This window comes from Notamacropus eugenii, chromosome 3 (genome assembly GCF_028372415.1).
Source record: "Notamacropus eugenii isolate mMacEug1 chromosome 3, mMacEug1.pri_v2, whole genome shotgun sequence".
Lineage (NCBI taxonomy): Eukaryota > Metazoa > Chordata > Mammalia > Diprotodontia > Macropodidae > Notamacropus > Notamacropus eugenii.
Genome location: NC_092874.1, coordinates 207,616,464 through 207,679,666, shown reverse-complemented (window position 1 = coordinate 207,679,666; position 63,203 = coordinate 207,616,464). Strand labels below are relative to the sequence as shown.

The window sequence follows — 63,203 nt, the reverse complement described above, 5'->3', positions numbered from 1 at the left end:
GCAGTCCTGTTGCCAGCGTCTCCCATGTGGCACAGTCCAATCCAAAGTTCTTGACAGGGACCTTGAGAGTGTCCTTGTACTGCTTCTTCTGACCACCATGTGATCGGCTGCCCCATGTGAGTTCTCCATAAAATAGTCTTTTTGGCAAGTGTACATTTTGCACTTGAACAATGTGGCCAGCTCATTGGAGTCGCACTCTCTGAAGCATAGTTTGAATGCTTGGCAGTTAAGCTCGAGTAAGGACTTCAGTGTCTGGTACCTTATCCTTCAGGTGATCCTCAGAATCTTCCTAAGACAATTCAAATGGAAGCGATTCAGTTTCCTGGCTCTGGTAGACTGTCCATATTTCACAGGCATACAACAATGACTGTCAGCACATGACCAGTGGAGGTCAGCACAATGGCTCTGTAAACCTTCAATTTAGTAGTAAGTCTAATACCTCTTCTCATCCCAAACACAGTAGTGCTTAGCACTTAGTAGGCACTTTATTAATGTTTATCAAATGAATGAATGAATTTGGAAAAATCAGCAGATTAGGGGTAACTAGGTAGCAAAATGGATGAGTGTCAGGTCTAAAGTCAGGAAGTCACCAAGAAAACCTCCAAATGGTGTCATGAAGAATCAGACATCACTGAACAGTTACATTTTACCCACTGTGAAATAATATTTACCCTTAGGAAATAATATTTTTCAGTTCAACAAGCAAGTCTCCCAATGCTTCTCTTTATGGATTCCAGTGAAGGCCTGATGTCAGGAAAAAACTTTTTAATTAGAGCTATCTGAAAAATGAACTGGGAAGCATGACAGGTCTTCAAGCAGAGACAGGACAATGCCCTGGTTTTGTTATAGTGGAGATTAACTTTCTATACAGGTTAAGTCAAACCATTAAGGTATGTTCTAATTCTCAAATTCTATGATGACCTGATTTTCTAATAGGAATCAGAAACATCCCTACGTTCATCATGCAACCTGACCATCATTCATCCAAAAAGCATGTATTGAATACCTACTATATGGAAGGCATTGCCTCAACACTGAATCTTGGATTATTCTAGGCAGATTTTATTCTATTTCACCAGTGAATAGCATGTGCAATTCTTCTGACTAATGACAGCTGTTTATCTAGAGTCTCTCTAGTAAAAAATATTCCTTTCACAGTAGTGTGTAACACAGGATGAGTTAAAACAACAACAGATATTAGAAAATGTGCTCTTTGTCATAGTCTTTGAATGTGCTCCTCTCACACCTCATGTCCTTCAGTTGGATGGCATTAATATGCCAAGGGAAAATACCTCTTTTAAAGGAACTAGACCAAGAATTTAGAGTAGAAATCATTCCTTATTCCTAGACCCTTACTACAAAACAAGGCAGAAATCTTACTTTGTTTTTATGGCAAGTAAAAATTTAACACAGGAGTTCATCTTCAAAGTGGCCAACAGAAGGTCATGGCAAGAATTTTTTCAATGCTTCTTCTTCATGAATCTCATAGGGTGATTACCGTGAGACCACATTGCTGTCACCTTTCTCTCATCCACCAAAAGAACCCTCACCAGGACCAAACAGCTCTCTCAAAGCAGGCTGAGCAAATTCTCTGATGCCAGGCCAATAGAAGGCCTCTCTAGGGAAAACTTAATACAGGTTGACTTACATTGTTCCCATGCCCTCTAAGGATAGTTAAACCACATTTGGGCTCTCAAATAAGCTAAGAAAAGTGAAGATCTTTCTCTTTTTTGTCTTTGCTGAATTAGGTTTGATTTCAGCAAAGATTTCTCTGGAAGGAAACTTTCCCAATGCAAATTGGTAACTGTTTTAACACTTTATAGAAATGGGCATGCAACTAAAAAGCTAGAAAGAGAACAAATTAAAAATTCCCAATTAAATATCAAATTAAAAATTCTGAAAATCAAAAGAGAGATTAGTAAAATTGAAATAAAGAAAACTATTGAACTAATAAATAAAATTAATTTCTGGTTTTATGAAAAAAATAATAAAACAGATAAGCCTTTGGTTAATTTGATTTAAAAAAAAAAAAGAAGAAAACCAAATTACCAGTATCAAAAACTGTCATCAATCAAGAAGAAATTAAAACAATAATTATAAGCTATTTTGCCCAACTGTATGACAATAAATCTGACAATCTGAGTGAAATGAATGAATATTAGACTTAGTGAGCTGCTTGGGTCCCTGGGAGGTTATGTATCTTACTCATGGTCACACAGTCAGTGTATATCAGAGGCAGAATTTAAAACAAGGTCTTACTGATTCTGCAGCCAGCTCTTTATCCCCTCTGTCCCTTTCCTTGACTCTTTTCTTGGAAGTATATATGCAAACTAAAGTAAAAAAAAAAAAACAATCTTAAGAATTGAGAAGATATAAGTCTCAGTCCTTAAAAGAGAGGTACTTAAAGGTGTTCCCCTTCCACTGATTCCCCCAATCTCCTCTTCATGTACTGTTTAGAAAGGATATGATCATTCTGAACACTTATGATGAAAAATACTATCCATCTCCAGAGAAAGAACCGATGGAGGCTGAATGCAAATCAAGGCATACTTTTTCTTTATTTTTCTTGTGGGTTTTTTTGTCTGTGTTTTCTTTTACAACATGAGTAACATAGAAATATGTTTTGCATGACTGCATATGTATAACATATCAAATTGCTTGCCTTCTCAATTGGGGGAAGAAGAGGAGGAAGAAGGGAGAAAATTGGAAACAAAAAATTTTTAAAACACATGTTAAAAATTATTTTTACACATAATTAGGGGAAAATAAAATATAAATGTTTTTTAAAAAGAAAAGAATTAGATCAAGTCATTCACACACAAATATAGGATATATGTGTGAATGAGGTTATTTAAAAATATAAATATATAGATATAATTCACAGGTAGCATGATCTGAGATCTGATCTAGTCTACCCAATCTCTAAGAGGGGCTGCCTTTCCTCCTTTGTGGGGGAGTAGCAGAAGGACCATGCCAACAACACAAACAGCCTAGTTGGAGGAAGGGGCTGGCAGAATCCAGATCTATCAAAGTTGGGTGATCTCTTCTCTAGTCTTTAAGAGGAGTATAAGACTGAAATTATATGTGTGTTACTTTTCAAAGAAACTATCTAGAGGTATGAATCTTCTCTGATCACTCATAAGGGGGAAGCTTACACTTTCCAGCTTAGTCTATTCACACCAAACACTAGTGTGAAAACCACTGTAAATAAAGAACAATGAATAAATTAAAGAGGAAGAAACAGCAAGTAGAAATTGAAGCTCTAAGAGTATACTATACCAAAAAAATAGAGAGTAAATGATCTATTTATCTGGACTGAGATAAGATCTCAATTCATAACAGGAAAGAGAATGATCTCACCCTGTTGAGGTCTATTCTTAGTTTCTAGAATTTCAAGCTCTGAAAGTCAAGGGACCTAATAGGGCTGGTTTCTCATAGCTGTCTATAGCTCAAAGTGTTCTGTTCCTCCAATTAAAAGATTTTTGCCTTCTTTAACTCTGTATCTCTGTCTCTGGTTTCCTCCTTTTCCCCGCTTCCAACCAGATCTTCTTTAGAAGTTTCTCTGTTACTACGTGAAATAAGTCCTTTATAACATGTATGAAATAATTATGTTCAGCATTCTGTCAGCCAATCAGGAGTCATATCTTCATTCTCATAATCCGCATAGGCGGCACACAGCACAGTGCTATCCCTCCTCCATCTCTCCTAGGGATATTTAACAGAGTATAAATACTTAAACCAAAAAAGTGTAATGGTGGAATTCAAAATGTCAACAAATTCAAACAGGGTTTGGGGTTGGGGAAGTTCAGAGATTGGAATTAGTTTCTGGTGATTTTTTAAAAAACCCATTCAAATCAATTTAGTCAATTCATTTCAGTTCAATTACTTTCAACTGTACAATATTTATTTAAGACCTAGTCTGTGATGAGCAGCCAGATTCAGAGTGTTTTAGAGACATTTTTCCTTCATGAGACTGGGAAAAAATTACCATTAAGTTTGGGAATGCTTCCATTTTTATTCTTAGTTCTATATTAAAATGGTATTGTTGTTGCTGGAAGTTTGAGGACATCTAGTTCCTTCTGAGGGTAAATTTATGAGTTTAAGGGTTCAGGCAGGAGTCTTCCCCAGACATATTCATCTCATCCAGTTAGATGTCCAATGCCTAGCCTGTCTCCTAGTACTGAGAACACTGGCTTCTCTGGAGAAAAGATCATTTATGAAAAGACATGCTGTCACCATCCCTTTTGCTTTGTCTGGGTTTGCTTGGGAGGGCTGTTGCCTGGTATTCATTTTTTTTTCTTTTTTTAATGTGTCTAGTTCTGAAATACAGTTGGCATTATAGAGGCAGATTACAGGTAGGATTACCACACCCCTTCACTAATCCCCACCAACAAAAGGTGAATGACTATTGAGGCTGGTTGATTGAAGGGGTGAAAGCAAAATCAGAGTTTAAGGGACCAGAAAGAAGAGGTGAAGAAATAGAAATTACATGTTAACAGTTAATAAGGCAATTCATGTGTGCACAGGGTTCATTAGAACTGCTGTATTATTATTGTTGTTTTCACAGCCTATGTAAGTAAACAGATAAAAACAAGTCTTCCATTCATCCTTTTTTATGTATCTATCAGTCCTTCACTTGAGGGACCTTGTATGCCCCCTTTCTTTCTCTCTTTTTAAAATGTACCAGTTCTTGTGTTTACATCATCTTCATTTCAAAATATATCTTTCCCCCTCCCCACTCCATGAGCCATTCCTTACATCCAAGGACAAAAGCATCGAAAGTGAAGAAAAAAAGAACATTTCAGGAAAACAAACCGATCCATCAATCTGACAGTAATCCAGAGGCTCCTCTCTTTGAAAAAAAGGATAAAGATGGAAGAGATTTTATCCTTTCTTCTTGTAGGCCAAATTTGATCATTATACTGTATTACTCATCATTCAGCTTTATTTTTGTTAGTTTCCATTTATACCGTTTTAGTCACTGGGAATAATGTTTTATTGGTTCTACTTACTTCAAATTGCATAAATTCTCTCATGCTTCTCTGCATTACTTATATTCATCATTTCTTACAGTGTAGTGATATTCCATTACAATTTATGTGCCACAACTTGTTTAGCCAACCTAACAATAGATTTTGTGTCAATGGAAACTTTGTTTCCAGTTCTCGTGATTAAAAAAAAAAGCGGTGCTATCAACGTTTTGATATGTATAGGACCTTTTTCTGGGATACAGTCCAAGCAATGGAATCTCTGGGTCAAAGGGTCATATTTTAGTCACTCTCTTAGCGTAATTCCAAATTGCTTCTTCAGAATGGTTGGACCAATTTATAGCTCCACCAACAGTATGTTAGTGTTTCTAGCTTTCCGCAACCTCTCCAACATTGACTATCTTTAGTCATCTTTGAAAATTTGCCAGATATGGACTGAAATATCCGAATTTTACATCTGTTCTTTATGATTATGTTGAGGAAATATGGCTAAAATGTTTGTTTCCTGACCAATTCTACAGTTTTAATACAACACTGATCAATAGACCAAAAGGTTATTTCTCATAAGATAAAATTAATACACAATTAATCTGAACAGATGAATAGATAGGCAAGAACATCAAGAAGAAATGTGAAAAAGATAACAGTGGTATAGTGCAACAGAAGGTAGTATGGTAGAAAGCATAGTGATCTGAAATCAGAGGATTTTTTCTGGTTTTACAACTTACAGTTGTGTGACCTTAAGTAAATTATTTAGCCTCTCTGGGCTTCAATTTTCATATATATATATGATATATATTATATATATACTAAGAAAATTGGACCAGATGATCTGTAAGATCTCATAATAATAAATCTATGCCCCTAGCTCTATAAGATTTCAAAATGTTGCATAAAACAATAAACTTTAAAATTTCTGGTATGGGAGGGAGGGAGAAGGATAGGGAATAAAATCAAAGGAATAAAATAGAAAGCCAAAAAATGGAATACAACATATATAAGAAGTTGGTGTTTGATAAACTATCTGAAAAAATGCTCTAGAGAAGAACAAATATTCAATTAAAAGCTACTGGGAAAACTGAGTAACTGTATGGTAAAACAAAATAGATATGGATCCTTACCTCACCCCATATGTACATGTAATGGGGGTAAGCAAATGAATTTTCCTGAGTTTCTCAACTGGGGCATTTCAGCTGAGAAAGCCCTGAGACCCCTTTCTGGGTAAAACATGTGCTCCGGGTTCTTGCTAAAGGATAAACATAAGCAACAGTTCATAATTGGTCCAAAGATCGCTGTGATGGTAGGGCTCTAATCTGTGATTGTCCAGTTAGCCAGAAAGAGTCATCCTTTCTGAGGGCTAGAAGGAGAAAGTTTTGGTGGTTCTGGAGCTCTTTTGAGGTAGTCTTACATAATCAAAAAAAATTGAGAATTGGAAGAGACCTCAGTGGTCCAACTAGGTAACCAATGCCAACTTTCCCTTAGAATACCCCTACAAGGGGAAGTTAGAAGCAAGAAAAGAACTCCAACTTTCCTGACTCCAATGTCCAGAGCCTGATCCACTACACTGGAGATTCTATAATGGCAAATTCTTCTCCCAGTGTTTCACCATCTTCAAGACCAGGAAGTTAAAAGGGCTCTTCTATAAAGCACGGAGTTGGACTAAATAATCTCTAAGCTCCCTTTTAACTACATTATTCTCTTCTTTCTTCTGCCTGTGAATTCTGGTCCCTTTTACAATGAGGATGGATACTGGCCTCATCAGGATCCACCATGCAGAAAAGAAAAAAAAAAAGACCCTCCTATAGCATCCACACAAAAGCTGAGCGAAGTAAGAAGTAAGGCTGATGATACACATCAGGTCCATTTTCACAGCTTCCTTTAGAGGGGGGCAATAGGAAGAGTTTGAATGGAGGGTCAAAGTTGATCCTTTTCTTTCAGAGACAGGGAACTGATCCTGTTATTGGACTTGATGGAAAATTAGAGGCTAGAGATGATAAAAAAAAAATGAAATGTAATACAGAAAAAGAAAAAAACAACCTTAAAAATGATAAGGGTAGACAGAATAAAATAAATAATAGAGAGACAGTGTGGTAAAGTGGACAGGACTCTGACCTTCAAGTTGGGAAGACCTAGGTCCTAATCCTATTTCAAATATTCACTAGCGGCTGGACCTTAATCAAATCACTTAATCCATTTGAGCTTCAATTTGTAAAATGAGGTTACTAATAATACCTACCAGAAAGGACTGTTGGGAGGATGAAATGAGATAATGTATCTAAGGCACTTTTGCAAACTATCGTAATGTTAGCTATTATTATTTATGAAGTGTTGCAGTGTTAGCTTGGAGGACACAATTAAGCAATCACAATAAATATTTTTCTCTTTAATGACAACTTTTATTTATAGAATGTATCTTCCTGGAGAGAGTTCAAAGCACTTTAAAACTATTAACTATGTGATTCTACAATCTTTTTGATTAGATGAGAGAAGCATAATTGGCCCCATTTTGCAGATGGGGAAACATAACCTCAGCAGAGCAGTGCTTTGCTCAGAATTGCATGGAGAAAGTTGGAAACAGAACCAAAGGCTGTGAATGATTTCCACACATACAACTTTCATCCTGCATTCTTTCCACCCAGCACCTTGTGAAAAAAAAAAAAAGTCCTACGGTCCTATTAAGCAGAATAAAAGTGTTTACTAGCCAGGAACTACAACTCCCAGCAGACACCAAGAAGAGTGAGGGCTGTAACCTTCCTGCCCAATCCAGATTTCTAAATATGGAGAAGGACTGGATTTTGGAAGAGGAGCAGAATGAGGTAAGTTTAGAATATTTAACTCTATCACTTAAGCATGTACAAAATCTTATCAGTGCTGCAAAGCTAATCAGTCAGTTGTTAGAAGGTCGGAATATGTGAAACTTGTTTCTTTCATATCAAAATTCATTCCCTCAGAACTTATTTATTGTCCAGGACTTGGAGCTTTAGGGAAGGGATAAGGCATGATCAAATGGAGATACCCAGGGAACTAGAAATACTTTCTCTGGTCCCCCTACCCACAGGAAGGAGAAAGAGAAGTAAGGAGTTGAGGGAATTTAAGGAAGGGGAACTGAGGCCAGAGGATGGAAGAAATCCATCTAAGGAATAGCAGGGCTGGCATAAGGACAAGGAGACATGAGACACCAGCCCCAGCATTGCTGGGTAAGATGGGAAGAGAGGGGCTGTTGAGAGTGAAAGTTACTCATTTTTATTTATTTGTTTAGGATGTCTTTTGAAGACTTACTGGGGAAAAATGTGAAGAACTTCAAAATTTCTATGTTGAGGGGTAGAATCAATCAATTAACAAATCAGTCAACTATGGGATAATACAAGCACACAAAGGAAACAGTGCTTGTCCTCAAGGAACTTACAATCTGTCAAGGGAGACAATACACACAAATATGTTACAAGTATCCACAAGACACATAACAAAAGCAGGTACAAGGCAGTCCTGGGTAGAGAGGCACTAGCATATGAGGGGACCAGATAGTGGCATTTCAACTAAGTTTTGAAGGGAGACAGGGACTCCAAAAGGTAGAAATGAGAGAGAGCATTCCAGACATGGGGGACAGTCAATGCAAATTTCTCTGATGTTCAAAACACTGTACTAGACACTACAGATGATACCACAGTGAATAAGGTGTATTCATTTAGCCCTCAAAAAACTTGCTATCAATGTTGCTTTAAGGTACTGCCCTTTCCATAAGAAGTCGATTAATACTGAAAGGAATGGAAAAGGATTCCTTACAAAAAGGAAAAGTTTTCAATGAACTGGTAAAGGATGTAAGGTATTGCCTCTGTCATAGATAAACATTTTGCTACCTTAACTTTCAATTTACTAAAAAATGCTAAAAACATATGTCTGAAGAAACACAATTGTTAAATGGGTTTTAAGCAACTTGGGACAGAAAATGAACTGTGCCATAAACATGAAGAGAAATTATTTTCTGAAAGTGGTTGTATGATATTTTGCTGGAAAAAGGACAGTTTTATAGTTTAAAAGGGAAGACAAACTTGTATTTATTAAAAATTGAAAAATGGGAGTATGAAAAAAGTTTCACAGACACTATGAGATGGAGAGCTGGTAGACTGTTGAAAGGCAGGACACTATGGCCTCTCAGCTCATTTGCATGTAACTGTTTTAAGACGGTAAAATAAGAGAGAGACAGACAGACAGACAGACAGACAGGCAGACAGGCAGGCAGACAGACAGACAGGCAGACAGAGACAGAGACAGAGAATCAGAGACAGAGAGAGACAGAGACAGAGAGTCTGACAGACAGACAGAGACAGAGAGACACAGAGAGAAAGAGACAGAGAGAGAAAAAGAGATATACTGAGATTTAATTGGACAATGAGGAATCCTTGTAAATGAAGAACTGTTTAATTTAAACAAAACTGGTCTTGTTTGCTTTGCCCAGATCTTTGTCTGCTATAGTTCAATTGAGCAACCATGCTACCTGGATGTACTACAGTTTTATGTAATATAATCTCAACTGGGTCCTCACTGCAGCAAGGGAATCCCTTTACCACTATTCCACTCACCACAGTAAGTGCAAGCCTTTTCATCCTTCCTCAAACATCCCATGGTCCCCTCTTCTCCTCCCCTTTCATCTGAGACTTTACCTCATATTTCATTGAAAATTTTGAGGCCATCTACTGAGAGCACCTTCTTCTCTCCTACTCCTGAGCTCACATCACTCAAATGCCTCTTAACATTTCCCTCTTAACCCCTGGCAAGGGGCATTCTGCTAAATATTTATCAACCAGCTCTTTGGGGAAGAAAATGTATACATGATACACATTTAAGTTTAATCTGTATTGTTAACACTTTCTCCATCCCATTCTTAAGTCTAGACAATCAACAACAAAATAATGAATTGAGCTCTGATTTGTAGTGTTTGCTGATTTCTAAGGTGTAAATTTAACAATCATAAGGTCAGTTCTAGCTGACTCCAACACACCCCTACCCCTGTCTCACATGAAGAAGTGGCCCTTCTCCTTGCTAAAGTAATCCCCTTTACATGCACAAGGGATTCCATTCCATCCCATCTTTTTCAGCAGATTTCCCCCTCTTCATCTGGTCTCTCCTTAATCTTCAATCTTTCCCTTTTTACTGACTACTTTCCTTATTTTCTGCAAACATACTTATGCCTTTCCCATCCCCAAAACACTCTCACTTGATTCATCCATCCCTGACAACCTACATTTCTCCTTTCTTTTGGTTTAACTCTTTGAAAAGACCATCTACAATAGGTGCCTCCACTTCCTTTCCTCCTACTCTCTTCTTAACTCTTTGCATTCTGGCTTTTAACCTCATCATTCATTTGAAACTGCTCTCTCCAGGGTTATCAATGTTCTCTTAACTGCCAAATCAATGGCCTTTTTTCAGTCTTTACCCTGTCTTCAGCCCTTGACACTGTCAACCACCCTCTTCTCCTGAATATTCTCTTCTCTCCAGGCTTTGGAGATCGTACTCACTCTTTGTTCTCCCCTTCTTGACTGAATGCACCTTCTCAGTCTCTTTTGCTGGATCTTCATCCAAGTCATGCAGATAATCATGACTATTCCCAAGGTTCTGTCCCCACCCCTCTTCTCTTCTCCCACTACACTATTCATGCCTGCTCCTATAGATTCAACTATCATCTCTGTACAGATAATTTCCTCATCTGTAAAATGAGCTGGAGAAGGAAATGGCAAATCATTCCAGTATCTTTACCAAGAAAACTTCAAATAGAGCCACAAAGAGTCAGCCACAAGTGAAAAATAACTGAACAGCAAAAGTATTTAGGACAGACAGAAGACAAGCTTCTTCAGTTTATTCCTCAGTATCATCTTAAATAATTAGAAAATTACAAAAGTTTGGGTAACTGAAAGGTTAAGTAAGAGGGTACAATGGAGAAGTCAACCTGTATTTGCTGTGCTACATACTCTGCTGACTCAACCTCTGTTTCCCAACTGCTTCGTTACTCCTAGATCTGCTGGTTCCAGCCATTCACTCTTAACCAGGTGGAAGATCCAGATAGCTCTAACTCTCAGTCTCACAGTATTTTAATACTTCTCTCCCTCTGCTCCAGATATCTCCCTTCACTTCTACTGACTGACATGCGATCTTATCATTTTTCTTAATTAGTTCATCCACAGAAAGGTTAGCCTCTGTCTTTTCCCAAGTTTGTTTTGCTGACTCAAACTCACACACTGGGGCTTGTCCCAATGAACCTTTCCTGGTGAAAAGTGCTGATCTTCCTCATCCTCTCTATTTATCTGAATCCTACCCATCCTTAACTTGGTTATTCCAGTAAACTCTTTTAGAAACTCTAATCCTGAACTGGAGGTAATCCTTTCTTTGGTAATTACTGCAACACAGTATCTTTTCCCACTTATATGGAAAACATTCTGACAGTTTCAACCTCAGGAATGGGAAATAGGAGGGGAAAAGAAGTTCTTAATTTGCCCTGTTTTGAAAGAACCCTAGGGCACAAAGGAAATTCTGGAGGTTATCAAGTCCATCACCCTGATGTTTAGTAAAATTGCACCTTAATTGACTTATCTAGGGGAGTGTATTTTGCCCTCAAACCCACAGTGTGTAGCCAGTATGTATCTAGGAAAGAAGAGCAGAGAGATAGTTACACAGACCCCAGCCACCCCTTACTCCAGTAACTAAAGGTTTGTAAAGAGTCATAGCCAATGCAATTGTCTGCCTGCCTCTCCTCTTCCTCATCTTACCCCTTTGATGAACCATTTCTTTTCTAAATTATTTTCTTCTTTCCAGTCCTCTGCTGCCTTCCCCTACCACCAATCTTGCCCTGCCAAGCTCTAGGCTTGGATTACTCCCACCACCTCAATCTGACCTAGGACTGAGTCCCTGTTTCTCATCTGTAACAAGAAGATAATAACTGCAACACCTGGTACACCACTACAATGGGCCATTTTGGAAACGGTCTCAATGGCAGCAGCCTGTTGATCTCAAATTAGCAGCATTAGGGAAACTTGGAGGAACAGGAAGAAAGGGACTCAAAGAAGCGGGTAGAAAATATCTCACTCAAAGACTGAATGACCCCTGCTTCGTAAATACCATCCCAACACCTAATGAAATGTCTGAGGAAATTATACTAGAAAATATTCATTCCTCGGGATGCAGTAGGGAGCAGAAAGAGTCCTGAATGATTGGTTTAAAATTTCAATCCAGCTTCTGATTCTTAGTAGCTGTATGATCATAATCATATAACTTAGCTTTTCAATGTATCTGGCCCTTCATCTATAACATAAGGATAATATCTGCAGCACCGATTCTACTGGGCTTTTGGGGGAATCAAAAAAAATGAGGAATAAATTTAGGATATGCAAACTTTCAAACTGTTATATAAATGCATACCTATTATTATAGAAGGTTTTTAAACTGTGGCAAATAATCCTGGAAGAGAGATAGCTTTAGATGTCATCAATAACACAGAAGTAGTAATTAGGTATTAACTGAGTTGAGGCATTTGTCCAGAGCTTTGGGGAAAAAAGTAAGGGCAACAGAAAGGGCCTGTGGACAAAGTGTGACTGCAAAGAGGCAAGAGGAGAAAACTGGCAACTTCCCAATTTTGCCTCTGGAAGGGAAGAAAGCAGGGGCTGGGGGAGAAAGGAGTGAAAGAGATCTTTCTAGTATTGAAGTGGGAACCACAGTATAGTTTCTTATCTGTAAACGGAGGAAATTGGACAAGATGATTTGTTAAGTCTCTTTGCAGCTCAAACATTCTAAAATTGTAGACTATAAGACTGCTCTGTAACTGAGACCATCTATGCAGTACTGTGTAGGCTGCTTTGCTTCCATGGAAATCAGGGGGGATCTGGAAGGCAGCCAAGGTTTCCTTCTTCTGGTCAAATCAAGGCCCTGCTGCTCATGAGACAGTCAATGTGAGACCAGTTACCAATAGCTACAAATTGAGAGAGTTAAAGTCGAATTCACCATATCCCTGTCCTAAGAAAGCTAATTCTAGCTCCATGCCTTTGACTTGAAAGTCAAATAGCGGTGGTACCTTTTATCTTAGACAAAAATGTAATGCAACCAAATTAATTGCAAAAAGACATTTGCTTGTGTGGTAAACGTGTGCATTGATAGGAAGGGAAAAGGACGGGCAATTGCTGGACCAAGCCTAATCTCTTTGAGGGACTCAATGAAGAGAAGCTGCCATTAGCAGCATTCTGTGGGAGGGTATATTGAGAAAAACGCGAAATGGTCTCCTACTAAATACCAAATGTTAGCTGAGGCCCATGCGGCTCCTGTCCATAAAACAGCTCCTATTTTGGCCTTAAGCAGACCAAATTCAGTTCTGGTAGAAAGCTAATCCTCAAAAGAGCGGGAATCATGCTTTTATAATACTTTCAGGCTCATTATGCCCCAACCCCAGAATTCAGAGGAAAATTAACATCTATTTAATATTTAATAATTTAAATGTAGGGTCCCCCCAAAGGACCAGAACAGAGTCTTTTCTAGAAAGGTTCCTTCACATAAAAAGTAATAGTATCCAAGTATACAAGATCCATTTATTTCCTCCAACATAGACACAGAAATGCTTTAAACACCAAAAATTCCTGAAAGCACATTAACAGGTACAGCTATTAAGCCATGAAATAGTAACCCATCACAAGAGCCCATAAACAGATGCAGAAATAGGCAACTTATTACGCCACTACACTCTTCCAGGAGACAAAGACTCTCTAGAGACTTGTGGGACTTCCAAACAGATTGCACTTTCACCTCAGTCCACACTGGCTAAGCAGCAACTCAAGGTCTTTTGACCAGCAAGTCAAGGCTTGGGCCTTCAGGTTCCAGGATGATCTTGTCAGTGGTCATCTGCTCCTCAAAGAAACAATGCAATTTTGAGATAGATTTCCCCTTGCCAGGCATCATTATACTCCAGAATGCCCAGTCTGTGCTCAGTCATCTCTCCTCAAGGAAAGAAGCATAAAGTTAGCTGGAGCCTGAAGGGTTAGCTAGAGCCTGAAGGGTTAGCTAGAGCCTGAAGAAGTTTAGTACCTGAATCTCTATTTTCTTCAACTCCTGCCCTTCTACTGGGAAACTTTAATATTCATATAATCATTTCCTCAAGGTTCCTAACCTATGATTTCCTCAACCTTCTTAAGTCCTGTGACCTACTCCTTCAATTGACCTCAACTGTACTCAGGGATGGTTTTGGTTGTTGTGTCTTGAGTCTTTATTTGGGGTTTTCTTGGTAAAGATGCTGAAGCGATTTGCCATTTCCTTCTCCTGCTCATTTTATAGATAAAGAAACTGAGGCAAACAGGGTTAAGTGACTTGCCCAGGGTCACACAGCTAGTAAGTATCTGAGGCTAGATTTGAACTCAGGAAGAAGAGTCATCCTGACTTTGAGCCCTTCACTCTATCCACTTTGCTACCTAGCTGCCCCTTATAGATAGTTACTCTAGATCTAATCCTTAAAGAGTTCCACTTCCTTAATTAGAAACTGACATTCTCTCATCTGACCATAACTTCGTATTATTCTACATCTCCCTATGCTTTCTTTCTCCTACAACTGTTCTTCTGCCTCACTAAGATCTCCTTTCCCTCCACTCTCAGTACTTTCTGAGACCATTACCATTGTTTCAATTTCTCTTCTTCCTCTCTCCAACCTCATCCCAATAGTTAGCCATTTGTATTTTTAATTTATTTTTTATGAACTACAAAACATTTATTTCTTTCCTTTCACCATACCACCCCCCCACATACACCACTGAACAAGAAAAAGAAAAAGAAAACGAAAACTCATAATGAATATACATAGCCAAGTGAAGTAAATTCACGCATTGGCCAAGTTTAAAAATGTATGTCTCCTTTGCAGTTTTAGTCCATCACCTCTCTGTCATAGCATTCTTCATCTTTGTTCTTCTAGAATCATAGGATCATCCCTCTGTTCCTGAACATCTTATCCACCTGCTCTATTGCCCATCTTCCCTTGCCAAACCTCAGAACCTGATTACTCCCACCATCTGTTTCTTCTGCCCCTCCTCACAAGTTGCTGAATGAAGCTGGAGGAAATCTCACAACTGTGCTAATGGGTACTTTACAAATTCATTTATCCAGACTTCACTAGCTACATGAGTTGCAGCAAGGCAGATCTTTTTTTCCTCCCTAACTGATTCCCTATGTCATTCCCCACAAAAACTATTCCAAACCTTCCCTTTTCTTATGAAGTATCCCCAATTTCACTCCCTTACCTCAGCTGAGGATCTTGCCTCTTATTTTAATGAGAAAAAAAATGAGGCCATTTGACTGAGTTCCTTCTTTTCCTATTCTCTTCATCTCAAAGCCTCTTGGCATCATCTCCCATTCTCTTCTCTTCCCCTCAGTCTCTGTCAAAAAAGGTGATCTCTTTGCCAAGGCTAAGACATACACTTCATTCCATCCCCTCCTGTTTTTTCCAGCAGACTGAATTTTCAATCATACCTTTTCTATCTCAAATCTTTAACCTCTTCCTATCAATTTGTCCTTCCCTTCTGCCTTCAAACATGCCCACGTCTCCCCTCTCCTTTAAAAACCATTTCTAGGATGGAGGGAAGGGGAGCAATTGACATGGAACTTTATTATATATTTAAAAGGAGTAGCAAGTTGCGCATAGTAGATTTATAGTGCCACATGCAATTATCTTTTTTATTGTACTATGTTATGAAAAATTATTGTTTTATGTTATGTTTTATTCCATAAATTAGAAATAAAATAAATTTTTAAAACCTTCAGGGCTAGACCTTATTATTTCCTCAAGCTACCATCCTATATCTCTCCTCCCTTTGTCAATCAAAATCCTTTAAAAAGTTGTCTGAACTCAGTGTCTCCATTTTCTTTCTTCTAACTCAATCCTCAACCCTTTCCAGTTTAGCTTTTGACATAATCACTGAACTGAAACTACTTTCTCCAACATTACCAATGATATCTTAATTGCCAAGTAAGATGGTCTTTCAGTCCTCAGCTTTCTCAACCTATTAGCTACATTTGACACTGATGACCACCCTCTTACTGGAATCTATCTCCTCTGGGTTTTTTCTTTCTCCTGGTTCATCTTCTACCTGACTGACTACTCCTCAGTCTCCGTTGCTGCCTCATCATCTGCATCATGCCCCAAACTGTGGGTCTTCTCCAAAGCTCAATCCTAGACTCTCTTCTCCTTCTGTATTCTCCCTCTTGGTAATCTCATTAGTTCCCATGGGTTTAACGATCCTCTCTATGTAGATGATGCTAGATCTATATATCCAACCAAAACCTTCAGTCCCACATCACCAAATACCAACTGGACATTTCAGAGTGGATGCCCTGGAAAAAGCTCAAACTCAACTTGTCTAAAACCAAGCTCATTATCTTTTCCAGAAAACTATCTTCTCTTATAAATTTCCCTATTTCTATCAAAGGCACCATCATCCTTCCAGTTCACAACCTAAGCATTACCCTCTACTTCTCACACTTGCTCACCCCCACATATCCAATTAGTTGCTAAATCATGTTATTTCTACCTCCACAACATCTCTTATAGCCAAACCCTTCTTCCTACCCACACAGGTACCACTTGAGTTCAGGCCCTTTTCAGGTCTCACCTAATTTATTGCAATATCTTCCTAATTGGTCTCCTCTCTCATCACTGTAATCCATTGTCAAGATAATTGTCAAGATAATTTTCCTTAAGCAAAGATCTAACAATGTCAATATGCTTCTCGATCAGCAGGTTCCTATTGCCTTTAGAATAACATATAAAATATGTTATTTATCTTTTCAAACCTGATACAAACTGTCCCCGACCTACTTTTCCAACATCATTGGATATTACTCCCTCTCCCTCACTCTGCAGTCTAGTCAAGCTGGCCTTCTCTTTGTTTCTCACTCGTGACATTTCATCTCCAATTACTGTGTCTTTGTACCAGCAATCCTCCATGTCTGAAATGTATTCCTTTCTTACTTCCACTTCATATGGCCTTTCTTCCTTTCAGATGCGGCTCAGACACCATCTTCTCTATGAAGCCTTTTCTTGAGCCCCTCAACCATCCTTTTTTCCAAAATAACTGATAATTAACTATGAGATCTACACATATACATACTAGGTTTACATACATATCATATATGTGTATATGTACTTAAGTTTTCATTTATGCTCTTTATATTTATATGTACCTGTTCCCCTCATTAGAATATTAGCTCACTGTGAGCAGGGATTGTTTAACATTTTATACTTTTATCTCCTAAAGATTTTGGCTACATAATAAAAAGTAGGACTCATTGGAAAAGTCCTTGATGGTGGAAAAGACTGAAAGCAAAAGGAAAAGGAGATAGCAGAGGATGAGATGGATAGATAATGTCATGGAAGCAATAGACATGAACTTGGATAGACTTTAGGAGACAGAGGAGTGTCTGGTGTGTTATTGTCCATATCACCATAAAGAATCAGACATGACTGAGTGACTGAACAACAAAAACTTGTATCTCTAGTATCTAGTACATGATAGGCATTTGATAATACTTACAAGTTGATTGACTGAAATCAGGAGCTGCTAAGTGTCCTTGAGTGACAAGGTTAGACTTGAGCTATAGGAAGTTCATTTTGGCATCTATATTGAGGATCGATTAGAGAGGGGGAGACTCTCAAAGCTAAGAGTTCAATTAAAAGGCTATTGCAACAGTACCAGTGAGACGTGATTAAGGCCTAATCTAGGGTGGTGGCTATATGACTAGAAAGAAGGCAGCGGATCCAAGAGATGGAGAGAGAGAATTAATAAGACAAAAAAGGAACTGAGGGGGAGGGGAGAATAGAGACTGCAGATCTAGATGATTTGAAGAATATTACTATCTTCAATAGACATGGGGATGTTTGGAGGAAAAGCAAATTTAGGAAATTGTTGTGGAAATGTCCAGCAGAAAGTTGGTGTTTGCATGCAAATTCTGCCCAGTCTGTTTTTATATAGCCAGCAGCTGAGAATGGTTTTACACTTTTAAATGTAATAAAACTTTATTTAAAGGTGTAAAAACTTTTTGAAGCTCCCTGCTGTATATAAAACAGAGCCCATTTTTTTGGATGACCAACAGCCACAGTTTGCTGACCCTTAGTGCAGAAAATGGATAGAAGAGGAACCAAGAAAAAAAAATCATGGAGGGAGATCTCTGCATAGTATATGGGACAAGGATGTTGATTCAGCAAAACTGAGAAGAAATGGTCAGACAAATAGAAGGAAAGCCAGGAGAACAATGCACCATGTAATCTGGGGAAAGAGAGAGTATAGAGAAGAGAAAAGGCATCGATACCAAAAGCTCTTGATGGGTCAAAAAGGATGAGGACCAAGAGAAAGCCATTAGAGTTTTGTTGAAGAAGCCTTTGGTTCTTCATCACAGGGATTAAGAGAGAAGGAGGGAGGTTGCTAGGCACAGGACAGAAAGTACCATTTGGACAAAGTCAGAGTCAGAAGATTGTTTAGAAATCATCTAGCTCAAGCCCAACATTTTATAGGGGAGAAAACTGAAACCCAGAGAGGTGAATCTGCCTAAGGCCACCTTGGATCGATTCCTCATGATAGATAGCTGGATCACTTACATTAGTTTACACTGTACAGTAGGAGACTTTACCCTATGCAGTTTAGGCTAGCTTTTCCTTAAAAGGTATTGAAACTGTCTTTAAGATTTTATTGACTCAAGAGATTAAGGCATGAGTTGTTGACATAGTTTCCTGATCACTTGAGTACAGAAATAGCAGGATACAAAAATAATAGCTAGCATTTGTATAGTGCTTTGAGGTTTACAAAACACTCTATATATTTTAGTTCTTTTAATTGGCTTAATAACCCTGTGAGGTAGGTGCTATTATTATCCTTGTTTTATGGATGAGGAAACCGAGGCTGAGAGAAAAGTGTCTTGCTTAGGGTCATACAATGGTAAGTATCTGAGGTCAGATTTGAACTTGGGTCTGCCTGGGTGCAAGAATAAATCTACTACACCACTTTAGGTTTCTGAATACAGACCAGCGTCATAAACAACATCAGGAGCCTATGTTCATTTGAATCAATTCTTTATCCTTAATGAATGTTCTTCATCTGCTCTGACTGCCCTTTGTCAGTCTGCTATGCTAAGTAAGTCTTTTGTTAAATCTTATATGTACCACCAATGTTTTATTTCATTCTAATCTTAAATCTGAAGTACCAGCCTGAACAGACAAGGGGTTGACCAGAGCTTGGAACACAGTGACTCAAAAGAAGGGGATGTTCATGAGAGATGTTGTGAAGGTCGAAATGATAAGATTTCGCCACAGATTGGATATATGGGGTGAAGAATCAAAAATGACTCTATGGTTGTGAACCTGGGGAACTGGGAGGATGGTGATACCCTTTGAAAAGAGGTAAGACTTTGGGGAAAAGGATAATGAATTCTATTTTAAACATATTGAGTTTGGGATGCCTACAGAAGACATCCAATTAGAAATGTCTAAGAGGCAGTTGACAATGTGTGACTGTAGCTCAGAAGAAAAGTTAGTTCTGGATATACATAGATATAGGAATCATCTGCGTAGTGAGGATTCTATGAAGACAGAAGAGCTTTGGCTATACATTCTCAAAATATGTGCCTTACTACCATTGTGCTCTAAGTTTATGCCCATTCTTCTCACAATTGCTGTGTATATTTGTGGGAAAGAGATTGCCACAGATTTGGCGGGGAGATTGTTTTATAGCTACTATTCTTACTATATCATCTTGGTAATTTCTTTGCTTTAAACTAATTGTATCTAATGGCTGACTATTAAAGGTAAGCTCACTGACAGGGGCTCATGAGTTAAAATTTTAGGTCATAAATTCATAAGGTTTCCTAGAACCTATAAAAGTAGTAGCCATTTTCCAGTGAGGTATTAATTCCTTTGCATTAAACTAATTGTATCTAATGGCTGACTAATAAAGGTAAGCTCACTGACAGGAGGTTTATGAGTTATAATTTTAAGTTATAAATTCATAGGGTTTCCTAGAACCTCTGAAAGTAGTAGCCACCTTTCAGAGAGGTACCCTGAAGGGGATGCTACATATTATTAATCTTATTTTACAAATGAGAAAAGTGAGCTCAGTGACTTGCCCAGGATCACACAATAAATCATGTGTCAGAGCTAGAAGCTAAATCCAAGTATCCCTGACTCCAAGACCTTCCTCTATGCCATGCTGCTTTTACCTGCTTTAACTCAATTTCTGCTTGGGAGCAGACCTCTAGAGGACTACTGCCCAAAACAGGATTATAGCAATCTATCAAGGCTACCTCTGAACTCAGGTCACTCAACTAGTTAGAAAAGGAATGAAAAACATTGCTTCTTGAGGAGCCCAGTTCACAAAGTCAGCATGCTGTGGCACAAAACCATAAGGTATTGTCAGGATCCAAGGACAAAGGTTAAGTGAGTTAATTGAGGAATCTCCAGAGTTAAACTACTAGCAGATTGGGAGCAAAAGGGGATGTCACTGAGGAATAATCCTCAGAGAATTTCTGTATTTAATTCCAAGGTTCAGGCCTGCATTACTTTTCCACTGGAGATGGACTATGTGTTAAGTTTTACCCATCTAATAAGCAATAGCTCCCTCCTCTCATTTTCCCTCTGATATAGAAACAGGTTCTGAGCTCTGAGCTTCAATTTTCTCAGCCATACCTTTATAGGACTGTTCATTTGTTTTTCCACCCCAGCCAAAGTTATTGCCAAAGGCTGCCCAGACGGATGTCAGGAAAAATAATCCCCAGATAATTTGAATAGCCTCACTTAGTTTGACCTAGAGGGACTCATAGGGAACCAACCAGAGGGAAACAGGGGTACTTTGTCAAGCTTTTAGGCTTGTGGGAAATGGTGCAATGAATATGAAGACATGAGCAAAGGAGACTTCAGACTGCAGATTCTCCTTCATCCATTACAGTGCCAATGACAAAGATCTATTCAAAGATAAGAGGAGCTAATTTCTATTTCTGATTCCTGTGCAAACTTTTGAGAGATCAAATGTTGGCAGTGTATGGAGAGGCTTCAAAAAGAAGGAACTCTACTTCGAGCCCAATGTTTAAGTTTTAATATTGCCACCATGGGGAAGCTTTGAAATACCCCCATTCTACTGTACTCTAAGACTCTGTCCAGGTAGTGTGGGCTTTCCTCTAGAAAAAAAGGAGCTGGCAATGGTATGTGCTGGTAGGGGCCAAGAAGGGCATGCAGAGTGTTGAGGGAAAGCTATGTACCTAAAGAACACAAGAAGGATGATGAAATCACTCTCTAGGAGGTACAGAAAGCTATTGTTAGAATTGCAGATGCCACTTTCCACAATCTAAGGAGACAATTAGCCCTACTTAGTGCATGACTGTTGCTCCTTGTAAGGTGTCAAATTTTTTTCTGAATTCCATTTGTTTTCTTTGACCTGTAATCTTTTTTCTTGAGTTTTGTGAATGTGGGCTTATATGGGGGGCAACGTAACAATCCATGGCATAATAAATATACTGAAGTGTGTAAGCCCACTATGGCTTAGAGTCCTGAACTTGAGAGCCAAGGAACCTTGCTTCCAACACTTATTAGCTGGGTAATCATGAGCAAGTAATTAAATTTCTTTGAGCCATAGTTCCCTCATCTGTAAGATGGGGGGAGGGGTATAGCAAGAATTATCTATTGTATTTACCCTACAGGGTTGTTCTAAGACTCAAACGAAATAATGAATATAAAGTACCTTTACAAACTTTAAAACTGTTCGTCAATCAATAGATATTTATTAAACAGCCATGTGCTAGGCATTGCGCTAAGTGCTAGGATACTCACAATCTCAGGAGACACTATGAAAAGCAAATATGTACAAATAAGATATATACACGATAAACTGGAGATAATCCAAGGCAAAAAAATTAAGGGAAGGCTTCCTGTAGAAGATGGGATTTGAATAGGACTTAAATGAAGCTGCAGAAACCATAAGATAGGAGAGTATTCTGGGCATGAATGAAAATGTCCAGAGTCAGAAGATGAAGTGCCCTGTTCCAGAAACAACAAGGAGGACTGGATCATTGGTTCATAGAAGATGCAGGAGAGAGTGAGTTATAAGAAGACTGGAAGGATGTGGGCAGGTGGACAGGCTGTAAATGCCAAGTAGATGATTTTCTATTTGACCCTGGTGGTGATAGGGAGTCCCTGGGGGATGATGTGATCAGAGCTGTGCTTTAGGAAGGTTAATTTAACAGCTGAGTGGATGATGGACTACAATGGGAAGAGATCCAAGGCAGAGAGACCAACTAGTAGGCTACTACAGCAATCCAGGTGTGAAGTGATGAAGGTCTGCACCAGAAGATGGTAGTGTTAGGGAAGGGGAGGGGGAGTCTTCAAGAGATGTTGTAAAGGTAAAATTGACAGACCTTGACAATATTGGCTATGGAGGGTGAGGGAAACTGAGGAGGTAAGGATGATACCTAGTTTGCAAACCTGAGCAACTGGGAGGATCTACCCTCAATAGAATTAGGAAAGCTAGGAAATGGGGAGTTTTGGTGAGGTGGGGTGGTGGGGTGGAGTAGGGGGAGGAGATGATGAACAGTTTCACACATGTTGAATTTAGAATGTCTACAGGACATCCAGTTTGAAATGTCTAATGGGCAATTCAACATCTGAGTCTAGAGGTTAGAAGAGAGGTTAGGGCTAGCTAAGCAGATCAGAGAATTTGTAGCATAAAGCTGATAATTTAAACCTTTGGAGTTGATGAGATCACCAAGTGAAATAGTATAAGGGGAGAAAAGAAGAGGAATGACCTGGACGAAGATTCAGCAAAGGAGACTGAGAAGCAATGGTCAAACAGGTAGGAGAACTATAATAGAGCAGTGTCAAGGAATCCTAGAGAGAAGAGGGTGAGTGATGGTGTTAAAGGCTGCAGAGAAATCAAGAAGACTGGATTGAATAAAGGCCATTAGATTTGGAAATGAAGAGATTATTGGTTACTTAGGAGAGAACAATTTCAGTTGGATGATGAGATTGAAAGCAGACTGTAGAGAATTAAAAAAAGAGTGAGAAGAAAGGAACTGAAGGTGATTCTCAATTAATTTAGCCACAAAAGAAAGAAGAGATATGGGACAATAACTAATGAGAATGGATGGATCAAGTGAGGCTTCTTTTTTTGAGCATAAGGAAGACATAGGCATGTTTGTAGGCAATAGGGAAAGAGTCAGTGGAAAGGGGAAGACAGAAGATAAGTGAGAGGGAGTGGTAGTGGCACAAGTAGGAGGAAGAAGATCTTCTACATGGAATCTGCAAGCTAGATAGGTGACAAATCTTCCAAAGTATACCTAAGTTTTCATGTCATTTAAAAGGAACAGAGAGTTTGGAATATGTTATTCCAGACAGCAAAGGATGTAGGCTTACAAGCAAGAATCTTTAAAAAAAAAAATATTGGAAAGGGAAGGAAATAAAAATGTGCTAGGTGGAAGGAGAAAGGAGAGGAAGAAAGGGGAAAATTATCTCACATAATTAGCACATGCTTATGTATAATGTATAGACAGAATGAAAAATTAATGAAAAAATCTTCATTAAATATCTATCATATGCCTATGCTAAGGACTGGGGAAATAAAATAGTGAAGATAGTCCCTAAATACATACACATACATATGTGAGTGATGTCCAGGTAGAGCTACTTTCATTTGAAAAGGAGATGATAAGTAACACCACAGGGCAGACCTGCACAACTTGGCAGTAGATGGGGACCAGAATTAAAATAGGCTAAACTTCTTCAGGTTATATGTAGGTTTTTAGTGGCTCACTTTCCAAGTAAAGGTATTAAATTTATTTTGCAAATAAACCAAATAAAAATAAAATTTCAATTTATTATACTTATTACTTGGAATTTTTATTTATTATGAAATTATATTAATGTCTAAAAATTACTTTTCTAAGTGGCACAAGTTTTAACACATTTTTCAGGTTTTCTTACTGTTTACATTTAGTTAATGGGACGTATTACACTTCTTGTCAGCAATCAGTTTATCATACTCCAGAATCATATTTGAAATCAATTTCTTTAGAAATCTGCAAACTCACCTTATTGGCCACTTCATTTTCTGATTTTACTTTCTTGAAAAACTGTTGTTTCCCATTGAGATTTTTCAACAATTTGGATGCTTTAATTTGTCTTTCATTGGTGTTCAGTTGGCTTAAGTTGGGATGTTTTGATTCAAAATGGTGACAAAGATTGTATTCCTTCAGAATAGCTATTCCTTCTTGGCAAACAAGAAATAGTATTTTGTGTCTTGTATAAGTAAACAAGTATATATTTGTTTACTCCAGATTAAATACTTTGTTTTGATTTGATATTCCATTTCTTTTTTTCACTCATTTTACGAAGTCACTCCAAAAACATTAGTTAGAACCAAAAAAATCTTCATAGCAACTATTCACATACAAAGAAATACTGAACTGTGTGTCTAACCTTGGAGAGAACACCAGATGTTCATGTAACTTGGAGAGCACTCTCACACCGAGAGAGGGGAAGAAGCCCTTGCTTTGTTGCCTCTCATCACATTATGGGCATCAGCTTCATTGGAGCATGGCTGCACTTACTTTGTCCCTGTTCAATGCCAGGAAAGACCAAAAACACAATGAAAAGATATGACTCTCACTTCTCTCAAACTAGCGACAGAATAACAGTGGTTGGTTGTTGCAGGTCACATGACAAACAGGAAAGTGTACATGCGCAGTGGCAACCCACCCATCAAGTTATATAATGGGCATAATAGTGACTAGTAAAACATGGGTTGAGCAGGGCACAGACAAAGCACTCATTACCTCTTTACTTTCTTTTACAACCTCTATGTTTTTCACAACTGCCCAAAATCCTTTGGTGGACTAAAAGCGGGCTGGGGGGGTCATATGTTGTGCACACCTGCCATGGGGAAATAGATGGATATACCCTTCCTAGTAATAGTGACAGAGTTGGCTTGATAATGGCTCCAGAACTGGAACGGAGGGGCAGGAGAAAGAAGCGTTCAATTTGACAACATGGCAGCTAATGAGAAAATGGCTCAGGAATGAAATGTTGTTGAAATTCATTTTGATTCTTTTGTTTAGTATTCCTTTTTGTGAGCAGGAATAAATTATCTATTCCATATCTAATTCACACTGTACATTGAGTGCTTTCATTACTTTCTAGGGAAACTCTAGACTTGGGAGTCATAAATAACATCCTCTTTGAGGTTGACGTAGTAATAAATCAATGAGTTGAAGAAAAGAGAGTTCCTTCTCCTAAGAGTCCAGGATCCTAAGATTAAACCTGGTCCTGATCTGGTCCAGCTTGGTACCTATGGCCAGGTAGAGAACAGGCCAAGTGTTCCAGCCCCTGTAGATTCAGTGGTTGGCTGAGGCTAGAACTGCCCATTAGTACCACAACCAAACATACTTAGTAACTATTTACTTTAAATTAATATATTCCAACACATAAAGTATCGTAGCACCTTTTAAACCCATAAACCCATTAAAATTATTTGTCTATTCATTCTAGTTCATATTTCCTCATACGACCATAGTTAGTATGTACTCCCTTGTTCCGGTTGTATTTCATTTACTTCGCATTATTTCACAGAGGTCTTTCCTTATGTCTTTGTATTCCTTATAAGTCACTTGACTTATCTTGTGTGGCTCTTGCCCTTGTCTTTTCTAGAGTACCTTGAAGGCCTCCACTCTATCTCTCTTGTTAAAAACATTATTTCATGGTTACCAGTGTTATCAGCTGCTCCTGCTATATGACTAGATGACCTCCTTCCTTCCTGTTTAATGATACACTTTGCGCTCAGTTACACCCACAATGTACCTTTCCATTGTCTTTTGAGTCACTTGCAATTTTTATTCTTCTGAGGTGGAGTTTTCTATGATTGACTACCATATAGCCTCATCAGGAGAATGGTAAGAGTTGTTTTTTTTTTTAAGTGAGCTCTTGTCTCAGCAAGCACCTTGGGATTGTGGAAAGCACAGTACAATTTCCCTAATGCAGTCTAGCGTGATCTCTTCTTCCTATTTGATTTTAGATCTTTTCACGATTTTGTCCAGAATCTTCCTACCACTTTCCTAAAATTCTCCAGTGGCTACACTGAGGTTCTATAACTATGTTAACTCACTCTCTTTTGCTTGATCAGGGTTAGAATGCTATTCTAGCTGTGTAAGGGTCCTACAGTAATGGGATGGAGAAGAAAGCAGGGTTACCAGGGAGGCAAATTGATTTAATCTTAACTCTGTAACTCCTACCCTGAGTCCCATGTTGGTTTCATTGGTTAGTGATAAGAGGTGTACTACACCCAGCTTGTATTGGTTTTTCAGAGATAATTGATAAATGTTCACAATGCTACAAATCAGGGCTCAATTTATTGTTTTGTTAATTGTCTAAAGAAGATGCTAACAATACAAATCAAATTTAAAAGTGTATGATATACTTTTTTTTTTAAAGAGAGAACTAGTTATTAAACCAGCACAGCTCTGCAACAAGTAATTAATAAATGCTTTTTCACTCATTTTTTTCTATATTGGAGAAGAGGAGTATAAGAAAGATATAGGTTCCCTACATTTAATGCACTGTCTGTTTCATTTCGGTAGGGAGGTAGTTGACGCATTATCATGAGCTCCCATGTAAACAGGTGCCCCCATAAGTAAAGCTACCCTAACATCATCTTGCATCAGGGGTTATTCTTTGCAGGCACTCATTTGCTTTAAGGGTTCATTAATATCATATCAACATCATACACTGAGTTGCAAAGGCCTTTAGTATGAGAATCTCTCCTCATTGATAGAGATCAATGCACTCTGCTGCATGAGGGGCAGAGTTGGTGACAGCAGGAAATTTCTATATCTCTTCAGGGCTTTTTGAATCTCTGCACTGTCATTGGGCTCTGCAGTCACTTTGAGTATTTCTGGTTTCCAGTTCTGAAAGAGAATATGGAAGATGCCAAACTCAGTTCAGATTGCTAAAGGAAAAGATTCTGGGAGAAAGTCAACATGAGAGGAGGTGATGGCCTCCATCATGTCCCTATCCCCAACTTGCTACACTGGAGACTTCAGGGAACTTCCCCTTTGGTGAGATTTAGGATTCTCCCTCAACTATGCTGAGTTACCTCATTCCCCATGGGTGGGAGAACTCCTTCATTCTGTTGTATGGTGAATATTCTCCTACGTATATTTTCCCTGATTTCTATTTGGTTATCTATTTGCCTACAGTGGTTATGAATATGCCAGTGCAATTCTGAATCGTGAAACACAAGACTCTCCACATGGAAGACAGAACCAAAATATTTATTCAAACACCAGAAAGCCAAATCCATCATAGCAACAAAGAAATCCATCATAGTAACCAAGAAGTCTATACACATTATCAGGCATTCCCACAAACAGGGTCCCCTAAGCAAAATGCCTTTCTCTCACTCACAGTCAGCTGCCTGCTTGCCTGCATCCTTCCCAGCTCTGACTAGTCTGGCCAAATTTCCTTTCAGCTCTGCTCTAGCTTCACCTCTTCCTGTTCTGTCTCTTCCTGTTCCAACCCTTCCTATTCCATGTGACTTAGACTCATGTGATTCAGGCTTCCATGTGACTTAAGCAGGTCATATGGGCCTATTAATGAATAGGAAAGATCTTCCCATTTAAATTACCATTACAGTATCCCCAATCTCCGAGGAGAGGAGAGTTGGTCAAACTTTGACCCCTACCTCCTGCTTCTCTGCCTGGCAGGAAATACAGTCTTCCTTGGAGAAGAGTTGAGAGAGAAGAGGTGAGAAATGTCTATCCTACTTCTCTTTAAGCCTTATGACAACACTCCTGTACTATATATGGGGGATGGCCTGACTATATTTACTGGGTGTAAGGGCTATAAATTATGTATCTTTGTAGGCTGTGGGTTTATGGTTATGGGTAACTTACATTAGTCTATATAATATGATTGTCACATTTCTATGCTTATGGCAAATCCAAATGGGATCTGTGTCTTAGCTCAAAGTAAATGCAGTATAATGTCTCTCATTAAAAATATCTTTTCAAATCTCTACTTGTGCCAGTATTAATTGAATACACAGAAATATGTGCAACTGACAGATTTTGTATCATATATTTGGACTTATATAACAATGTAGAGGAGTACAGCTAGGACATAAATAAAATAAATTCCACTGACTTTGCCTGGGTATCCAGAAGGAATGAGAGAACCCCTGAGTTGAGTGGCTAGTACCTGGTCCTATAGTTTAGTGGTAAGTAGGTGGCATTTGAGCTAACCACCTTAAGGGGTCAGAAGAAGCACAGCACCCAGTCAGCCTTGGTAATTCAAACTTTACTTACATGTCGATTAGCTCTTGTTATTCTCTGTGCCATTAGTTCTGATATCCACTATCTTACAACAGCAGTCATCCAGAGCCCTAGAGGAAGAGATGAGTAGAGAAATAGGCATCCAAAGATTAGACATTATATGTTCAACCCTGCCTATTACCCTCAACCCAAATGGACCTTCCAGTTTCTTCCCACAAATTTGAATATGTTTTTTAAAATGTTACCAAACTGGCAAATTCTGGGACGGAGTCAAATCATTTTCAGAATCTGACATCTCTATGATAACTCCTTAATGGGCATTGGCTTGGGAGTAAAAGGGTTATAATTTACTCATTCTTCTGGGGGATTAACCTAATTTCTTCCTTACTATATGACCTTATAAGTTAACAGACCACCTCAAAGAGCAATCAGGTGTTTGTTCAACTGTCTGTGGGAATGACTTGCACTTTTTGCACTGTCCTATATGAAGGAAGGGAGCAACAATGGCTTGCTATCCCTGGAAACTCTATGTCAACTGTAGGCCTCAAGGGAATATGCCATCCAATCTCTGACCTTAGGCCACCCTCAGCTGTCAGAATGGAGAATACCAAATAACCCAGGCAGGCAATGAAAAACAACTCATAAAAAGTCAATTCAGAGCATTGAGTCAAAGTAAATACTTTCTATTTTTTTTATTGTTGTAAATTATAAGATCTTGGTTGGCAAAGGAAACCTAAGAGGAAAAGAGGAATTATAGAAAAAGTGGAAACCTAGGGAGGTTAAGAGGAGGAGATAAAAAGTTGCCTATCTTCCTTCTAATACAAGGCTAAATTAAGGAAAAAAAAGAACAAGAAAATGTTAAGGAAGGGCGTCTAAGGAAGCAAAAAGCATTCCATAAATAAAACAAAGAAAAATATTTGTCTTAACTGATGAGATCACTGCACATGATCTCATGATAGGAATCTTTTTATTGCTTTCTTTATAGTGACTTGGAGGAGAGCAGAAACAAGAAAATGACTCTAGATTGTTATCTAACACACCATTCTATTTTTAATTATATGCAGCTCAAATCATTGAGAATTAATACTGTCATCCCAGAAACTGGCTCTCCACACCACCCTCCAACAATCACCACCACCATCTTTCATCAACATCCTCACTGGATATTTGTTTATCTCATCATCTAAGGGAAGTGGGATGGCTAAAATGGAAGTGACAAAGAGTCCTGAGGCTAGGGTAGAAGGAATAAAAGGTAGGTGGGAAAGCTGTTCAATAGACATAAAGAGAACTAGGATTCTTTCCTCTGCAGGATATTGGGGAAAAGATACTTTGATCCTATCACCTTCCCTGTACCAAAAAAAAAAAAAAAAAAAGGAATGGTTATTCAAATCAATGAGTATTTATAGAGCTTGTACTATGTACTCATTAATACTATGTGCTTGAGAGATAGAGAAGAAATATGACACAGTCACTGACCTCAAGGAATTTGGTATTTGGTTGGGGAAATGGACCACAGCTACTCCCATATATGAAACAGTCTGATGGCAGTAAGTGCTACAGAGATAATATATGCTATCACAATTCAGAAAAAGAAAGCTATGATGGCAGGGGAACTGATACTATTCAGGAAGGATTTCTAGAAGAAGTAGGCTTGAACTTTGCCTTGAAAGATGGACTGTAGATTCCCAGCTTTCCCAGGATTGTGTGGCTAGGAGCCACCATGACTTGTTTTGCTATATATGGCTTTTTCCTCCTAATTTGGTAGACTAATCACCCTCCTTTCTCTAAACTCTAGTGCATCTTGAACAACTGCTCTCAAACTTCTTCTTTTTTTTCTTTTCTTTTTGCTTATGAGATAGTCTTCTTTCCCATGAATAATCATGGAATCCTGGACATTTAAGTTGGTAAAAAAGGAATCCCAGGAAGTAGGGTATCCAAACCCATTGCTTTGGCCTTAGGATTTATCTGCCTCTCCTCTTTCCCTACATCTTCATTTTCTTCTTTACTTCCTTGAGACTCACAGCATACTTGGTGAGGGCTACAATTCTGACCTTCCCAACACCAAGCCTGGGAGAGCTGGCAGGAAACTTTCACTGTGGCTGATAGCCAAGGAATGTTGAAATCTCAGAGTGTGGGGAGGATGAATACAGAAAGGTACAGGGAGGGCCAGTGGGGTGAAACTTTGCAATAGATGAAGGCTTGCAACCACTTGTAATTCAGAAAGGTATTTTTTTTTTTTGAGCCCTGATGGTTCATAATGTAAGTTAAAAGTGCAAAAGTAACTGAATTTGTAGTGGAGTCTAACACAGGCAGTTTATAATATGAAATTTTAAATGGATATATGGATGACAAAATTTTGTGGCATAACTAGAGAAGAGTTGCAGCCTGCTAGGGTACATTGCATGCCCTTTGAGAACCTTTGCTCTCTCTGCACTCTTAATACACCTCTGAGAAGTCAAAGCCTAGATAATACAAATGATAAGGAATAACTTATTTCCCCTCTTGGTATGACTAAACTGATCCACTAGCAGCAGCAAAAGCATTTTTTGGAAATTTCAAGTTGGGGGAGATTTTTGCATCTAAATTGAGAAAAAAATAATTTGTTCTTTTAGAGGTAGCTATGGAGTAGTGGGAAATTTATTGGACTAGCAGTCAGGACAGCTGGGTACTAGACCTGGCTCTTCCACTACTTTGGTGTGTCATCCTAAGGAAGTTAGTTTCCCTCTCTAGGTTGATCTTTCCTTCCCTGGGCCTAGCTTTTCATCTCTACAAATTAAGGTGATTGGATCAGATGTTCTGTAAGGTTTCTTCCTTCTTTACTATTCTATGTGCTCTAGAACATCTGAATGGCTTACACCTTCCTAAAAACAACTTTAACCAGGGTCCAGAATAGGGTATAGGTTGGAAAGATTCTGACAAAGCCAGAGATATTTCTGGTCCATTAGGAAAGAGAGAACTCTCTGAATCTTGGCATTTTTCATAAAGCCTCCTTTCTTCTGATAGGAAGCACTATAAGCCAACTGAATACCTTAGTAACTCAGTGCCTGACTTAGTAACATTTGCTGACAATATTAGAGCTTTCACCACTTTCAGTAAGGCCCTAGATGTCAAGACTAAAGAAGGCTGTATATGGAGAAGAGTTCTACATTGAGTTCTAACTTCTAGGCAGGATAAATAGGAATAAGGTCCTTGTTGGTACTGGCAAAGTTATTTTTGAAACTGGAATTTCTTGTAAGACTGCTTCCTTGAAGAGACAGCTAGACTCCTGCCTTCTTCTCCCTGCCCTTCCCCCCAGTTATGGCTTCCTGCCACTACCCTAGATTACTTCAGCCCTTCTGGGAGAACAAAATTCTTTATCATAACTTCTATCCTCTCTATTCTGACTCTTTGCACACACCTTATCTATGCACTGGGAAGGTAAAACCTGGATAGATTGGGAGAAGTTACAAAAATGCTTTTCTGCAAGTACTGGGACATTTCCTCCCTACCATACCTCAAGATCATAGATTAGGAAATAAAATGCCCCTAGTACATTTAGCATACTCTACAGTTCATTTCTTCAGAGTACTAGGAAGGTATAGGAGTCCTCCAGAGCTACTCCCAAATGAAGGTACAGGAGTCCTCCAGAGCTACTCCCAAATGCTCAGCAAGGAAGGGTCTGGAGAATATCTTCATATTCCTCAATGGCACTGATATGCTAGAATGTTACTGCACCATTGGCTTATGCGGTCCAGGTACCTTTTATGCTCCAATAATTCTAATTTATTCATTGCAGCAGAGTTATTATAATCCACAAAAGAACAGGTATAAAGGACTGTGGGTCTTGTACTACCCTGACCTTTGAAAAACTGGTCTAGGGGAAAGTGATGCTGCCACTTTTGGGGCACACTACAAATTAATTCCAGGCATGCTGAGGGCATAGGTATTGAGAATAGGTATGGGTGCCACAGACCTAACATATGGAATTGCAGCCTTCACATCTGCTCTCTGGATGATTGCCTTTTTCTTCCATTCCACAAGTTGAATTCCTTCCGTGAAGACCTCTGACTTTATGCTCCTAGGATGTGGTAGCAAGAAGAAGAAAGTCACAAAAACCAGTGAAACAGGAAATGGAGGACTTATAGTGAGAGGGGGCAAGTGGTCAAAACTATTCAAGGTGAAAGGCTAGAGGAGATAAGACTGGACAAGAGATGAGTGAGAAGAGAGACAGTAAGATAATATGTGATAAAAGATTCTCAAGATAAAAACAATAATAAAAGTTTTAGTGCCTGCAAACCTCCTTATATGGAGAAGGTCTCTTAATATGGATACTTTTCCTTAGAGAAAGGAGGCATGAGGTCTCCCAAAAGAAAAAAAAATGGGATTTTAAGATGTAAAGAATCTTATGTAAAAACACTCCATGTTGGATTTCATAAAGTGAAGGAATATGAACTAGTGTTTAGAGTACTTAATCACCCCAGGTTACTGTCCTAGTTTTGCTCTTGATTCCCTGTGTGAGCTCAGGCAAGTGTTTTCCCACCATATGCCAATCCTTAGCTGCCTCACTGAGAAGTATGTCATAGGGAGCTGGCATTTGTTAAACAAACTGAGGACCTAGGATGAGAAACCGTGTAGAACAAATGTCTGATTGTTTATTTATCTCATGTATTTATTTCCTTTTAATATCTTTATGTTCATTACTTTATCTATACTTAATCTTCAAATAAATCAATACAAAATCTTACTATATAGATGGAACATGTACCAACTCATTGAAGTGGGCTGACTTTTCATGAGACATTCATGACATGGTGCTATTACTACCATTAAAAACAACAACAAATGAGTGTTAACACTCACTTATATAATACTTAAAGAACTGCATATTGTTTTGTCTAGAGGGAACAGAGACTATATATATATATATATACATATCTGATAGCTCATGTCAGTAGGATATTTGAACTAAAGAAAGTTCTTTTTCAACACTCTCACTTGACATTTTGTATTGTTCAGTGGTTTATTTCTTCCCTAATACCTAAGTAGTCATCAACTACAATGCATTTTTATTTTTTTAAGTATTTATTTAGGTATAGTTTTCAACATTCACTGTTATAAGATTCTGAATTTTAAATTTTCTCCCCCTCCTTCCCCTTCCCCCTCCCCAAAATGGCATACAACTTAATATAGGCTATACATGTACAATCATAGTAAACATATTTCCACATTAGTCATATTATAATTAGAACCAAAGGGAAAAACTGTGAGAAAGAAAAACAAAACAAAAAGAGAAAAAATAGTGTGCTTCAATCTACATTCAGACTCCATAGTTCTTTCTCTGGATGTGGATGGCATTTTCCGTAAGTCTTTTGGAATTGTCTTGGAACATTGCATTGCTGAGAAGGGCTAAGTCTATCAAAGCTGGTCAATGTTGCTATTATTGTATACAGTGTTTTCCTGGTTCTGCTCATTTCACTCAGCATTAGTTCATGCAAGTTTTTTCCAGTTTTTTCTGAAGTCAGCCTGCTCGTCATTTCTTATGGAATAGTATTCTATTACATTCATATACCACAATTTGTTCATTCCTTAATTGATGGGCATCCCCTCAATTTCTAATTGTTGGCCACCACAAAAAGAGTTGCTGTAAATATTTTTGTACATGTGGGTCCCTTTTCTGTTTTTTGATCTCTTTGGGTTACAGACCTAGAAGTGTTATTGCTGGGTCAAAGGAAATGCACAATTTGGGCATAGTTCCAAACTGCTCTCCAGAATGATTGGATCAATTCACAATTCTACCAACAATGCATTAATGTTCCAATTTTTCCACATCTTCTCCAACATTTATCATTTTCCTGTTTTCTCATTTTAGCCAATCTGATAGGTGTGAGGTTGTACCTCAGAGTTGTTTTAATTTTCATTTCTCTAATAAATACTGATTTAGAGCATTTTTTCATATGACTATAGATGGCTTTAATTTCTTCATCTGAAAACTGCCTGTTCATATCTTTTGACTATTTATTAATTGGGGAATGATTTGTATTATTATAAATTTAACTCAGTTCTCTATGTATGTTGGAAATGGACCTTTATCAGAGGCACTGGCTATAAAAATTGTTTCCCAGCTTTCTGGTTTCCTTTTAATCTTGGTTGCACTGACTTTGAGCAAAAACTTTTTAATTTAACACAATTAAAATTATTCATTTTGCATTTCATAAGGTTCTCTATCTCTTATTTGGTCATAAATTCTTTCCTAGAATTTATGTCTAGATCATGTACCCATTTTGACTTTACCTTAGTAGACAGTGTAAGATGTTGGTCTATCTCTAGTTTCTGCCATACTATTTTCCAGTTTTTCCAGGGATTTTTGTCAAATAGTGAGTTCTTATCCCAGAAGCTGGAGTCTTTGGTTTTATCAAAAAATAGAATACCACAGCACATTTTAAAAGGATGTTAAGATGCACCTTTAAAATGATTTATTGTTCTACTATCTTGAAATGAGGTCTCTGTTTCAACTCAGTCACTTAGCATTTCAAGTTTACTTGTTGGTTCCACAAGAGCATATTGAAATAAAACTAATCCTCAGAAAGGTCATATCCAAAAAACATATGTCTCTTTCTGCAATTTGTATCTATAAACTTTTTGTCAGAAGATGGGTTGAAATCATAGGTCCTTGTATCATAGGCAATTTCATCAATTAGAGATCTTTAGTCTTTCGAAGTCATTTCTCTTTATAGTGTTGCTGTCCTCATATAAATTGTTCTCTTGGTTTTGATCACTTCACTTTGTATCAGTACATACAACCCAAGAAAGAAATCCTCTCTTTTGTCATTGCTTACAGTACAATAATATTCCATTACACTTACATACTGCAATTTGTTCAGTCGTTCCATTCTTCAGTTGATGAAGAAGCAATCAAAGGTACAACTTTAGATTCTAGTTCTTTGATTTTCTTCTCCTCCATCTTCTCTTTAATTCCTCCTTCAAGAATGGGAAGTCTGTTTTCTTTGCAACTCTTCCTTCCCCAGTATTATCCTCCTTCTAAAGCACTGTACCCATCCTCACTTATTTCCTTGTTGAATCTGATATCTTTCTGCAACAAACGGTGTGTATATGCATGTGTTCAATCCTCACCTGTCTATTTAAGATAAGAGTGAATGTTATCTAATGCCTGCTCCTCCCTTCTCCATATTTATATACTTTTCTTCTCATGTATCCCAATTATTAGAAATAAATTCTTGTTTGTATTTTTGGTTTTCTGAGCTATTGTTATCATAGGACTTACTTCAGTACCAGAGTGACCTGTGATTTTATTAGTGTGGGTATTTCTTCTGATATGACTTAGTAGGTGACCCTTGAGAGTTGCTGTGGCCAAAAAATTCCTTATCTGTGGCCAACCTATGATAAGTTATCTACACTATTTTTTGGGCAACAGATATTCCTTGCCCATGCTCAAAACCTTTTCATCTCCAATAGAACCTAACAGAGATTGTCTCTATTACCTAGGCAAAAAAATGTCTTTTTATATGTTAGTTGAAGCATGATATGGATCATTTCATAATTGCCCTGAATGAGATCTATAGTACACAGTACTACCAGTATCCTTATTTCCTAGTTTCTTTATTTCTAGATTACCTCCTCATCAATTACTTCATTCCATCCTCATATCAAATCTGTGAGATTAAACATGTAATGCAAAGTAATAAAAATGAGAAAACTAAGACACAGAGAAGTAAAACGACTTGTATAGTGTTCTATACTGAAAGTTCATATTGGATCCAGAAGTAGCTCATCTCTTTCTCCCAAAATTACAGAGCCAAACTGAAGAACAAAGGTCATTTAGGGACAAGAGATTTGAGTAAGAAGTATGGAGGAACTCAGCGAGGCTATTTTGGCAGCACAGGAAAAGGAGAGGAAGGGGTAGAGCCAGGGGATGGATGGAGTAAAAGCCAGCTAGAAGAGGGAGAAACTCTGTATAAAGAAATATAAAAGGAATGTCTACAGTGTCTTTGAAGAACTATTTTAAGGACTCCCTTACACATTTTCCCCTCAAATCAGTGTGAATCTAAAAAGTATGGTGACCACAGTCCTATAGGGTTCTATAATACTATTAGGTAATATTTTAGAATATAGTTATAGGATAATATTACAGAATCCTATAGTCAGCCCTAGGGGTCAGTAATAGTTCATGTGCATATGGCACTTGGTTGTTCGCAAATCACTTTTCTCACAACGATCCTAAGGGGTGAGTGGTACAAGTATTACTACTCCTCTTTAATAGGTTTGGAAACCAAGGCTCATAAAAGCTAAGCAGCTTGGCAGCAATAATGCAACAAAAAAGGCACAGAGCTAGGATTCCAACCTTCATCCTCTGACTCCAAATCATATTGTTCTTTCCATTTCAGCATCCTGCCTCTATCCCAGAAGGCTGACATATATAGTGGGCACTGCCAACTGAATTATATTCCCAGAAGAAAAAAAAAAGAGAACAAATTTGTTTCTCAGGCCCTGCCACTTCACATTTAGGAGTGTGGGGGATGGAAGGAGAAGGATGCTGTTTCAGTCTCCCACATTAAGATGCTGACCCCAACAGTGGGACCAGTAATCTCTAAAACATCTCTCTATTATTTTTCTGTGATGCAGCTGGGGACGGAGGATCCTGGCAGCTGGATCTAATGTTTTGGTCTTTTGTTTCCCTGCACTTTTCTCTTGGCACAATTTACAAGCTTTCACTGTTGTGCTTTGAGAATCACATGGTAAAATCTTTGCATAGCTGCCTGGGGAAAAAAAGAGAGAGAGGAAAAAAAATGTGCACCTCCCACTCTATTCTTACCATATGTGAAGCTAAAAATTATGATTGTCATCACTAGAAATCCAACAAAACATTGCCTCTCTGACCCTTAACCTCACTTACATAATAATCCCTTTGCCCTCTTTCTAGAATATCCACACACAAACCATCAACTTGTCCTCTACCCACATTTGTACATTTTTTAACACACACACAGAAAGACAGAAAAGGAGGGGGGAGAGACAGAAAGAGAGAGAGGGAGAGAGAGAGAGAAAGGGGGAGAGAGAGAAAGGGGCAGAGACAGAGAGAGAGACAAAGAGAGAGAGACAGAGAGAGAGCCTGCATCTACAAAATATCATGATCACTAAGGAAATGGAGAAAAAGTTAGTCCACCCAGTTGTTTGATGAATGTGATACCAAACAAAAGCTTTTAATGTTCGTTTGATTTTTCCCCCACTGAATTGTGGTTGTTAGAGCATTGTGTAGACATTGTGGCCCACACTTATCCTTTTCCTCCTCACTACCCTAGGGCTTAACAAACTTTCTTCACCTCCTCTCTCCACCCGTACGTGTATCCTCCATAGTCCTGTTTTCCACTACTGAAATGAATGACCCCCTGCCCTTCTTTTCTATCTGAATAGATTTATATGACCTGACTCCACATAGTCACGAGTTGTTTGGTTAACCATCCTCCACATCCTCCCCTCCTTCCTCCCTAGAATACTATTCCCCTAATGTCTCTACTTTTTTCCTACTGCTTCCTCTATTGCTTCAATGTATTTATACAGTCTGCTTTCAGAGTCATTCAAACTGGCCTCCAATAACTTAACTCCTCATATAATAAACATTGACATGGACATAAAAGATATGTTTTTGTTACATAGTCATATACTCATGGAACTAGAGATTTGAAAGGGATGTCAATTTAGCTATTTTAGTCCAACCCATACCTAAAGGGTGAGCTCTTTCCTCTGCAAAAAATGAGACTGATTTTTGGACAAACATTTCAAAATTTGCAAATCCAAGTGAATATTAATCTTCTCAAAGTATTCACCTTCACAAGCCAGAGATCTATAGCTAGAGGCCATCTCAGCCAACCTTTTCCTTTTACAGACTGAAGTGCACAGAGTTAAGTGACTGGCCCTAGGACACACAGGCACTGCCACCGTTCAGAACAGGTTTAAAATCTCCTTTAAAGTCTATATCACATTCTTTTTTATATCCTCAGTAGAGGAAAATCTTCATATTCTGGTGAATTAATTTTAAAAAAAACTAAAAAAACAAAAGGAAAGTTATTTGGAGCCATGCCCAGTGAATCAGATCTGAATGGCCAATACATTTTTTGGTTTTGAAGGGGAAAAAAAGAGCTAGAACTGTAAACTTATTGGATTAAGTTTTATTTTATTTTATTTATTTATTCATTTTTAGTTTTCAACATTCACTTCCATCAGATTTTGAGTTGCAAATTTTCTCCCGCTCCCCCACCCACCACGGACTGTTTTTTTGTGTAGTACATGTACTCCTTTGATCCCTGGTCAGTGAGAGTTACCAGGGAGATTCAGGATGGTGGAAGTACATAGGAAAACCGACTCCACAACACAGATCACAAAAGTAATATTGTCAGAACTTGGAGGAGAGAATCCTGGGCAGACAACACATACAGTGAGAATAAATTTTCCTGATCCATATTGAGAGGTGGGGAGTTATGCTTCCTGCCCGGGTACCCTCCTCCCTGTGGTCCCCTGTAGAACTCCGCAATCCTCCTGCCTGGACAGGATCGGCATTGTAAAGACCAGATCAGACATTGTAAAGTAGGAGCTAAGGCAATGACTAACTATTAGGGCTGATTGTGTAGGACAAAACACACTGAGCCCCTCTCACTCTTCTGTCTCCTGCATTTCTGGTGAAAGATTTTATTTTTAATTATTATTTTATTTATTATTTATTACTACTAACTACTCAGACTACCACTTTCTATTTTTCCAGCCTTCAAGGAAGAGAAAAAGATAAAGGAGAGAAATCTTTTCAAATGACCATTTTATGTTTCTGTTGGTTTACTTATTTAACTTGTGTAACTTGTCTGGTCTCCATAGAACTTAAGAGCTGGGAGGCATTTTGGAGACCACCTATTACCACTCCATTTTGTAGATGAGGAAACTGAGTCACAGAGCTGCCTTAATGTCTTAGCATCTTACTTAATGTCACTGAGAACAAGGAAAGAACTCAAATCTTCTGACTCTGTAGTCCAGAAGTCACCTCCTTAAGCCATGTTGCTGCATCTCTTAGGTCATTTTGAGAGGGATGGATTAAATGCCCTCTCCAGGATCCCTCTAGTTTTATGATGATAAGAGATATCATAAAATGGACAGCCCAAGGGACATATCTGGCCTGAAGCCTGTTTTTTGTATGGCCTTTGAGCTAAGAATAGTTTTCATATTTTACAATACAATAAAACAGTATAAAAACCATTCTTAACTCATGGGCCATAAAAAAAAAAAAAAACAGGCAGTGGGCTGGAGTTTGCTGACCCTTGCCCAAGAACATTATTTTCCCTCTCCTCCTAACCCTTTCCCTTCCCCTAACTTAGAATACACAGACTCCCTGCGACTTTCCTTTCTCATCCCTTTCCCAACTAATTCCCACTTCTCTACAAACAAGGTTAGAGTCTATTTTTACAAGTCAGCATGGAACAAAGGAACACAACTATAAGTCACAGCTTGTGATGAGTTATACAGAATCACTCTTGAAAAGCTTATTGAATAAGCTTCAATAAAAGGGAGCCAAACCCTTGACTGGACAATGACTGAAAATAAACATGAAAACATCAATAAGAAGGGTGTGGTAAAGTGCGGCAAGAGTTGGTATTAGCTTCCATATTGAAAATGCTGGGGAATTATGTGGCAGAGAGAACGAATAAAACATCTTGGATCAGCTTTATACACAGGCAGAGGTATCACCTAACTAGGATAGGTATTTGAAGGACCATAGGGAAGGCCCTCACACAAAAAAATAAACGCTGAAAAAGGATTTCAACATAAAAACAAAGAAATAAAAGGCTCTGAAGAGACAAAGGGGAATGTTGATCTGTATTGGGAGGTTAGAGAATGAAAAACAAATGTGACAGAGGAGAAGGGGAAGGAGGACTTCTGTTCACTTAGAGCTACGTATCAGACATGGCACACTTCCTAACGAATATTACTCAAGAGGACAGGTTCATAGAGTTCAAAACCTCTCTTGGTTTTCCTCCTTCCTTACTGGGCCACTCTTCAATTTCCTTTGCTGGATCATTATCAATACCCCACCTCCTAATTGTGCTCTGTACCAGGCCCTCCTCTCTCTACTCTTTTTCTTAGTGAACTCACCAGCTCCTGTGGGCCAAATTATCATTCCTATTTTGATTACCTCTAGATCTATTCATCCGGCCCTACTCTCTTTCCTGAATTTCAGTCCCACATTACCGACTCACAGTTGGATATTTCCAACTGGATGTCCTGAGGACATCTCAAACTCAATATATCCAAAATAGAGCTTGTTGCCTTCCCCCTGAAACCCACTTCTCTATCTAATTTCTCTTTTCAGTTGAGAGTACCAGCACCCTTCCAGTTACCTACATTCACAATTTCAGAGTCATCCTCAACTCTTCTCTCTCCTTCATCCTATATAGCCAATAAATTATTAAGTCTTGTCAACATTACCTCCATGACATCCATCACATCAATCTTTTTCTAATTCTAATAATCTTCTAATTCAGACCCTCATTACCTCTTGCCTGGATTATTTCAATAGCTTCCTAATTGTTTTCCCTACCTCTAGTTTCCACCTCCAATCCATCCTACATACAACTGCCAAAGTGATATTGTTACTACCCTGCACTACAAGAAGCCTCTAGATTACATATAAACTTCTCTACTGAATATTTAAAGCCCTTCCCAATCTGACTGCAGCTTCCCTTGCCAGGTCTCTTAGATGTCTGTAACTTCCCTTCACACACGTTGCCTAAATTAACCTTTTTGCTGTCCCTTGCACATGATATTCCGGCTCTTGATTCTACACCTTTGCAAAGGCTGTCTATCCCCCATACCTAGAATGCACTTCCTAATTGTCTCTGGTTCTTTGACTCACAGCTCTTCTTGAGCTCCGTGGGCCTCCTTTCATGTGCCTGTGCCCTGAAATAACCTCATATTTACTATGTCCATACTTCATATACAATGATAAATATACATGTTGATTCCCTCCTCCCCCAATAGAATGTTAGTTCATAGGGATTATTTTATCTTTTGTATTTACATCCCCAATGCCTTGAAAAATACCTAGCACTTAGAAAAATCAATAACAGAATTCATCTGGAAGAACAAAAGGTCAAGTATATCAAGGGAATTAATGAAAAAAATGCAAAGGAAGGTACAGTAGTTGTACCAGATCTAAAACTATATTATAAAGTGGCAATCAAAACTATTTGGTACTGGTTGAGAAACAGAGTGGTGGATCAATGAAACTGATTGGGTACACAAGACACAGTAGTCAATGACTATGGTAATCTACTGTTTGATAAGTCCAAAGACTCCAGCTTCTGGAATGAGAACTCACTATCTGACAAAAGAAACTAGGCATAGACCAAAATCTCACACCATATACCAAAATTAGGTCAAAATGGGTGTGTGATTCAGATATAGTGATATCATAAGCAAATGAGGAGAGCAAGGAATAGTTTACCTGTCAGATCTATGGAGAAGGGAGGAATTTATGACCAAATAAGAGATAAAGAACATTATGAAATACAAAATGGATCATTTTTGTTACATTAAATTAAAAAAGGTTTTACATAAATAAAGCCAATGCAAACAAGGTTAGAAGGAAAGCAGAAAGCTGGGAAACAATTTTTAACGTTTCTGATAAAGGCCTCATTTCCAAAATGTATGAGAACTGAGTCAAATTTATAAGAATATGTCATTCCTCAATTGATAAGTGGATATTGTACAAGCAGTTTTCAGATGAAGAAATTAAAGTTATCTACAGTGATATGAAAAGATGCTCTAACTCACTATTGATTAGAGAAATGCAAATTAAAACAGTTCCGAGGCACCACTTCACACTTATCAGATTGGCTAACATGAAAGAAAAGGAAAATGATAAATGTCAGAAAGTTGTGGGAAAATTGGAACACTAATGTATTGTTGCTGGAGTTGTGAACTGATCCAACCATTCTGAGGAGCAGTTTGGAACTATACCCAAAGGGTTAAAAAACTGTGCATACTTTTTGATCCAGCAATACATTGGTACTGTACTAGACATTAGGTCTGTATCCCAAAGAGAACATAAAAAATGGAAAAGGATCCACAAGTACAAAAAATATTTATAGTAGCTCTTTTTGTGGTGGTCAAGAATTGGAAACTGAGGGGATGCTCATCAATTGGGCAATGGCTGAACAAACTGTGATATAAGAATGTAATGGAATACTATTGTGCTATAAGAAATGATGAACAGGTGGATTTCAGAAAAATCTGGACTTACATGAACTGATGGTGAATGAAGGGAGCAGAACCAGGAGAACACTGTGCACAGCAATAGCAACATTGTGCAGTGATCAGCTACGACAGACCTTGGCTCTTCTCAGCAATACAATGATCTAAGACAACTCCAAAAGACTCATGATGGAAAATGCTATCCACATCTAGAGAAAGGAGTATGGAGTCTGGATGCAGACTGGGGCATACTATTTTCACTTTGCTGTTGTTGTTTCTTTCTCAGAGTTTTTCCTTTTGTTGTCACCTTCTTTCATAACATGACTAATGTGGAAATATATTTAACATGATTGTACACTATTATCTATATCAGATTGCTTGCCATCTTGGGGAGGAGAAGGGGTGGAAGGAAGGGAGAAAAAATTTGAACTCAAAATCTTATAGAAGTGAATGTTGAAAATTATCTTTACATGTAATTGAAAAAATAAAATACTATTAATTTGGGGGTGGGGGAGGGAAGAAAAGAAAAAAGAAAGATAAATAGCACCTAACAGAGGTTAAATTAAATGTTTGTTGATTGATTTATTGATGCATTGATTGAGGACAGGGACTACATCATTACAATCATTTACTAAACACTGTGCTAGGCATTGTGCTAAGTGATTTACAAATATTATGTCCTTTGATCTTCACAATACCCCTAGGAGTCAGGTAGGTTACTATCCCCATTTTGTAGCTGAGGAATTGGAGGCAAACAGAGAGATTAAGTGACTTTCCCAGGAGCTCACAACTAGCAAGCGTTGGAAACCTCATTTGAACACAGGTCTACCTGACCCAATGCTCTGTATTACCTAGTTGTTCCAAGCACATAGCACAGTATGTATCACATAGAAAGAGTTTAATAAATGCTCGTTGATTGATTGATTGGGTACGTGCAGGTTATAACATAAAATATATGGCTATTGTCAAAGGAATGTACAATAGAAAAAGAAGATGGGTGAGTCATGTGGTGAAAACAAGAAACAACAATGGACCATTGTGTTCCACTGTATCTTTAAGATGTTAAGAGAAATCAAGGGAGGTTTCCAACACACTGAGCAGACCTTCTGGAGCAAACTGATGGGAGACGTGGAAGAGGTTATACGGTATGGGCAATGAAGGATGGGCTTCAGTCTGCATCATTGAAGATAATCCCCACATTAATAAGGTCAAATATTCATTTATACATCAGGATGCAATTCTTATATATTAGCTTAGCAGAATGCCTGATACACTGAAGTCATGTTTGACTTCTCATGACCCCATCTGGGGTTTTCTTGGCAAAAATACTGAAGTGATTTGCCACTTCCTTCTCTAGCTCATTTTACAGAAGAGGAAAATAAAGCAAATAGGGTTAAGTGACTTGCCAACTAATAAGTCTGAAGCCACATTTGAACTCAAGAATCTTCTTGACTCCAGGCCTGGCACTCCATTCAGTGTACCACCTAGCTAACCCTTGCCTGGGACATAGTAGGCACTTAATAAATGTTTATTGAACTGAACTGAATATGACACTATTTTGTTGGCTAAATAAAATTTAAGAGGGAACAGAATTTTGAAGATATTATTTGAAAAGTTTAGAATAGTGAAAGGACAAGACAGAATTTTGGTCAGAGAAAGGTACTAACTAGAATGAACCAGTAAGAGCCTACCTTGTCACTGGGTGTTACCTGAGGCAGCTCTATCACTTCCAAGTATAATTATTTTTTCCTTTTCCTATCCTTCCTATTATTTCCTACCCTCTCTTCCTGATCTCTTGCATTCTTCCTTTTTCTTCTCTCCCTCCACCTCTTGTTTTCTTTCATCTTTTGCTTTAGTTCTGTCCCTTATCTCCAACCCCTATGATATCTATGCATATCTTTTAACTCACTGTTGGTACTAAGGAGATTACTGACTTTCATCCTGTCTCTGGGTCTCCAAGTGTCACCTCCTGTAGAAAGAGTCACAGACAGTCTGACAAAAATACAAAGAGATCTTTCATGACTTACCTTTCTCTTAAGGGCCCTCTCCAGCACCAGGGCTTGACTAGGCAAATGCCTTCTAGTTTTACTGTCCAATGTGTTTCTAATCCTAAATGCTCTACAGAACACATGGAGGGGTGTGGGGGAGTGACACTGTTTCAGAACTGTGCTGAGCTCTATACTTGGGTGCTAATTGTTTCTGAAGCAGGCAGCTGAGTGGATGGACAACCTTTCCAGGCCTGGTTGGCATCTGGCCATCTTGGTGACATGAAATCTAATTGCCGTTCTTTCCTTCTTTCCTCCGTTCTGCTCATGAAATCACTCTGATGAGAATGCTGATGAGCAAGATGCTCCATTAGATACTGTCATTTTTATATCTCTTCGTCTGATTGATTGGGAAGTGGGAAGCCACTGGCTCACAAGGAATGAGCTCTCCCAGGAGCATCAAGCAGTATAGCTTCTGAGGGGAGAGAATTTTGCTGGAGATGCTCTGGGGATAACAGGTTTCACTAGAGGGGCAAATTGACCTCTCCTGACACCTGGGGATTTTATAACATTTGGTCCTAAAATGTCCATTTCCTAAGAGCTGTTTCTCCCTAAGGCCTATCTTAATTGCAAATATATCTAAATAGTTCTCACCTTAAGAAAGAAAAATCCATTTTACTACTCAGAAGCAGTCCTAAGTCAAAAGGCTGGATAAAGGGGGAACTGATGAATCAACTAGCTATTAGAGAGTTTTAAATTTATCCACCAAGTTCATGTGTCCATGTTCTCCCATTATCTTAACGAACTTGGACATTTATAAGATGTCTTCAGCAATCACAAGGTCATTAATTCACAGCAGTTTCTTCACCTGTAAATTAAGCTCTGAGGCAAAATTGAGGTGGTAACTTGCCCGGAGTCACATAGCTAGTTAATAGCAGCGCACTTTTCTCTCCCTTAAGGACACAAGCTGCATGGTACCTTTATTTCCACACTTAGACTCGTTCCTTACCTTCCCATTTGACTATGCCTCTCTCCTTCCAGTTGATGAAGACATGTTAATTCCAGAAATACTGGAATTAACTGGGCATAATGGGCAAGCCCAGGTGGAGAAGATTATTGGTGTGTTGATTTATTGCTTCAATCTAAGGAGCCTCACCCAGCATTTTAATGGAATACAACAATGGAGAACATTCACTGGCACTGGGGTGTACATTTTAGCAATTCTAAATATTATGGTTGATGCTGGTAACTGGCCTGATTAAGAACAATGAGAAAGGGCTAGATATCAAAGACTCTGTGGGAAATTCTGAGTAAAGGAGTTTGAGGTTCCCATAGACATTTCCTCCATACACACCCTTTTTTTCAACCCACGGACTTCTTGTATCTAACAGACTATAGGAACAGAACACAAGCGATCCCAGACTTACCTTTCATTTAGAAAAAGCCTTAGACAAGAATTGATCTGAGCCATATCTCCATCAGAGATGTCACCTTTAAAAAGCACTTATTAGGAATCTAATTACGTATGCTAGTACAAAAAATGATTTAGTCACACACGGTCCCAGCCCTCTAGGGGAGTGGCTTTAAACTTAAATAAAAACCAGGCCACTAAACCATACATAAGGATCTCTGCAAGCCCCATGTTGACTTAGAAAACCACATATTAATATTATCTATGTTCTATTTTCATTTATTTTGTTAAATATTTCCCCCAAAATTTTCATCAGGTTTGGGCCTCGCCGGAAAGTGTTGCAGGCTGCCGTGCTAGCTCTCTGTCCGACATGTCTCTTCTGAGCTATCAATTCTCAAGCGTAACAATGCGGAGTATCTTTACTTATGTCAAAGATTATCAACAAATTTTGCCCTTTCTTCTCAATGTAAAACTAATTAATGTTCTATTTTATTTAACAAATATATAATAATAAAGAAAGGCAGTGTGACATAGTGGTGAAAGAACTAGCTTTGGAGCCAAGAATATCTGTATGCAAATCCTGCCTCTTGCACAGACTGCTTATTGACTCTGGACAGATCATTTAACCTTTCAAATCTCTATGTACCTCTTTAAGATAATAAGTTGCAGAGAAGATGGCAATCTGCATTGGTATGGGGAGTTTCTTCAGTTCATAAGTTTTCTATTCCAGTGAAATTACAGGTTTCTATCTATCTCTATAATAATATATATTACATAAATTTGTAATGACTTATAATAATAACACATTTATATAATGATTTCAAGATTATGAGGGACTATCCTCACTATGGTAAGTAGTGAAAATATTATTATCCCCATTTTACAGATGAATAACATATACTAAATGATGGTATTTTAAGAACTACAAAACGTGTGACAAGAGATGGCGTTTCATAGTTTATAGAGGTTATGCCTTGGTGTCAGGAAGGTGTGGGTGTAAGTGGTACCTCTGACACAGGGACCACAGACAAGTTTGTTAACCTCACAGTGCCCTAAGCAACTTGATAAGATTTTAAGTTACATACAAATGCCAATCTCCTTAAGTGAAGGAAGTTGCCACACTGGGGAGTTCTCTACATAAATGAAACCATGAAACCACAAGTCTGTATCTGCCCTGGCCTCTCCCCCCTCCCCCACCCAAATGTGTGTTACATAAAATATTTAGATCTTATGAATGTATATGCCAGACATCATTTTGGGGAGAATGGGGTAGGGGTATTACTAAATCAAACAGAAGCAGACAGCATGTCCTAACTCTGAAAAGGCTATGAGTCACTCTCTAGTGCCTTACAATCTTTTTTTTTCACGTCAAAGCCCTGAATGAGCAGATCTGTTTGCCTGTTGGAGGATGTCCAGACTCTGTGGACTTGGGCTGGGCAAGGGTGACAATTAACACAAGGAGCGACTACCTTTCACTTGATCAGTGGAGTGGACATTGGGATGGGCTAAATGGATTACAGAGAGAGGAAGATAAGGAAATCTGATCAACATCTGATCTTCTGTCATAGGTTTTCTAAGAAGAAAGCAGACACTTCATTTTCCAACCTAGTCAGACAATCACTCACATATTGTGTGTCTACTAAAAGCAGGGCACAGTACTGGGTACTCTGAAGAGTCACAAATGGAAAATTAGTGTCTCTGCCCTTGAGCATTTTATCATCTTCAGCACAAGAGAACTTTGGGATTACATAATACATACTATGCCAATATATGCAAGAAATAAACAATAACAAATAAACTTACATGGTAGATCTGATACTCCTAATGCCTAAGTTCTGGTTGTGGAACAGAGTATTTTATTTAGCTCTATGGACCAAGTTTATAGTCTGAGCTTGGGTAGTTTTCTTAAAGTAGACCAGGAAAAAGGTCTCTGTATCAGACTCTAGATAGCATGGTAAAGGGTAATGCTTGATCATATGTTTTGGCATATAAATTAATTCAACAAATGAGTGCCTGCTACATAGAGAAGCAGCACATAGCTGTGGAGTCAAAAAGACGTCATTTCAAGCCCTATCTCTGACCTACACTGTCAGTGGACAAATTATTTAAGCTTTCAGTGTCCTAAATAACTTTCTAAGACTATAAATTGCAACTATAAGTATAGTTACCCAAAACCAGGAGTTGTCTATACTGATGAAATTACAGTTCCAGACATTTGCCACCCCATAAATAAAGAATCCACTACATGCTTAATCCTAGGTAGGTACTTCAGAAGCCACAGACAAGTAGAGAAACATAACAAATAGATGATAAAAATGATAAGATAAGAGTTAAATAGCAACAGAAGGCAAAAATTCACAAGATAGGGTCATAGTATGGTAGAAACTTGGGCTTGGAAGGGCCTTCAAGGGCATCTGGCCCAGTCTCCCATTCATTGCAAGAATCTCTTTTACATCAACCCCAACAGACATCCATTCAGTCTTTTAAAATACTTCCAGTGATGGAAAACTCATTATTTCCCCATGTAGTCCATTCTTTTTTGGACAAGTCTAATTATTAAGAAAACTTTTCCTTATGTTGAATCAAAATTGCATGTCCTGTAACTTCATTTTTTTGAAATTTTGCCTTTTACTCCTTATTTGACAGCCCTTTGAAAGTTTTGTTTCTTCTTCTCTCCAAAGATTTCTAGCTCATAGTAAAATAGAATCTTAGAACTGGAATGCAACGTATAGATCATTTTGTCCAAACTCCTCATTGTATAGATCTATCTCTTAATATGGTTTCTAGATCCCTCCTCATGCTGGTTACTCACTCTGGATATGTTCTAGTTTGCTAGTGTCCATTTTAAAATATAGAGTCCCAAAATAAACACAATACTCTAAGAGAGGTTTGGTCCAAACAGAATAAAATGACCTTTGATGTTCTATAATCTGAAGATGGTATTTCTGGTGATGCAGTCTGATTGTGCTAACATTTTTAATAGCCATGTGAAACTTGAGGTTAACTAGATACACTAGATCTTTTTCAGATGAACTGATGCTCAGTCAAGTCTCCCCCATCCTATTTTATCACAGGATCACTCCATTTCTAGCTTCCATATGAGAAGGTTTGGAGAGAAAAAACAGGAAAAGAAAGACTCGATCTGAATAAAAAGAAGGAAACTATGTAGGTGACTTGGATGGGAACTTGTGCAAAAAATGACTTGGAGATATTTGGGAGGAATTGGAGAAAGTTTAAAGGCCAGAACCATCTCTAACACCAGATATAATCCAGATTCTACTTGCAATTTGAAAAAGACTATGATTAAGGGCAATTAAGGAGGATATAAAAGGATGTAGCAGGTATCCTTTGGGCTCCCTTACTTAATTGCCATCCTTGGTGATCATATGGCAGCTTAGCATCAAGGAAGATTAAAGCTTAGAAATGAAGAGGAATACTTATGAAGGAAAAGGACAAGGCAAGGAAAAGTGCTTAAGAAAATGTATAGGAACTATATGAGGGTAAAGAGAATTGATGAAGTGGACTGGTAGGTGGTATAAATTGATGAGACAGATCTGAGGTTTATGCAAAATTGAAGGTTAAGTGAAAGTGACAATAGAGTCATTGTTGAGACTAAGAAAAGGAAGTTGAAAGAGGCAGTCAAGTTCTGTTTTGTTTTGTTCTTTCCCTTTTTTCAGACCCTCCCCTATTCATTGAGAAGGCAAATAATATGATGTGTGAAGTCATGCAAAACATATTTCTATATTAACCATGTTACCAAAAAAACCCAAGAAAAATGTGAAAATTTAATTGATTGCCATTACAATATTGCTGTTTCTGTTTTCCTGGTTCTACACATTTCATGTTGCATCAGTTCATGCAAGTCTCCCCAGGTTTTTCAGAACCCATTCCTTCATAATTTACAGTACAACAGTATTCCATCACAATCATATACCACAACCTCTTCAGTCTTTCCATAATTGATCTGCATCCTCTCAATTTCTGATTTTTGCCACCACAAAAAAAGCTACTATAAATTTTTTGTACACATGGGTCCTTTATGTTTTTCTTTGACTTCTTTGGGATATAGACCTAGTAGCACTATTGCTGGGTCAAAGGATATGCATGATTTTATAGCCCTTTGGGTTATAGTACAGAGAATTAGTACAAAGAATAGGAAAAATCATACAGTGATATATTGTGCGTGTTGTGTTCATATTTCTGCCATAGCCAAGCAATTAACATCCGTGTTCTAAGTGTAAGCTGATCAACCTCCTGACCAGTTTACCTGATCATCATAACTTTTACAGTATGGAAAAATGACTCTCCACATCCCAGATTTATGAGGGAGAATCAAGTATTTCTAAAGGAAGCAAAAACAAGGGTTTAATGGAGGAGGGGGAGTGAATCTGATCTGAAGGAAGTGAGACTTGACCCTTGTCAGAAGGTTAGCAATTGGAATAGCATTACACAAAGGAGAAGGGGAAGGTAAAAGATAGCTGTACTCTTAGAGCTTAAAAACAGATTTTAAGATCTTCCTGAAGATGAGTGAATTGGATACTGTGAGAAGGAAGAAGCTGATTGCTCTCCAAAATTGTGCAGTAGTAATAATAGCTAACATTTCTATAGTACTCTAAGGTTCATAAAGCACTTTACAAATATTATGTCATTTGATCTTCGCAACCATGGGAGATAGGTGCTATTACAGATGAGGCGGCATTTTATAGATGAGGAAACTGAGGCAGACAGAGGGTAAGTGATTTGTCAATTGTCACACAATTGGGAAGTATCTGAGGCTTGATTTGAACTCAAGTCTTACTGATTTCAGGTCCAGCATTCTATCCTATTGCACCATCTGGCTAAGTCATAGACAATCAGGAAGAGAATGGTACTAATAGTTGGTGACCCTTGGGAATACTGAGGCAGCTATTTCTCAATCTGATACAACAAAAAGAGAAGTCTGCTGTCTTTCCAGGGCATGTTCCCAAGATATAACAGAGAACCTTTCAAGATCTGTCAAAATGTATGATAATTGCTTACTTCTGATGAGTCACATCGGCATGAAGGATACCATCAGAAGGAACCTAAAAGGTTGTTGTTTTTCAATCATATCCAACTCTTCGTGACTCCATTTGGGGTTTTTTTGGCAAAGATACTGGAGCGTATCTTCATTTTTCCAGCTCATTTTACAGATGAGGAAACTGAAATAAACCAGGTTAAATGACTTATCAAGGGTCACACTGCTCCTATCTGAGGCCAGATTTGAACTTGGGAAGATGAATCCTCTTGACTTCAGTCCCAGCCCTCTATCCATTGTGCCACCCAGCTGCTCGTGCTTTAAAGGTATTACCCACTATTATCAAGTCTTGTGCAAGATACTGAAGTCCATTAGGGCACAGGTTGTGCTTTCCTCACTGGTGCTTACTGAAAGCAAGAAATGAATAGAAACATTAATTTGGATTTCTGGATCCTGGATCACATATAGAAGCAGCAAATTCCTAGCCAGAGTTGCAATACACCTAAGAAAGGCTGGTGAGAACATATTTGTTGTATGTCTTGAAATTCTAATTAAAAGAATTTTAAACTAAAAAAGAATGGAAGAGGTAGAAGATTGCCTCTGTATATGATGAAGGACACAGAATTCACAGAAATCCAGAAAAGGAGTCAGTCGGCTAGACCAGTACCTCAAATATTTATATCCAAATGCCCAAGATTTAGGCAACAAACAAAAGTAATTAGAGACCCTAACAGAAGGAGGCAAATTTGACCTCATAGGTGTCCCTGAGACTTGGCAGGATAAAACCTGTGACTGGACAATGCTCTGGATTTATACATTATTTAAAACAAACAAGATAGGTAAAAGTGTTGGGGAGGGAATATACTGAGAAAGGGGGCCGCATTGTATATGAAGGATTTCCTCATGTGAAGAGGCCAGAAAGGGGAAGCATAATGGAGCATATCTGAGTGAAATTCAGTGGAGAAACAGAAGCGATTTTGTTATTAGAGTGCAATTAGAAATCACCTGAACAGAACAAAATAACTATATAAGGATTCTGAGCAAGCTATCACAAGCCTAGCACAGAGGTATAATTTAATAGTGTTGGGGGACTGCAATCATCTAGACATATGTTGACTCTTTCTGCTAAAAGCGGAGGAGCAATATCTTCTTAAATTATATTAGTGTTAATTTCATCCTTCATAAAGTGGAGGAACCATCAAGGGGAAACCCTATTTCTAACCTGATTCTTACTAATCAGGAGTTACTGTTTTCTGAGGAGGAAATGAATGGGAATCCTGGTGGGGAGGAGGGTAAAGTGACCATTCCCTCATAGAGTTAGTACCAGAGGAGAGAAAATCTAGGCATAGTGTGACCTTCACCTGGTAGAAGTCAGCCCAGCAAGTAGGGGGGAAGATAAAGTACAAAGTTCTGAAGGCACAAAGAAACAATTCCAACAAGGAATAAAAAATGGGATTTGTTGAAAGAAATCAGGATGGATGCAGAGGCAATTCACTAAACGACTTAGATCTCAAAAAGATATGTACGCAACATAGATGCAGGGAAATTAAGGAGTTAGGACCCTGAAAGTCAATAAATATTTTTCAGCACCTACTACATGACAGGAATTGTACTACAGGCTAATACAAAGAAAAGCAAAAGACAGTCCCTGACCTTAAGGAACTCACAATCTAATGGGGAAGGCAGCAAGCAAACAAATATGTACAAGCAAGCTATGTACAAGATAAATAGGTTTAAAGAGGAAAAGTAATAGAATTAAGATGTGTAGGAAAGACTTCTTGTAGAAGGTGGCATTAATGGAAGTCAGGGAAGTCAGCAGATGGAGATGAGGAGGAAGAGCAGCCAGACATAAGGGAGCCAGGAGATGGATTGTCTTGTTTGTGGAATGGCAAAGAGACCAGTGCCATTGGATCCAAGGTATTATGGTGGGGAGAAAGTAAGAAAACTGGAAAAGTAGGAAGGGGCTAGATTATAAAGAGCTTTGAATACCAAAGGATTTCATATTTGATCTTGAAGCTGAAAGGGAACCACTGGAGTTCATTGATTAAAGGGGTGACGTGGTCAGACTTACACTTTAGGAAAATCATTTTGGTGGCAGAATGAAGAATAGATTAGAGTGGGGAGAGACTTGAGGTAGGCAAATCCACAAGCAGACTGTTGCAGTGATCCAGTTTTAATGTGATGTGGGCCTGCAACAGAGTGCTGACAGTGTCAGAGGAGAGAAGGGGCGATTTTTGAGAGATGCTACAAAGATGACATCAACAGCCTTTAGCAACAGATTGGATAAGAGACATAGTGAGAAGTTGAGGATGACACTTAGATTGCAAGCCTGAGGGACTAGAAGGATAGTATTGCTCTTTTCAGGGAGAAAGATAATGAATTCAGTTTTGCACTGTTGAGTTTAAGATGACTATTGGACATCTGATTTGACATGTCTGAAAGTAGTTGGAGTTACAAGATTGGAGGTCAATGCAAAATAAGTAGATTTGAGAATTTTCAGCATAGAGATGGTATTTAAATCCATGAGAGCTGATGAGATAAGTAGCATAGGGGGAGAAGAGGAGAGGATCTATGATAGGGCCTTGTGGGACACCTACGATTTGGATGAGGATTCAGCAAAGGAGATTAAGAAAGAGTGGTTTGGTAGGTAAGGGAAGAGCCAAGAGAGTGGTGTCTCAAAAGTCTAAAGAAAAGAAATTATCAATGAGAAGAGGGTGATAAAGGGTGTTAAAATTTGCAGAAAGGTCAAGGAAAATGAGGACTGAGAAAAGGCCATTGGATTCAACAATTAAGAGATCACTGGTAACTTTAGTTTCAGTGGAATGATGAGGTCAGAAGCCAGATTGTAAGTGATTAAGAAGAGAGTGAAGGAGAAAAAAATGGAGGCATCTGTTGTAGACAGCCCTTTAAAGGGGTTTAACCACAAAGGTCAGAAGAAATATAGCAAGTTAGTTAGCAGAAATGGAAGGATCATTGAGGGGTTTTTTGAGGACAAGAGAGACATAGATATATTTGTAAGCAGGAGAAAAGAGAGTTGAGGGGAGAGACTGAAGGTAAGTGATAGAGTGGGGATAACAGAAGGGGCAGTCTTTTGGAGGAAACCAGATGGAATGGGATCATTTGTGAAGTGATCCTTTTCTGATTCAAACCCAAAGGCTGGATGGAGAAGGTGGCAGCAGATAGAAACTAAGCAATATGAGATGAGGAAAAGGGGAGGAGAGCTCATGGCAAACGGCCTCATTTTTTTTCTATAAAAGATGAGGCAAGGTTCTCAACTGAGAAAGAGTGGTGGGAGGAGTCATGGTAGGTTTGAGGAGGGATGAAAAGATTTGGAAGAGCCTCCATGGAGAGGGGGATAGTGAATTGATAAGGAAAGTGTAGTAAGATCTCCTAGTATCAGTAAAGGCCCAGTTGAGATTAAGTAACTCAAATTTGTAGTGTATACTTGTGTAAATTTTGCCACCTTCATTCAGCTGTATGTGTGTAGGAGTAAAGGCAGTGAATAGTAGGAGTGTTCCAAGGTTGAAGGTTGGCACATCCAATCTGCAGTATGATTAAAAGGGCTAGAGACTCAAGAGAAGAAGCTGTAGTGTTAAGACTTGAAATGGGTCAAGGGTCAAGATGAGGAAAAGATGAGAGAGTAGGAAGTATAGAGCAGATGACCTTGGGGAAAACTGAGGGGTCAAGGCCAATGAAGAGGAGGGTTTGGATAAGGGAAAGCAGAAGGAGAATAGAAAGTCATTACATTATGGTCAGATAAGGAGATTTCAAAATTCTCGAATATGGAAGTTTAAGATTCTAAGAAACTAGAGCATTAGACTGAATCTAATAACATGAAATTCATTATGGATACATGTAAAGTCTTACATGTGAGGACAAAAAACACTTGAGTATCAGAGGTATCAGACAGGAGAGACATGGTTAGTTGTTTTGAAGATCGAGTGGTCTCAATAGACTGAAAGCTCAATATATCAGTACTATAATGAAGCAACCAAAAAAAAGTCAGTGCTTTTTGAGATGCATTGAGAGATACAGTTTCCAGGGATTAGAAGATGACAGTTCCTCTATTCTGTCCTCATCAGGTCTCATCTGAAGTATTGTGTTCAGAGAATATCCCCAGGAGAGCAATGACTATGCCATACATAGATCAGATGGAACAAATGGGAATATTTAGAAGAGAATACCAAGGGAATTTTTATAATACAAAGCTTCAAGTATTTTAAGGGCTGTTTTGTGGAGTAGGGATTAAAATAGTTATGTTTGACTGCAGAAGGCAGAATCAGGAGGGATGAGAAGTTGGAAACAAGCAAAGTCAAGGCTAATGTCAGAAAAAAACATCCTGACAATTGGAGTTATCCAAAAGTGGAATGGACTTTTCTTGAAAGGCTTTGAGTACCCCTCCTTGAGGTCTTCAAACAGATGCTGAATGTTCATTTGTCAGATATCTTATATTCGGCATTCCTTTTGCGTAAGTGTTGAAATAGTTGCTAAGGTCCTTTCCAACTCCCAAATTCTGTAACTGTAATTTTTTAATATTTATGAAATTAATTATTTTAAAAATGTATTTAATAGGGCTTTGGTGCACTCTCGGATCACCTAAGATAGAGGTACCCACGTGGGAGATGCCAAGGAACTGTTCCTGGAAGAAAACATTCTGTGTTGGCCTCTCTTATGGGCAGAAGCAGCCTCTTTCCATTGGCTGCATGGTTGGAACTGGTTGTCATCTTTATTTTTTTTTGCAGGGTAAAACAATCTCCTTTAGTCAAGCACATATGTCATTCACTTGGTTCAGGAAATCAACAGACAGTGCTTCCAAAATGTCTGATATACGCAATGCATATATCACAAATCAGCAGACTGTCTGACCATAGGTGCCAGAGAGGGAAGCACCAACATGTGGATTTACAAAGCCAAAGCTGGGGTGGGGAGGGGGGAGCTCCTTAGCGATTTCCCAGTGTCTAACCTGGCACATAAAGCTTCTTCCAAAAACTAAGCCCCAAAGCAAAACCTCACCCTCAGAGTATTTATACTTTTTTTAGATTCAGAGGGCATTCCAACCCTTGAGAACCAGTGCCTCATTAACAAAAGGTGTGGGCCTTCCTACGAATCTTCTCCAGTCAAAATCCCCTTATTGGGCAGGTGGGGAAGATCTTTAATCACATTAACAATACAAATACATATACTGTTTCTAGTTAAAGAAACTCTTGTTTCTGTACTTTACTCAACTACCTAATGGGTACTCAGTCATTCTCTCCCTGTGGCATGCAAGGGTGAAGGTCTTAATTCACTCACAGCAAGAGCTGGGTGGTGCAAGTGACTCACCAGTCACAGGATCTGGGTTTAAATACCTACTCTGCCTCTTAGTGTGTCGCTGAGCAAGTCACTCAACCTCTCTTGACCTCAGTTTCCTCATCTGTAAAATAAGGGCGTTAACCTCATTTACCCTTGAGGTCCCTTCTAGTTGTTAAAACTATGAATTAATTAGTGTCAACTCTGGGACTCAAACCCTAAACTTCTGACTACAAGTCCACTAACTTCTCCATCATCCTATAATTCTTCTGCAAACAACAAAATTAAGATGAGAAATTATCCTGATAGACTAGAAAGTTGAAACAGGATGAAATATGAAAGTAAACAGCAAATAGATGAATGTAAAGCCCTGTATTAAAGTATAAATGACTGCTCTGTCCCCCTGTCCTCCTGCCTCAAGACCAGGTATGTTATATTTCCTTCCCTCTTGCAGGGTTCTCTAGTACCCTTAAGGGGGGGGCTGTGTCTCATCTCTGGCACTGGCTCAAGCTGCCACTGATTGTTTTCCCAATTTTAGGAGTCCAGGCACCTCAGTTCCATTTAGCCACATAATAGTCAGATTAGCTTTTACAAAGGAGCATTTACTTCAAAGGTACAGCAAGAACAGACATACACATTTTTCCCTCAGCACCTCAGGGGAATGATTCCCCCGATTATCACCTTAGTCTTTGAGTCTGGCAGGTCCAGTTGGCAATATGATAAGAGGGCTGGCTCAGAAATTGCTTTTGTGACTTTGATCTTCAAAGACCACCATTAGTTATTCCAATATTTACTCCTGGGAAAACTTCTGGTTAAAATGTCTGTTTGAATGGAAAGCAGATCATCAGCTTGAACATACTTACTTTGGCAAAAAATTCTGTTCACAACAGTCTGAATAATGATCAAGAAATTCAATGAGAAACTATAGTAAGTGACTTCTCCTCCTCATAACTGCACAGAAAGTCAGTCAGAAACTCAATAGGAGAGGGGTTCACCAGCAAAACCAGCTCCAGTGCAGGAGAATTTCCTGACAAAATCAAGGATGGTCAGGGACACATATAACCTGCAAGGTCTTGTGTCTGGAGGGAGCAAGAGTAGAGGACTCCCCTGGTAAAGCCCCAGAGTTGTCAGAAAGCTACAGGATGGAGACCTTGGAAATAGGGAAGTAGCAGTGCCTCACTGCTCCAAAAAGGTTACCCCAAGTCTAGGGGCTCTGAGGTCCTTAATATTTTGTCTTAAGATACTGTAGCAGACCCTGAGAATCCTACACTGATACCCAGAGATCTAGGCAGCCTGTCCCCAGAAGGCAGAGGTCAACACAGCAACCCAGGTAAGACTACAGAGAGCCAACTACCCCATCCATAAATTCAACAGAGGCCCTGGTACAAACCCCAGTTCAGAAATGGAAGCTGGAAAGATGAGTAAATAAAACACCAACCAGTAACAAAAATTATTATAAATCTAAGGATACCCCAAAAGGAGAGTAACTCTTTAACAACTGCAAACTCCAGGACTCAAAGGAAAAATAAAATGGATTTTCTACTAGGACTTACATGAATACTTACAAGAAATGAAAAAAGACATAAAAAATGAAATAAAATATCTGGAGGAAGGAATTAGAAGGAGAATAAATAACTTGGAAGAGAAAGTGATCAACCTTATCTATAAAAATAGACTCCCTGAAAATCAGAGCAGACCAAAAAGACATCATGGACTCCACCAGATAGCAAGAAATATTAGAAAAAATTAAAAACTGAAAAAGTAAAAGAAAATATAAGATTTTCTGGTGTATATCTTAAAATGACCTGGAAAACAGGTCAAGGAAAGAGAATTTAATAATCATCGAACTCCCTGAAAACCATGACTAATATTTTCTCCTGTTCTATTAAAGACTATTTCATTCTTATCTCATCAATTTAGAGTCACAGAATCTTAAAGCCTGTTGAACTCCCTGATTTTTATAAATAGAGAAACAATGTGGCTTGGATAGGAAAGACAATGTTCATGAGAAATGCCTATATCCCGTGTTTATCTTGGTGATGGTAGAAGGGCTTAACTGTTAGATTTACCAAAAGAAATGCACATAGGACTTCAGTGTGAAAAAAAATTCTGCTTGCACTATTTATCTGCCCTGCCATAACCGTAACATCATCATCATCATGCATAACTTAGAACTTTTCAGTTCCAGGAAAACTTTACTCATATTCATTAATTCTTATGGAGCTAAAACAACATGACCAAAGTATGCTGGCCAATATGGGTTCCTACCTACTGGATTATTTGGATAAGGAAAAGGCAACACTTTTCTTTTCACTCCCTAGAATTCCCTTATAGTTGTTCTTCCCTGCTTGTCAGTGTATTTTCCTATTAGATACCCCTGGAAGCAACAGATATTTTTTAAGAGATAATGCCACCATCTGAGGATGGATAGGCTTAACTGAAGATTGGGAAAATTCCCAATGGCTTAGCAACTGGGTCCCTCCAAGTTAGTCTGCATGGCTACACAAGTTCTTGATACTTCACTCCCCTTTCCCATTTACTTTTGAAATTAAAGTCTTCAGTTCTAACCAGGTTGGTATAGATATTATCCCTTAAACATCACATATATTTCTACCTCCACATCTTTACTAAAGCTATTTTTCTGCCACCCCCCTCCTTTCCAACTATCCAGATCTTACCTACTCTTCAAATTCAGTTCAAATCTCATTTCTTCTGACTCAGGCCTCTTGATTTCCAATCAAATAGCAATTTCATTATATTGTGCGGTCACTTTAAAATTATTGGGGAGTGAATTTGGAAATACTTATCTCCATGTCTACTTCGCACTTGTTTTCACACTCCTCTCTGTAATAGAAAAATAAAAAGATCACAGAATCACTAGATTATAAATGCATGAGGACAGAGATTGTATTTTATGTAAATCTTTGTATCCCTTCCTCTGGTATAATGCTCTGAATGTAGCAGACTCCTAATAAATATCTATTGAATTACACTGACCCTTGGAGGTATTATCAAGTATTTCTATAGGGTAGGAGTCATTGAGGGTTTCTTTCTCCCATTCTACCTAAGTTTTGTGTTTGGTTGACATGCTAGAGAGCAAAGAGGCTAGATGAAATATAGGCTGAATGTATATATATATATGTGAGAGGGATTTGAAACTAGTTGAACCACTATACTTAAAGTGTTGATCAATGGATCACTATAAACCTGGAGGGGAGTTAATAGTACCATGATACTGAGTGCCCCACCCCGCCCCAGCAAATTTGATTGATTCCCTTGTGTCAAATTTAAAGGATGATATGGACAAGAACTGTGAACGATAGGCAGCTATGGATGGGTTGTGACTTCCATCATTGGAAGGACCATCTAAGTGAATTGGTTTATGAATCCTTTTGAGTTTGTGAGTATGATGAAGAAAAATTTCAGGTATTAAAAACCGATTCATTCCTTGGACCATAAGGGGCTAGGGACTCTTGATACTGTCCTTTTAAGGGGACCAGGATTTTCCTCTTATTCCCATTTCCTTGGCATTAGAGGTCTTGCCCACACCTCTTCCTCTTCACCCTTCAGTCTGTTTTGTCAGATACAGTTGTCATGAAAGCCACCACCTTGTAGAATGTGTCTAGCGTAGACTTTTCATTTGGCAGGATTCCCTGGGAGCTCAAGATAGTGCTGGAATGAATAGCCTATAAATTGTCTGGGGTGGAGGGTGGGGGAGAGAAAGGACAGAGAGAAAGGGAATATTGTTCTAACCCCTCAAAGGGGCATAGGCTCTTGAGTGCACAATCAGGAAGCCAACCACTCCTCACCATCACTATTTCTCTTACCTTTTGGCTGCCTGTGTTAATAAGCTTGCAGGAGGCCCCAGCTCCTGGTTGCCATGACAACCACAAGGAGCCAGTCGTTAGCGCCATTACGCAGGATGCTCAAGCCCCAGCTGAGATGCAGTGAGGAGTGCAGAGAGTGAGAGGAGGACAACCAGGATCTCACTGCCTTAGCTGCAAGCATCCGAAACAGCCAGATGCAGATGCTGGCACAAAGATTAAAAAGGGGAAGGGAACAAGAGAAGAAAGGGTGAGAAAAGCCACGATTCAGGGGCTTCTGAAGCTTGCCTGGTGTGGAGTCTGAGCTGGAGGATGGGCAGGACATCAGTTTGACTGTGCAACGACAGCAGTACCTTCACATCAAGGATGGACTGACCCTGGAGGAGGAAGAATTTAGCAGATAAGAAGCAAATATTTGAAGTCCCACTAGGTGAGTAACTTAAAATTTTCCCTTTCCTGGAGGAAACCTTATTTAAAATATGGTTATATCTTGACTAGTGCCTTTGTGAGGTACTTTGTACTGGGAAGTATTCTATCTTCCTGAAATCCTGTAGTTGTTTCAAGGTATTGTTATTGTAATTCACAATACTTCACACAATAGCACAATTGTTGTAGCCATTGCCCCGCACAAACACGAGACAGGTGGATTTGTGGGAACATACACAGGAGACCATACAGAGAGATGTAGCATACCTTAGAAGCCTCTGCATTCTATATGATCAGAGCACCAGGGGACTCCATTTCCTAGCCTTTCTCATCAGTAAGCTTTGTGTTCCTCTCTTGTAGTTAACAAAAGAATGCAGTAGGTGATCTAATGGGATACCAGGTGGAAAAAGCACTGTCAAATAGGCCTTTGATTGCTTTCTCTGGCTAATGGGTTATGTCCTTCCCTATGCTCTGAAGTAAGCAAAACCACCCTCTGCGTCTGGAGATAGAATTCATGCACAAAAATATAGTAAATCTTCCTTATTCCAGCAGAGGGCACCAGGATACATGCATATATATGTGTGTGTGTAAACACCAAGATGATATATGTAGAGATGTATATGCACACAGAGGTTATCAAGAGAGATTGTGGAATGCCCTCTCCAGGATTTTTAAACAAAAAAGGTTGAAATATATGACTTACAACATGCAGAGGGATGGCCTTGATGATACTTGGAGAGCATTATCTAATAGATGGTATGTTAAAGAGCCCAAATGAAAAGCTTTGTTTAGACTAGCACTGATATCTTATATTTTACAAATTCATTTTTTTCAGAAGGAGATAAAGTACCACCTTTCCAAAACAAGGTGCCTTTTAGGATGTGCTCTGGCTGTATAATCCTGAATCTAGATTGGGTTTGGGGGCTGGGTTTTTTTTCAGGTAAATTCTAGTGATGATTCTGTCTCTTAGATAGTCAGGCTTCTGGAGAGGGCAAGGCATAAGTATTTCTATTTTCATTAGTACTCAGAGGTTACAGTCATCTTATGAGCTTGCAAGAATGCTAAAAGAGTTGAAGAATAGGGGGTGATACAGCAGAGAAGGAAGGAACCATCTCCCTAGAAATGGGGGTGGTTAGGTATCACTCAGCTCCAATGACCTAAATTCCATGGCAGCAAAAGGGGAGAGGTCAAGATTTACACCCTGTAAGTAAGGATTTCTGTACAGGAATCTTAGTACAAACCACAGTCAGTAAGTCACAGGATTGGAAAGAAGAGGCAATAAGAATACTCTTAAAATGTATAAAATTTTATTTTTTCCACTAAACTAAAAATACATCACAAATGGAATAGGAAGCCACGTAATCTAATTTTTTGGGGGGTCTTTAAGAATAGATTAGAGATCTATTCTTGGACAGAAGTGTGAATTTCATGATTTCTGGAGTATCCTTCCAACTTTTAGATACTACAGCTCCTTCATGAATGCTCAGTGTAATCCTGTGAGTTAGGTGGGAGACAGAAACTGTACAACTAAGCAAATTAGCATGACCCTACAGGTCAAAGACCTCAAAGAAATTAGGGCATGTGAAAAAGGAACTAAGACCTCAGGCAAACAAAGCGAGAGTTTTAACAAAACCTGGCAACGTAACCCACATTAGGCTTCCTACTTCAGTTGTTATCTATTGTCATTGCACTAAATAAACATTAGTGAACTAGTAAACATGCTAGTGGATTAGTGCATTACTTGGAATCCTCAGCAAAGGATTTTTTTTTTATCTTATAGCCAGGGAAACTGAGGCACTTTTCTAAGATGAGATGAGCCAATGCTAAAGTTAGTGTCAGGGTAACCCAGTAGGAGAAAACAATTTGGAATCTACAAGATTTTTTCCCCTGCTAACAGAATGAAGCCAGATTCTGTCTTGCTACTTCCACCATATTACTCATCTTTACATTCCCAGGTACTGGCCTCAACAATCCTCACTTTGTGCGGCTGTTTATACACTTGTAACATTTATAGACAGTTGTAATAACCTCCACCCTACCCTTTAGTCATTATCTTTTCTACGCTTCACTCATGGGCATGCACATACAGACACACACATACAGACTGTTTTTTCTCCTGTAATCTGTCTAACCTCATGAAGCAGTAACTCCACTCCCCACCACCCCACCCCTGGGCTTCCCAGCTCTTGTGTTTCTCTATGCCATCTGCCTGGCACAGTAGACTAGTGAAACCATTCCTTTAAAAGTGAGCATAGTTTGTCTCATCTATTCCTTAGTTTCCTTTAGCAGGAGCAAATTCAGCCACAGTTGTATTGTACTGACTTTGTTGGTGTAGTCAAAGTTGGCTTCTAATGCTCAGAGCTGGAGGCAGTTCCTGCATGAGGTAGTGCTGATGGTGATAGCTGGCTACCCTTGAAGGGAGACTTGGATACACACACATCAAACCCCACTTTCCTTTGGAACTCTGGAGGTCCACCTCTACAAAGGGGGCCTGCCAGATTCTCATGAAGCCACCTCACAAAGCAGGACTTGAGGAAAATTCAGATCCCTGCCCATTGTTCCCTACCCCTAGAAAAATAATTTAAATATAGGTGACTCCAAAAGTCACTCTGAAAATTCTGATTGCTTTGGTCCAGAGCCTAATCTTTTCTATGCATCTTTCAGCACTTTTCAATTTCCAAAGTAGGTAGACTGCACTTGTCTGAGGGATATGATTAGTAAGAAAAATTTTTAAGATACTAAGGT

General features: G+C 38.6%; 1 long non-coding RNA gene across 1 annotated transcript; it reads right to left on the bottom strand.

The window, feature by feature from the left end:
• Positions 1-26,361: 26,361 nt before the first annotated feature.
• Positions 26,362-46,007, bottom strand: LOC140533848 (uncharacterized). The gene is made up of 4 exons (XR_011977077.1): positions 44,555-46,007; positions 32,251-32,355; positions 28,332-28,408; positions 26,362-26,933 (listed from the first exon to the last, which is right to left on the bottom strand). It is a non-coding gene; the product is annotated as an uncharacterized lncRNA (long non-coding RNA).
• Between the last annotated feature and the right edge of the window lie 17,196 nt (positions 46,008-63,203).